General features: G+C 36.4%; 2 protein-coding genes across 2 annotated transcripts; both read right to left on the minus strand.

Annotated features, from left to right (window-relative positions):
- Positions 1–339: 339 nt before the first annotated feature.
- LOC145813476 (uncharacterized) lies at positions 340–3001 on the minus strand. Its single transcript, XM_082908933.1, has 8 exons — positions 2692–3001; positions 2392–2478; positions 1990–2293; positions 1810–1894; positions 1632–1721; positions 1257–1508; positions 1002–1141; positions 340–921 (listed from the first exon to the last, which is right to left on the minus strand). Exons 1-8 carry the CDS (start codon positions 2954–2956, stop codon positions 735–737), a joined length of 1410 nt encoding a protein of 469 aa, XP_082765059.1. The 5' UTR covers positions 2957–3001; the 3' UTR covers positions 340–734.
- Positions 3002–14008: 11007 nt separating this feature from the next.
- Positions 14009–17280, minus strand: LOC114264684 (thaumatin-like protein). Its single transcript, XM_028205384.2, has 2 exons — positions 17048–17280; positions 14009–14902 (listed from the first exon to the last, which is right to left on the minus strand). Exons 1-2 carry the CDS (start codon positions 17115–17117, stop codon positions 14220–14222), a joined length of 753 nt encoding a protein of 250 aa, XP_028061185.2. The 5' UTR covers positions 17118–17280; the 3' UTR covers positions 14009–14219.
- Positions 17281–72089: the final 54809 nt, after the last annotated feature.

Genomic DNA, 72089 nt, shown 5'->3' on the forward strand with positions numbered 1-72089 from the left:
AGAGATTGAATGATCATATAGGCACCTTCTTTGGTGAGATATGAGTTAAATTTATCTGTAAATTTCTGGTAGCTTCATATCAATCATTTCAAGAAATGTGCACAGCAGACAGAGCATTCAAAAAATTATTGTACAACCAAGAAACAAAATCAAGCTCTTTTGGAATTTATCTGAGTTGAGAATTTCTCTGAGTTGAGAATTTCTCTGGACCAGGGAAGAATTTCTCTGGACTCACTTGAACTCAGAAATTTGTGTCAAAGCCAGAGAAATTTTCATCCAGAGAAATTTTTCACCATCAGAGAAAACTATATGGGCATTGTGTTCTGAAATTTGAAATTCATGCAATGAAATTTTCCAGTGGCAGATAAAATTACTGTGTGCTTTGTGTTTTGTTGAGTTTGATGATTGTTTTGTACCAACACAAAGTTTTACAGATTACATGATCATATAGGCATCCCCTTGGGACGATACAAGTTAAATTTCTCTGTGAATTTCTGGTAGTTTATACCAGAGAAATTTCTGCAGACAATTTTCTCTGGCAGACAATTGTTGAAATTTACATTAGTCGAAATAAAAAAAAAAATGAAATTTAGATTAGTCAAGAAAGGATATATACATATACGTCAAGGATCATCATTCCTTCAATGTATCAACAAGAAAGGATATATACATATATGTGAGACAATTTTCTCTGTGTGGATATGTACATTGTCTTCCTTTCACTAGTTTCACTATTACATTTGTGGTTCTTCTGGGGGTATTTCAATTGGTTCAGTCCATGACCGGCCAACTTCGGTCACAAATCTCTCTATGAGTTCTGCCCTTATCAACCTTATCTCTTGTGTGGACAATTTGGATTTGATAGGTTCATGCTTGCTATATTGTTTCATTATATAGCAGACAAAGAGGCCACAATCCAGACTGCATACAAATTATAGGTATGGTTAGTTTTAAGAAACATGCAACTGAAATTATCTTATTTATAGATGTATGAAACTTACGAATCGCTTTCTTGTTGTGGAGCATTGTTGACATACTCAAAGTCATAACTTGTGTTTTGTGAGTTAATTAATTTGAAAGAGGGTTGTGATTGAGCGTCTCTTTCAAGACAAGCTTTCAAAAAATTCTCCACGTAATCTTGCTGCAAAAAAATAATTTTTATATAACAGAGAAATTTACGGACAAGTCAATGGGATTCTATGAAAATTATCATCACATAAAGATGATGATGGATCAGAGAAATTTGCACTCGTTACCAATTGTTTTGCATCTTTGACATATTTGTCTTCTGCGTCATCCCTCCTTGGCCTCAGTGAGTTGTAGAACCTCCATAAATTGTCTTGTTTGTCCAGGACAAGCAAGGTCCAGTGATTTCCCTGTGTGGACTTCTCATTACCTCCAGTATTTATTGGGAAATGGAGGAACCTATAGTTCCTCCATGCTGTTTCAATATGCTTGTCAAATAAGGACACTCGAAAACTTTGATTTTCTGTCATGTTGATGAAATTCTGTGCTCAGAGAAAATCAAAAAATGGTTTTGTTAGTGACACAACTGACTTCAAGAAGTATATTAAGAAGAGAAAGTAGAAAGTAAATTCCAGAGAAAATCAAATAAAATAGTAGTAACATACTAAGCACATGGATGTGAAAAAAAATGAGGTTGGTTGTTGTTTCTCTCTGATTTGGTCAGCCAAAAGGATCTCTCCATAGCCATCAATGACCTGAAAAATATGATTTATAATTGTAATATTGTTTTATAAAGGCTGATGGAACATTGCAGAGAAATGTTGATGAAAGGGAAAGACTTACATTGTTGGCAATTTCTTTTTGCTTTATGAGGTTTCCAATGTCTTCAAAGGTAATGATATTCAACTCACTTGTCCAAATTAAAGCTCTACAAGATGACAAAGAAGGGATTGAATTGTTGTTAATGCAACATAAGTTTGTAATTTGTTGTTTGTTATGTTCTATTTTGTTTGTTGTACTTACTCAAGCCCAGACACATTTGATATGTGCTGCAAGATGTCTTTTATATGATCTTTTATCAATCTTGAAATGGGAAGAGTTTGTGGAAAGACCCAAGATTTTGTGATGTTTATAGGTTGAGGCAAGACGTATGCATCAGCATCAAGCACTTCTTTGTCCTTCGTGCTTTGCTCAACTTGTTTTGCAGCTTGTTTTGAAGCTCTAGTCACTTTCGCAACTTTCGGATATTGGAATTCTGGATCATGCTGCTTTTCCTTCCTTTCTTTTGCCTTTAAATTTTTTATCATTGAGGTGGGATCTTTTTTGACTGTAGGCAGTGAAAATATTAGGAAAAGTGAAATTTCTCTGAAGCAACAGATGATATTTCAATATGTAAATTTATTTAATTCAATATTTTGCAGTTACCATAGAGTTTCTTCTTTTGTTTCGGTTGTTGTTTGTGTGGCATTTGCTCTTGTTGGGTTGTTGGTTGTTGTTCCAGTTGCATTCCAACTATACACAGTGAAAATCAAACAAGCCCCAAAAATGGAATAAGAAAATATACAGAGAAATGAAATGAGCAGTAGAAATATAACTAATGTGTTGAGAGAGATATAACTTCCAGAGAAAATTACCAATGACAGAGAAAATTATAATAAATAAAAATTTCTCTGAGTTATGATGGCACAAGGACATAACTTTTTGTGGCTCAAGATTTTCACTGACCTTGTGGTTGAAGTTGTGTTGGTGTTCGGTATGGTTGTGTTGCTAGTTGGACAGATAGTTCTTGAACTTGTTCATGCAATTTGGCATTTTCAGTTTCAAGCTCCGAATTTGAACACCTCAACTGTTGAATTGTTTTTGCATCGTCTGCTTTTTCAACCTCCAACATCCTTAGTTTCATTCGGATTGTGCTTTCTTTTTCTTGAAGTTCTGAGTTATGTGATGTCAGGATTCTTATTGAAATATCCTTTTCAGCAAGTAATTCCATCCAATTTCTGTCTTCTTCTTTTTTAGATTGAGACAGTGCCTTCAGTCTTTGGCGTAGATCAGCAATTTGGGCATCCTTTGATTCCTCAAATTCTTCAGTCTGATGCATTGTTGAGCCACAAATGCCATCATGTTGTTGGTCCATCGGCTCATTATTTTCTTTTTCATCACTTTCATCCTTGTTCTCTTCTTCTTGTTCATCTTCATGTTCATCTTCTTGTTCAGTGTCTTCTTCTTTCTGTTCATTTTGTTCTTTGTCTTCTGGTTCTATTTCTTCACTTTCTTTGGTGGTTTCTTCTTCTGTGCTGCTTGCTTGATGTTCTTGTCCATTGCTGGCTTCGTATTCTTCTGTGTCGCCTTCTTTTTGTTCATTCCCTCCATCTTCAGATGGATCTTGTAATGTCTCCTTGAATATGACAATTGCCTTTTTTAATTCTTTCTTCGTCTTTTTGCCAAGACAGAACTCCTCAGATGGGTTTTTGACTAGCTGCTTGTTATCAATCTGTAACAGGAGACTCTTTTATTAGAGAAATGTTACAAAATTCACTGAGAGAAAAAATTCAAATAAGGAAAATAAAATTCATCTAAATGATACTAATTGGAAATAAACTTCAGAGAAAATTGTATTGGGCCAGAGAAAATTAGAGACATGGAGTTAATTTTATGGGGCAGAGAAAATTATGAAACAGTGAAATAAACAGTGTTTATAAGTTAATGTTTTACTATATTTGTGTCAAAGAAATTTGAATTCCAGTGAAAATTCATTAGAATGGTAGAAATAAACAGTGTTTATCAAAGATGCAAGGCACACAAGTTATGGGCAGAGAAAATTACACACAAGGAGATAAAATTTGATGGGCTAGAGAAAATTATGTAACAAAGAACATAATTCAGATATTAGAGAAAATGAATCAGGGCATATAAGTTAATGTGTTACAATTGTGGTCAGAGAAATTTGGATGGCAGAGAAAATTGATTACAATGGCAGAAATAGACCAGTGGTTAACAAAGAAGAAAACAAAAATTGATATTTCAGAGAAAATTAATCTTAATCAATCAATGCACAAGGAGGGAAACAAAGCAGTGGTCAGAGAAATTTTGAAATTTCACTGAGATTTCGGTAGCAATAGGAATCTAACCTGTCGAGGTGCAAGAGAGTGGACTGGTGTCTTCTGCAGCTGTTTCGTCAAGGTTTGAAGGTTTCACTTGGCACATCTTGGGAAGTCTGTTGTGTTACTGTCTTCTGAGTCAATGATAGTTGCATGTTCACATAGCCAATACTGTGATGAAAATGAAAGTAAATAAAATTTTGTAAACGCACAAATTTGTAAGTATGATAACTGCAAATTTGAATGGATATTATACTTACCAGCAATGCAATGACACACCCCGTAACTTTTTCTGAAGTTCTGTGCAATGCCATGATAGAATCAATCAATGTTGATGTGATTGCTTCCGGCCAATCATACTGTTTCATTGATTCAAGAGGTTCCACATACTTTATAAAAACCCAACCTATTGAATTCCCACTTGTTGCAAAAAATAGGGTGAGACACAAGTACAATGTAACAATGATTGCTACATCTTTGAAGTTAGTTGGTTGCTTGCCTTTCATTGCTTTGACCAAGGCATTTTTAAGAACAGGACCAGTGAGCCTTGTGTCCTTTTGGAATCTTCTCCTGAGGAATGCAGATTTTGGCTTTTTAGAGTATCTTAATGACATGGCTCCTTTACCTTCTTCCAAACCAAAAATCAAGGTCATGTCATTTGTTGTAAATGTCAGGTTCTTCTTCCCAACTGTGAATGCTTTTGTTTTTTCATTGTAACATTGGATTATGGAAACTACATCATCATCGGATTTCCTAGATTTCTTTGGATCCATCCTTCCACTGGTTAGAGCTTGGATCAAATACCAGAATGGGGTCTTTTGAAGCTCTAGAAGATGTTTTGAACTGAATTTAAGTGTTTGAAAGAAGGAGACGATAGATGAGAGGTTGGATCGGAATTGAATGCTGTAGTGAGCTCTCTTTCTGTGGAGTTTAACAGGTTTTTTCCCCCTTGAGCTTGAGTCTTTTGAAGTTGGGGTACTCATCTGGATGCTAGTTGCTTCATCAGCTTGGACTTGTGTGTTTTGGGAAGGAGTTTGTGGTGTTTTAGTGCTGGTTTTTTATCTTAGATGATAAGAGGACTGAGAGAGTTGTTCTTGCTTCCTTGGTGTTTCTAGTGTTTTGCTGCTGGTTTTTGATCCTAGTCCATAAGAAGACTGAGACAGTTTCTGTTTTTTGCTTGATGTTTCCGGTGTTTTGCTGCCTTTACGTTTTGCCATTTCTAGACAATGATTAAAGCATAGAGATGTCAATATTAAATCCCAGAGAAAAATGGAAATGTCAGAGAAAATTACAGATAAGGGAGAAAATTGGAGATGCCAGAGAAAATTACAGATAAGGGAAATTATAGAAAATTTGACATGTCAGAGAAAATCAACACAGCATCATAAACATGGGAGAGGAATTTTCAATAATTTTTTAAATTACAGATAGAAGTAAACATACCAGAGAAAATGAATGATAGAAAAAAGTAAACATGGCAAGTGAATGAAAATTTGCATTCCACAATTAGCAAAGATAAAATAAACAAAGTAATGTAAACATGGCACTGAGAAGTACACCATATTGAAATCAAGAATTGAACAAAATAAACATACCAGAGAAAAATGCACATTCTGGAGAAAATTACACATTCTTGAGGAAATTTCGATTCCAGAGAAAATTTCAATTCATAATATTAAAATGCAAGAAAAATTTACATACACAAGCAGAGAAAATTAACCATGATAGAGACACTCAATGGAGGAAAGTGGTGCGATGTGGTCAGAGAAAATTATAAATACCAGAGAAACTTAGACAGGGGCAAGAGTGTAATTGACATTGCAGAGAAGGATACATATTCCAGAGAAATTTACAAAGCAGAGAAATTCAGAGACAAAATGACAGAAACATATTCAAGAATAAGATCAAAATTCAGAGAAATAACTTTTTCTCAAAGTACATATGGCAGAGAAAATTCCAAGAAGAAACATTCATTCCAGTCCACAATATTAAAATTTCAGAGAAAATTTAAAATGACAAAGACACAAGGGAGGAAAGTGATGTGATGTGGTCAGAGAAACTTAGACAGGGGCAAGAGTGTAATTGACATTACAGAGAAGGATATATATTCCAGAGAAATTTACAAAGCAGAGAAATTCAGAGACAAAATGATAGAAACATATTCAAGAATAAGATCAAAATTCAGAGAAATAATTTTTTCTCAAAGTACATATGGCAGAGAAAATTCCAAGAAGAAACATTCATTCCAGTCCACAATATTAAAATTCCAGAGAAAATTTAAAATGACAAAGACACAAGGGAGGAAAGTGATGTGATGTGGTCAGAGAAAATTATAAATACCAGAGAAACTTAAGACAGAGGCATGAGTGTAATTGACATTGCAGAGAAGGATACATATTCCAGAGAAATTTACAAAGCAGAGAAATTCAGAGACAAAATGACAGAAACATATTCAAGAATAAGATCAAAATTCAGAGAAATAACTTTTTCTCAAAGTACATATGGCAGAGAAATTCCAAGAAGAAACATTCATTCCAGTCCACAATATTAAAATTCCAGAGAAAATTTAAAATGACAAAGACACAAGGGAGGAAAGTGATGTGATGTGGTCAGAGAAAATTATAAATACCAGAGAAACTTAAGACAGAGGCATGAGTGTAATTGACATTGCAGAGAAGGATACATATTCCAGAGAAATTTACAAAGCAGAGAAATTCAGAGACAAAATGACAGAAACATATTCAAGAATAAGATCAAAATTCAGAGAAATAACTTTTTCTCAAAGTACATATGGCAGAGAAAATTCCAAGAAGAAACATTCATTCCAGTCCACAATATTAAAATTCCAGAGAAAATTTAAAATGACAAAGACACAAGGGAGGAAAGTGATGTGATGTGGTCAGAGAAAATTATAAATACCAGAGAAACTTAAGACAGAGGCATGAGTGTAATTGACATTGCAGAGAAGGATACATATTCCAGAGAAATTTACAAAGCAGAGAAATTCAGAGACAAAATGACAGAAACATATTCAAGAATAAGATCAAAATTCAGAGAAATAACTTTTTCTCAAAGTACATATGGCAGAGAAAATTCCAAGAAGAAACATTCATTCCAGTCCACAATATTAAAATTCCAGAGAAAATTTAAAATGACAAAGACACAAGGGAGGAAAGTGATGTGATGTGGTCAGAGAAAATTATAAATACCAGAGAAACCTAAGACAGAGGCAAGAAAGCAATAGACATTCTAGATTAAGATAGACATTGCAATTAAAAATACATATTACAGAGAAATTTACGGAGCAGGAAAATTTATAGACAGAATTGCAGAAACATGTTCAAGAATAAGATAAAAACACAAAAAATTGTTGTGAAAATAAACATGCCAGAGAAAATTGAAAGAAGAAAATTACATTAATAAAAAATCAGAGAAATTCAAATGCCAGAGAAATTTACAGATAAAATCACACAAACATGTTGAAGAATAAGTTCAAAATACACAGAAATAATTTTTTTCAAATTCAGGTAGCTTTTTATTACGAAATTGAAACCCTAATTTATGAAAGATTATTATAAAATGCTATTAACTGTGTTTCCAGAGAAAATCTAGTTGTATTGTAGAAAAACTAACCAGAGTTAGGATGAAACTTGAATGATGAGCTGATATGGCCCGCGATGAAGATGCGACGTGACGAAGATGGACTGAGATGATGATGAGCAGTGAAAACGAAGCTTTAACCTAGGTCAGAGAAATTTGTGAGGAAGGAATGGGAATGATTTTTGGAGAAGATAACGAAGCTGTAATGTCGATGGTGCAGATGATGTTGAAACCCTAATTCTGCTGTTCTCTTGTTCGTGAAGATGCTGGATGTTTGGAATGTAACTGAGACGTCGGAATGAGTTTGGTTCTGTGTTGATTTTGGCGAGGGTATTTTGGTCCACAAAATAATTAAAAACGCGCGCCAAGTTGTTTCAGGGACGTGAGGCATCACTATCTTTTTGTGTGTCCTTTATCCTCTAAATTGTTATTATTAGGGACCTTAAAAAAAAATCCAACACAAAAAAGTTTGTTACGGTAGCCAATACTAAACAAAGCTAAAATAAAATAAATTATTAATAATAACATAATCATATAATTTTTTTCATATGTATCTTTAAAAAATAAGACCCTTATTTTTAAAATTATACTTACTATTAATTTTTTTAAAACAAATAAAATAAAATTATCAAATCAATATAATTTTTTTTATAAATAATCTATACATTCAAAATAAATAACTCAAATCACCACAATCGAACTTTTGATAAGTCCCATAAATCTAAGCAACAACTTCCAATTCAAATTATAGAACAAAGCAAATCTTTTCCGTTTGGTAAAAGAATAGATATCAATTGGATAAATTATACTTCACACTTTATTTACACATTCTTACTTTGCACCCTCACTTTACAGTCTTGCAACAGAAATGCTTCCCCAAATAAATAAATTAATTAATTAATTAAAATTAAAATTCTGTACACATTCCCATTATTAAATATTTTTAGCAACTAATTTAACAATTTAAACTTTAAAATGATATAATTTTTTTTATCTAGATATCGATTTTTAATAAAATTAATATTTTTAGAATCCTTTCATCAAGATCTATTAAATAAGATCTAAGTTGAATATTAACTTCTTTTATACAAAATAGTAAAAATTTTACAATCAAAATTAATGTAAATCGTAAAATTTTACTTTGTTTTATTGTAAAATTTTATTCTAATTCACAGTTTACTATAGTAAAATATCATCATTATCACTAAACACCATAGTCACTACAATTATTAATAAAATATTACAAAAATATGACTTTAACAAAGTAAACTGAAATAATAATTTTAACAAAGTAAAATTTTACTGTTAATTTAAAACAGAACATCAACAAATAAATGACAAATTACATATTATGATAGCAATTCAGGGTAAAATTTTACTGTCACTTTTAAATAGAACATCGGCAAAATAAAACACTTTGACATATATTATTAGAACAAATCAAAATAAATTAATCTATAAATGATAGTTCAGTAACTATTTGATTGTTGATTACATATTCAACAATCAAACAATGATTGAACGAAGGTCCAATTCTAATATAAACATTGATCAAATGAAGTAATCAAACGAAACTCCAAATTTGGTGTTGTTGAACTTGAAGAGATCTGTTTCGTTTGGGAAGTGGGTTGGCTTTTTGACTTTTTTAATTATTTTAGCCTGGGCTAAAAAGCTTGGTTTGGGAAAGGCTTTTTGACTTTTTTGACTTTTTTTTGTGAAAGAATAGTGTAATGATTATGAATTAGATGTGATGTTTTATTTGTTGTGGTTAAAATAGCCAAAAAAACTCATAAACCAACTTGCCAAACGGAGGCTAAGTGGTCAATGAACCATCAGCTGTTATTAGGGAATTCCTAGTAGCATACATGATTGGCATGTCTTGTGAAAGGGCCTAGGCCTGTGTTTTCTTTTTATTTCCGTTGTATCTAAAAAAAAAACGAAACTCCAACTTTAACTCGAAATTTATCTCTCTACTTGCTACCATACATTTTTATTGCTTTTATATAATTTGACTAGAACTGCAAACGAGCCGAATCAAACCGAACTTTAGTATGTTAGACCTTATTGATTAAGATTTTAACGAATTCGAGCTCGAACTCAAATTCAATAAAAATTTAACGAACCGAACCTAAGCCGAGTTGGTTTAGGCTTAACTCGAGCTCGAGTTTGTTCACGAGCTTTAATGAGCCAAAAAAATTATAAATTCATACTTGCGTATAAGACTAAAGTTACAATCGAAAATTTGATTATACAGTTATATACAATATATATATATATAAGTACACAAAAGAAAAAGTCAATATCTTATCAAAATAATAATATCTATCACCATTATTATATATATATATATATATAATTTTAGTTATTATTTATATTTGTATTATTTAAATTTATAAATAACATATTCATCCTATTGTTTATACATTATTCTATTATTTAAATATATATTAAACGAGCCGAGTAATATATTTGAATTATTTATTAAAATTTTAACGAATTCGAGTTTAAAATCGAACATAATAAAAATTTAATGAATTGAATTCAAACGAATCTTTACCGGGTCAAGTTCAAATCGGTTCACAAATGACTTTGGCTTGGTTTGGGAAGTGGGTTGGCTTTTTGGCTTTTTGGCTTTTTTGGCTATTTTAGCCTGGGCTAAAAAGCTTGGTTTGGGAAGGGCTTTTTGGCTTTTTGGCTTTTTTGACTTTTTTTGTGAGAGAAGAATGTAATGATTATGAGTTGGATGTGATGTTTTGTTTGTTATGGCTAAAATAGTCTATTTTGTTTTTTGTGGCTAAAATAGCCAAAAAAGCCTGAAAACTAACTTGCCAAACAGAGGCTTTGTTTATTTACCGCTTTAAATTTGACCTCATCAAAATCAATCTATGAAGCCAAGAATTCACCAGCAGATAAAGTTTTGATTTTTATTATAAAAGTCCAAAATTAATTTTATGACGTGTATGTATGACTAGAATACAGAATGAATATAATGTTCATGTTTATTATTTTTTGGCCTAAGGACAATAATATCAAGTTAAGAGAAGTAAACATAGACAATAATGGCCTTTTTGAGAAGTTGACTATTTAATTTTTTAATTATTTTAACTTGATTAAAATATTTGTATTTGAAAAGTTGGTTAACATTTTTTTTAGTTAATTTGATGATTGTGAAAGAAAAATTAAAATAATTATAAATTAGATACGATATTTTGTCTTATTGACTATTTTAACTTATTTTATATTTTAGTAAATCATTTTAACCCACCTCTTCTTCTCAAACACCCCCAATATGAGAGATTTTCAGAGAGTCTAGTTAAAAAGCGGGTAAAATAGTTTATAAAATTATTTTCTTGTCAAAACATGGACTTTTTGAGGTAAAAACATCAATTGAATTACAGATTTAAAACTAAAACTTTTCTTATCAAATTTCCCTAATTTTATCATCAACACAGATAATTTTTGTTAATTCATCTAACATATTTGGAGAGTAGGAGATACTGAAAATTGATTAAAAGTATTTGACCGCAATTAAAAAAAGAAAGTTTGACCCCCCCCCCCCCCCCAAAAAAAAGGAACCATCCCTCCGAATTTACTTTTCGTTTTGAATGAAAAAAAAAAAAAAAAAAAAAGACAAAAAGAAAAAGGGAAAGTACTTTTTTTTTAAAAAAAAATTACAAACTCAAACTGCGCAATCACATGATCAGGAGGATGGGAGTCAAGAGCCTCTCCTTGCAAGCTTGTGCTTGCGTCTGTCCTTGCAGGCCTTCGGGTCTACTTTTAGGCCCAATTTTAATAATCCGAACCGTTTATATTTTATGATTTATTCAGTATATCATACCTGTAAAAAATCAAGTTGATCGGATATCAGAAAGTATGTGTTTGAAAAATTGAACTAAACACTATTTTTTAAAGAATTTAATAAACAGTTTTCCGAACATATGCTTTCTGATATCCGATCAACTTGATTTTTTACAGGTATGATATACTGAATAAATCATAAAATATAAACGGTTCGGATTATCAAAATTGGGCCTAAAAGTAGACCCGAAGGCCTGCAAGGACGGGCGCAAGCACAGAAGCTGCAAGGAGAGGATCCTCACTCGGAGGATGGAGGCCACCGGGGAACATGCGCAGGAAAAAAAAAAATGTGTCCATTGCTTTTATACAAGGTCATGTTGATTGAAAGTTTAAACAGAAAAAATTAAATTAGCAACATGTGAATCCTAAATTAAAACCATATTTATTTGTAGAGAAACAGTATAAAATTGTTAATTTCATGAGACTATTAATCTTTTTTCATGGTGTATTCCGATGGGTGAGTTGAAATTACTAGTCTAATGCCATATATTGGTGGCTAAAAAACCATTTCCCGTTCATTTTATAAAATCAACAGAAGTTTTTATATAATTTAAATATTTAATTCTAATTAACTAATATCTCCAACTTAATATTACAACATTAATAATCTCATTATTCAGGGATGTTTTGAAAAGTTAGTAAAAAATTGACTTTTAACTTTTTGGTTTAATATTTATTTATGGTATCTAATCAAATTAAAATGATCAAAATACCCTTATTCAACATTTATTTTTTACTTTTTCACTTTTTTGTCATAGGCCTCAATTTGTAATTTCAACACTTGCGTTTTTTGGTTTTCCAAATGAATTTTGTAACGTTTTTGGCCGGAAGCTTTTTTTTTTCCCTGGATAAAAAATGTGGCGTTTTGCCAATCTTTCCAAAACGGCACTCAATCATTCTGTACTTGTAATATCATTCAATTTAAGAGTTGTTTAGAATTTTTTAATTTTTTATAAAAAGACACATAAAAAAATAAAAAAATGATGTGATTAAAAAAAAATTAAAATAAAAAATGAGAGCAAAATATGGTCGTCTAATCACATGACTCAGGTTGTAAAAAGTTTAGCAAACGTATAAATTTTCTCATAAAGTGAATAACACTTTTTTATAAATTCCACATCTATGTAAAGATGTGTCGAGTCTCTTTAAGACTTTTCCTTTGGCAAATTTTATGAGCTGACTAATAAATTCATTTAGGAATTGTTTGAAATGATCTAAATAAGTATATTTTTTATTTTTTTATAAAAAAAAATATACAAAAAAGTAGAGATGTAATGTAATAAAAAAAATAAAAAGATAAATTATACAGGGAATGCCAAACCACCCCTTAGTTTAATGATCAAATTCAGTCTTTTTTTTTTTTAATCATTAAGGTTCCTTTTGGAATGTGAGTTATAATCTATCTAATTCTTAGATTATAACCCACTTTTCCTGTCACAAAAAAACTACTTATAAATAACTTTTAACCAAAAAATTAAGGGCAAATTACATATACACCCCTCGAGGTTTGGTTAAATTACAGATACCCCCTGAGGTTTTGGAAATTACATCCCGCTCCCTGAGGTTTGTATTTTCATAACAATTTACCCCCTGAGGTTTATATTTCATAACAAATTACCCCCTAATTTCTTATGCAAATATAGCATTCAGGGGGGAATTTGTAATTTCTCAAACCTCAGGGGGTATTTGTACTTTAGCCAAACCTCGAGGGGTGTATATGTAATTTGCCCAAAAATTAATTATAACCATTTTTCAAAATAGCCCATCTCACTCAACTAGAAGAGCCTTGGCTGATAAAATTAAGTTGTTTAGCGTGTTTATTTGACGCTAAAAACAGAAGTGTAGTCACTTATAAAGCCAACAAAAAAGTTGAAAAAAAACAAATTAACCTATGTAAGGAACAGCTTATTCATAGACTATTTTAAGCTAAAAATTTAGCTTTACAGCTAAAACAAAAGGAAGCCTAATAGATTTCAAAACAAATAGAAGAAGTTGCACCTAGGCTTTTGTGGGTACAATTTATTTCAATAATTTAAACAGTCATTTTATAACATATTATTCATAAAAAATATTAAATTAATTCAATAATCATAACATATTTATTTTATTATTTCAACTTCAAAAGAATGAAAGTTTTATTTTAAAAACATATTTTTGATTCATTTTTTCAAAATCTAATTTTAAAAACATATTTATGACACATTTTTTAAAAAACATATAAAAATCTTATAAAATAAACAATTCAAATCATTAAAATAAAACTCAAGTGAGCTGTCCCAATGGGAGAGACCTATCAAGTGTTTTTTCAATTTCAAAAATAAAACCCAATTTAACACCCATACCAACCAAGACATGCACGCAAGAATTCCCTTTTCTCAAATCAATCATATCTGAAAATACTCATTGCATTGAGCATATTACTATTTAAAATTTGAGACATAACTAAATAATTAAAAATATAAATTGAGCCAGAAGACACGGAAACATAGTCCAACAAAATTAATACTAATATGAAATACCAATACAGTAAAATTCTCATAAAATTAAAGGTTCTAACGATATCATTATCTATCATATAAGCCAAGTAATAAAGCTTAGTAAATCACAAATAACAGTCCCAAATCAAGCACTAATACAGTATATCATATCATAGAAAGCAAATAAATAAAGCTAAAGGGAGAGGGAGGGAGGGAGAGACTAATGGTGAGGACAGAATGTGACCAAGTAATTGCCACCACTGCAAGTAGCAATACTAGTTGGATCATCATAAGCATAAGAATAAGCCCTAGGACAAGCCGCCTTAAAAATCTTCGAATAAGCCGTCGGCTTACACGACTGAGGACTCCCAAAGCTTCCCGTACAGCAATACCTCGGCGAGTTAAACGCTGAGCACGCGCTCTTACACGCCACCACGCGCTTCTTATCGTGCGACCTCACTTGAAGTCCCACCGGGCACATCATATTCAAGTCGCTCACGCACCCAGCCGAGCTGCATTTCCCGGAGCCTTTAAACGGCGTGATCGAGATAGCCAGATTGTAGCCGTCGACTAGGCTGACGTCATAGAAGTCTTGTTCGGCGCCGAGGGTGATTTCGGCTAGGGTGGCAGGAGGGGAGCCGCCGAGGCCGTTGCAGAAGAGGGCGCCGCCGCAGTCGCCGGTGGCGCAGCGGCCGCGGAAGGTGGCGGGGTTGAAGGAGCAGCCGTGGCGGCCCCAGATGCGACCGGACCAGGCGGCTGGGAGCCGGAGGGGATAGAATTTGTTGGGGGGGAGCTTGAAGCCGCCGCGTGCGATGATGGGTTGTCCGGCGCCGGGTTGGATTCCGGGCCAGACTGGGTGAGTGCACTTGTTGTAGAGGGTTATGGTTGTTGCTGAAACATCGACTGCCAAAAAACACATTACACAAATTAATCTCAAAAAAAAAAAATACTATACAAATTTGTAAAGGACGAGTCACATTGTGGGTGTTTGGTTGGATTATACCAGCATATTATATCTAATTTTAATTTAAGAGTTCATATTAAGCTGTTTGGTTCAGTTTTATTAGGTAAAAATTAATTTTCGAAAAATAGAAGATAATTGGTTTTAACTTTTATTTTTTTTATTAACTTTTAACTTAAAATCACCTTTATCGTTTAGGAATTGGAACCTCTTGTAAACACTTCTGTTCAACGGTTATGTATACCTAATATTTTATAATATTATAATTGATAAATAAAGTGAATAATGAAGTATTATATTGGGTGATTAGACAATAAAAAAAAAATCATATTAAATAATAATTTATTACAGAGTGCAGACGCATTTTCGGAAATATTTAATAATTTGCCCACTTCAACGGTGTTAGATCATGTATCTGGACAAAAGTTTAAAAAGTGAAACAGAAAAAAGAAAAGAAATGATACTATTTTATTCGTATTTTCCTATTTTTTTTTATAAAAAATTTCTAACAAAATCCATGATCTCAACACAAGAAGCTTAGGAGTATTGGGTAGGAATTTATAAAGAGAAAAATATATATATATATATATATATATAATTATATTTCACCTATTTTCTATTTTTATTTTCAAATTCATACTCGCAATCTACTTTCTGTCTCTCTTTTTAAAAGTTTGATTGGGGGACGAAGATCAAAAGCAAAATTATCAATTTGTGTTATTAGCTTCCCATAGCTTTCTAGTACACTGTAATTTGAAAGTCAGACGAATAAATAGACAGTTAACGGCCTATATGATAAAAATTAATAGCTTTCTAGTACACTATAATTTGAAAGTCACACAAATAAAAAGACAGTTAACGGCTTATATGATAAAAATTAATTTGTGCTCCGTTAATACCATGGGTACATATCTGCCTAATACCATCAGCTATACTACCATCGGCTATACTGACTAAACCGGGGTTGTTAACACTCAAAACCTTACTTCTTTATTTTTATCAATTTTTTCAAAATTTTCTAGAATTTGTTTTAAAATGGGTGGGTGGGTGAGTGGGTGGGGGAATCATCTCTTACCCTTTCCAAACTTTCATCAAATTTGAGTACAAAGCAGTTGAGAATATAGTGAAGAATCTTTGATTTTATGAAGAATTTGTTTTAACCCGAGGGGGTGTATACAAAGCAGTTGAGAATTTAGTGAAGAGTCTTTTGATTTTATGAAAATTTTGACTTTAGCTCGCTTTGATACAAGTTTTAAAAAAATGAATAACCACACCTTTTAGAACTTTATTTCAAATTTACAAATAACTTTACGCTATGTTTAGGTAGGCTATGTTTAGTTACAAGATTTAAGAAGGATCTTAAAAATTTTATCAAATGTATCAAATATTCAGCCTACACCATATGGATCATATGTGAGTTCCCCGTGAAACCTTTGATGGAATTTTTAGACTCTCTACCATTACATTCTAGGAAGGAATGTGAAATAAATAAATAAATAAATAATAAATAAAATGTAAATAAAATATACCAATATTTCAAATAATTTCACACATTTTTTTCTTATTCTTTCTAAATCTCTTTCCAAATTTTATAACCAAATTCAGCGTTAGAAAAGTATATATATATATATATATATATATATATATATTTAATTGAAGGTATGAAAATGTACATCATAGGGGGATAAAATAATAATTAGCAACAATCAAAGGGATTTTGTTGTAATTAATCGTTTATTTATCTGTATATGTAACCACATGAGAGAGAAGCTCAGTTATGGAGATCACAATTAAGAAGACAAGTAAAAAAACCCACATGAGAGTGTTATGGTTGGTTGCAGAAACATCTATTCTCACCAACACATTGAAAAACTAAACAAAACACACACATTGTTAGAAATGCTTGACATTGAACACATTTGAGCTTGAGGGTTTGTGTATGTATGTGTATTTATGTTTGTATATGCATCAGAGAGAGAAACTAGGTAGATTAGCCCAGATCAAGGAAAGAACTTGAGACTAGAAACCACCACCTTACCACCAAAGTGCAGGAGAGAGAGAGAGAGAGAGAGAGAGAGAGAGAGTACCTGAAATGTAGGTAACGAAGAGAGTGAAGGACATGATGAAGATGAAGAGATGTCTCAGGTGTGATTCCATGGCTGAAGATGAAAGAAGCAGAGAAGGATAGAAAGATGGTTTATGAGTCCAACAAGAGAGAAAGACTGTCTTCCCTCTTCTCTCTGTTTTCACTCTGCCAAACCTCTTATGATTTTATAGAAAAGAGTGCGAGTAAAGTTAGGCATTGTTTGGCATAAAAAAAATTTGGATTAAAATAGTCAAAAACAAAAATATATATATATATATATATATCAATAAGATAAAATATCACATTCGAATTATAATTATTTTATTTTTTTTATAAAAATTAAAAAAATTAAAAAATCTATTTTAAAAAAAAATTTAACCTTAAATTAAAATAATCAAAAAATCAACCACACCACTTCTTGTGATGCGTGATTTGATGAGAAAAATTTATATCACCGTGTTTTGTGATGCGTGATTTGATGAGAATTTTAGAGACTCACAAGTCCCGTTTGGTAGAGCTGTGGGAAAGTACTTATAGCTTATGCCTAAACAGCTTATAGCTTATAACTTTCAATTTAAGCTGATTTCCAGCTTATTCTTAAAGCATATCCTGCCCCACTCAAAGAATAAGCTGTTTTCTGACTTCCACAAAGCTATAAGCTATAAGCTATAAGCTAAACCAAACACATCAAAATAGCTTAAATTAAGCTGAAAGCTGAAATAAGCTGAAATTAAGCTGTACCAAACAGGGCCACAATCCTCTTTGAATTATTGATGTAGGGTTCCGTTTAATATAACTGTTAAAACAGTTTATAAATTATAACTTAATAGATTATAAATTATGATTTTAATCAGAAGTTATTAATTTATTTAGTGTAACTGTTAAATTATAAATTTAAGTTGTTGAGTAGTGTTTGTTAACTAAACTGTGAAATAAGTTTTTCAATTAATTTTTATTTTTTGTTTGTCTATATTTCTCATAAAAAATAATAATAATAATCTATAATCTATTTAAGTTTTTTTCTATTTTTAAAAAAATAAAAAATAAAAAAATCTAAGAGTATAACTATAAATTAACATGTCCACAGCAGAAGTTGATAATCAGAATCAAGGGGTAAGCAGCTTCTCAGAATCAAGGGGTAAGCAGCTTCTCAGAATCAGCTTTTTTGAGTTAAAATAAGCTGTTAGAATCAGAAACTGTTTGAAATAAGTTTAATCAAACAGTCCAAAATAACTTTTTCAAAACTAAAAGTTATAAGTTAACTTTGAAAAGCTGAAACAAACACCCCTTATATGTGGGGCTCACTTATATATGTGTATAGTGCACACCATCAATGATGAAAATTCAAAAGAAGTTGTGGGGTTCTCAAAAAATAGGAGTCTCAATCATTGTTGTTCTCAAAAATATACATCACCGTGTTTGATTTCAATTTTTTCAAATTCAATTTTTTTAAATTGAGTTTTTATATTTTTTTGGTTTTTTTTTTTATTTTTAATAATTATTTTTTAAAATTTTAAGTTTTTTTTTACTTTTTTAAATGCTCCTTACGTAGATATATCTAAAAAATAAAATATTTGTAAAAAAATATTTTAAAAATTAATAAATACATAAAAATACGAAAAATATACTGAATTTTCATTTTTTTTATATATTTTTTTATATTTAGTGAATTTTTTAAAGATTTTTTCATGAAAATTATATTTTTAAGTGTGTTTATGTTAGGTGTATCTAAAAATTTAAAAAATATATTTAAAAAATTCAGTAAAAAAAACCAAGAAAATATAATTTTTTTAAAAAAGTTTCAAAAAACTGGAAACAAACATATTTTTTTGAGTAATGTTAGAGATTTCAAAAAATTTACTAAAATTTTTACCAAATATCTCGTATGGGTGTGGGATCCATAGTGTATATTCTTTTGAGTAATGTTAGAGATTTCAAAAAATTTACTAAAATTTTTACTAAATGTCTCACATGGGTGTGGGACCTACACCACATAGGTGTATGACCCACACCAATGTGAGACATTTGGTAAAAAATTTAATAGAATTTTTGATATCTTCAGTATTTTTTTTTTTTTTTGGTCAAAATTATAGAATGTAATTAATTGTTAGTAAAAAGTTATATTACAAATTAGGCCTAGTTTGGTAACCGCATATTTTAATATTTTTTGACTTTTTACGAAAAGATTTACAAAAAAAATAAGAAAAATGATGTGACAACTAATAATAATTTTTTTACTAAAACTGAAAGTTGCCAAACGAAACCTTAAAGGTTCATCCTTGTTCTATCAATATGAATTAGGGGTGAGCAACGGATATTCCGATTCATCTAAACCGATCTAACTGAACCGATTCGTCGCATTTTGGACGGATGCGTGATGACGAGCAGACGGTTGCGAATTGATTTTTTTTCAATCCATTTAATTTTGGACGGACGGTGGATTTGATATTCCTTTGGCCGCAACCAAACTGTCAAACCGCGACCATCCCTAATAATTTGTAAGATTTTGTGTTTTTAATTTATTTAGATATTCTATTTGTATTTTCAATTGAAAATGAGTTTAAATATTCTGTTGTGTTTTTAATTTGTTTTCAATTTGAAAATTCTTTTATCAAATGGTAAGTGTTGATATTTTGTATTTTTTTGTAAAAAATATAAGGCTTAATTTTGTCATTTTAAAAAATCGAATTAAATAGTTTTTGAATAAAAAAAATAATGAAATAGTTTTGATAATACATGATTTTCTTATATGTATTTATTATTGATATTTGATAATTTACTTGATAATCTTTTAGTTATGTTGAGTTGAATTGTTAACCAAAAAAATTATTGACAAGTTGTTATATTATATTCAAAATTTGTAAAAATTTAAACCGCCACACCAATTTGCATCAATCCGCAATCCACCAATCTGTTCAATCCTCATCCGTCAATCCAGCGGACGGATACAGATTGTTTTTTTTGAATTCTCCAATCCGATGGACGAATAGTGGATTAAAAATTCTTCGACCATAACTTATCCGCGAACACTCCTAATTTGAACCCTAAACGTTCCTATCACCGCATCCTGAGGTGTGGCTACACAACTCTCTCACTAAAATTATGTATTTGATTCATAATTTTTTTTTTAAAAAAAAAGGAGTAAAATGTAAATAAAATATAATTTATTTTATTTATATTTCACATATATTTTTTTATTTTTAAAATTTTTATCTAAATTCATACCCTAAATCTATTTCAGTTCTCACAAAAAAGTAACGAGAACCGTTTGGGAAGGTGGGTTGGAGGCTTTTTTGGCTATTTTAGCCACAAAAAACAAAATAGGCTATTTTAGCCATAACAAACAAAACATCACATCCAACCCATAATCATTACATTCTTCTCTCACAAAAAAACTCAAAAAAGCCAAAAAGCCAAAAAGCCCTTCCCAAACCAAGCTTTTAAGCCCAGGCTAAAATAGCCAAAAAAGCCAAAAAGCCAAAAAGCCAACCCACTTCCCAAACGGAGGCTTAGTGGAAAACAAGTTACTTAATAAAGTGTTTATTTATAATATTAAAACTGTGTTTAAAATATAAACGAATAAAATAAAATTTCAATAATCTTTCTCTCATATGTTTTGTTTTTTACTCATTCAAATATATGATGGTGAATAAACATAATTATTATTATTTTTTCTTACCTAGATAAGAGATTATCATCATTTCTTTTCTTTTCTCACACTATTTTGTTAGGGTTACTGGTTTATTTTGTTAAGGTGTCGTTTGGGAAGAGTTCATTTGGGCTCTTTTGGCTCTTTGAGCCACAAAAGACAGAATAGGCTATTTGAGTCACAACAAACAAAACATCACATCTAACCCATAATCATTACACTTTGTTCTCTCAAAAAAAGTCAAAAAAGTCAAAAAGTCATTCCCAAACCATGCTTTTGAGCCCAGGCTCAAATAGTCAAAAAGGCCAAAAAGTCAACCCACTTCCCAAACAGAGGCTTACTTATTTATATTTTTTTGATAAATCAGGGTTGGGTTGGAGTGTACTAAAAAAGTGCACTTTTTGTCTTTTTACGAAAAGATGTGCAGAAAAGTAGAGAGGTGGTGTGATGAAAAAAAATATAAAAAGATAAAAAGATGGATTATATAGTAGATGCCAAACAAGGCTTTAAAGTCTAACAATTATGGCATAATTACACTGATATCATTGTTAGTAAGATAAAAGAAATTATAACTAATTCAAACAATATGAATATACAAAAATAAATAAGTAAAAAACATATTTCTATATAAAAAATATAACATTATTTTTCTATCAATATGATTAATAAATTATTGATAAAAAATAATTAAGCATTTTATAAAAACTAATATAATAATTTTAAAATTATAAATCTTGTTATTTTTTTCCTCAAGGGAACTTGATTGAAAATTAAAATGTAGTTTGATATTTTTTTCAAATTTTATGTAGGTTAGTATAATTTTTTACTTTTTTCTGAGTAAAGCATGACCATATTTCCTCTAGTAATATTTGGATTTGATTGTGAGTCCATAGATTTATTTTTGTAATTTAAATTGTTGATGTTCAAGTCTTGTTGGGTAATATAATGAGAATGCATTTATTCTTAAAAATTGAACCGTAAATATAATTTAATCGGTATGATTATGAATATTCAATTAATATAATATAATTATATGATTATTTTGTTCTTGTTTAAGTCTGTCAATGTGAATATTACTGCACACTTCACTCTATTATTATTAGAGATATTTTGATAATTATGTCACATATATTACTTATTGAAATATAATGGGTAAATTACAAATATACCTCTTAAGGTTTGCTTAAAATACGAATTACCCCTATGGTTTAGAAAATTACAAATACTTCTCTGTCAGAATTTTTTATTTAACAAAATTAATTGAAAAAATAAAATTTTTAACTATTCACCTATACCATAATAACATTATCTGAATCATTAATTGAAATAAAATTTTAACACTATTAATAAAATAACCTATTTGTTATAAAATTAGAAACATTATGGAGCATAATGTAATTTCTAGAATCACAAAAGATAATTTGTAATTTAAATAAATCTCAAAAAATGTGTTTGTAAGTTATCCAAATATAAAAATCTAATTTGAACTGAGAATTGTTTTGGAAAGATGAAAATAAGCACTTTTTTGGCTTATTTACAAATTTATTTAAAAAATGCTAAATAAACATTTTTTTTTTAGCTTTTTTAAAAATTATTAGAATATAGCGTCATATCATTTGTAAGATTATATTTTTCATAGGGTTGTTTTGGCAACGTGTCAAAAAAAATCAAAAGACAATTTTTAATTTATGTTTAATCACATCACCTCTCACATAAAACAGTAAAAAAATATTATAAAAAATTAAAAAATTAACTTTTAATCATTTTCTTAAAACACCTCATATTATCTTCATGTATTTTTGTGAAATTACCATTTCCAAAAGACGTACGCGAGACTATTTTCATAATTTTACTTGTTCTAACTTCTCAAATAAATATTTTGTACAAATAAGTTTTCTTTTGACTTTTTTGAAATAATATTTTAAAGTTTTCAATACACAAGTTAATGAAAAAAGATTTATGAATAGATGTCTCATTTTAATTTCAAAAAAAATTAAATCATTTACAAAATTTATTAAACTTTTATAAATACAAAAAATTTGGTTCCCTTATTTATGAAGGAATTTAAAAAAAAAATTGATAAAAATATAAAATAAAATAAAAAATCAACAAAAATTCATTCAAAAATAATTTATGATAATTTAAACAAAAATGGAAACAATTTTCTCCCTGACAAAACAACTCATTTTACCAGTTTGCACAAAGTAAACAATTACATTTGTCAAGAGTGGGTTGACTTTTTAACTTTCTGATTTTTTTAATTATTTTAGTCTGAGCTAAAAAGTTTAGTTTGGAAAAGTTTTTTTAATTTTTTAACTTTTTTGATGAGAAAAAAATATAAAAATTATAGATTAGATGTAATATTTTATTAATTATAACTAAAATAATTTATGTTATCTTTTGTGAAATAGCTAAAAAAGTCTACAAACCTTCTTCTGCCTCAATTGTTCATGTATTGTAGATGCGCAAAAAGCGAGAGAAATTCATGGGTGGGGAAGTGGGGCAGCATTTGGGAGAAGAGTGGGGATGATGATGAAGACAAAGAAAGATTAAAATGGACAAATTGCAGCTCAGTTTACGAGGCTGTCAGAGAGCGTCAGTGAGTGGAGGTTGAAGAAAGGCTGTTGTCCGTCCAGTTCGCACCCAATGCAACGTTAAATCAATTTCACATGTTTTGGGGGATTCCCTCTGCCCTTTAGGTATGCGTTTGTACTTTTTCCTACACTCAAACAAAAAAGTCCAGATATTTAAAATAAGGCTTCATTGGGTAATAGATTATTATTATTTATTTTTTTTATTAAAATATAAGATAAAAAAATTAATATATTTAGAATAAATTTTAAATTCAAAAAAAAAAAGAAGAAATTTTTAATTTTTTGATATAAGTTATAAATTTTTTTAATAATTTTTTAATTTTTAAACTAAAAGTGTTACATGTCAAACGAGGTCTAAACTGAATAAGTTACAATTTGTCTTTTTTATGTTCAATTACTTCTCCACTTTGATTTTTACAGCATCTCCGAGCGTGAATCAAATATTTCATCAAATCTGAGTAAAATTTTGAGAAATTTCTCTATTTGATATCTAGCATTCCAATGGTGCTATCAGCAAAATTTCAATCGATCGATCGAGGGGACGACCGGCAAGGCACTTTGAAAAAAAAAATTCCAAGACAAATCTTGAACAGAGATGAGGTGAAATGAGAGAGAGAGAGAGAAGCTGAGGTTCTGATCAAGCAAGAAGAGAACACATACCTCAGGACTTGATTGGGTTTGCTTCTACGTCATATCGAGCTTCGATTTCTCCAAAGTCACCGCACCAAAAGCATCGTACTCTTCCTTCATAATCGGACGATGATGACGGTGATTCAGACAGCGGCGATGCTCTGAAATATTGTTCCAATCTAGCTATAACATCTTCGTCAACCGCCTATGCCGTCAAAAACAGGGGTGTGAACGGGCAATAAGGGTTTTGGCGATAAGATTTTGGTGGTTGTGATGGTTTGGGTGTTGATTGGCATGATTTGTGCCGTTTGGAACACTGCGTGAGACATTTTTTTCTTTTTTTAGGGTTTTTTTTTGTTTGGATAGAGAGAAAATTGGTTTCAAATTTTCATGGTGGGTTGGGAAAAAGAGGAATGTGAAAGGGAAAGAGGAATGAGAAGGGGAGAGAGAGAGAGGAGATTTGGGAATGGGGTGAGGGAGGGTTTGATGATGCGGACGGAGAGGATAATCAACTATGCGACAAACCAAAATTGGTATTAACTGAATCGAGTGTTGAATCGGACAAGTGGCTCAGCCGGCTCTGGTTCACTCGTCTACCTAAATACTAGTCTCCTCCTCTTTCATCTTTTCCCATAGTCGTCTTCCTTTGTTCTTTCTCATATTCATTTCCTTCCTTTAAATTTGGTATCATTTTTGTGAAATTATTGAAGTAACCGGATGACCGGGGGGACAACCGGCCGAAGGTTTGGCCGATCATTCGGTGTGTTAGCTCACCAACGATCCTGCACAGTAAATTGGTGAAAGTTACCCAGATCTTCAATTTGGTAAAAATTTTACTATTTTCTCAATTTGATATTGTTTTGGTGAAACCATTGGAACACAAAAAGTCTCTCTTTTTTACCAAATTTGAATTTGGTGATACATTTGATAAACTATTGGAGATGGTCTTAGCTTTCATTTGTAATATGTGTTGGCTTTTTGGTTCTTGAATATTTGACTATTTTAATCCGAGCCTAAATGCTTATTTTTTAACTTTTGTGAAAGAAAAAATAAAATAATTATAATTTAAATATAACATTTTTGTCCTATTAATTTTTAACTTATTTTATATTTTTTTTATAATTAAAATAGCCAAATATATTCATATCAAACATAGCCCTAAAATTTGTTCTCACTCAAGGCGGAACAATAATTCTATCATCAGAGAAACATGATATATATATATATATATATATATATATATTAAAAAAAAATTAAATATTATAAAAACAATCTTTAAAACATCTCGATTAAGTTAATTATTTTTATTTTTTAATTAAATAGTGGGTAAATCATTAAATTTCAATTCTATCAACTGCTAATTATTAAATTAGGTATTTTAGTTTCAATGAATTTAACTCAAACAAATACAGCTAGTGGCTTAGAGCCCATTTGGAAACAAGTTATTTTAGTAATTTTTTTTTTATTTTTTGACTAAAATATGAGGTAAAAAATTTAGTATGTTTAGAATGATTTTTTGATTTTTTTTAATGAAAAAATGTGCAAAAAGTAGAGATAAAATGAATTATTTTAATTTTTGATATAAATTTTTGACTTTTTAATTTTTTTAATGACTTTTTGACTTTTAGACTAAAATATTGAGTTGCCAAATGAGATCTAGACTAGTTAAACATTAAAAAATATTACTTTTAATATTTTTGAAATTTGTTATGTAGACTTTATAAAAAAAATTATATGTGAATTAATAAAAATAACGTTTATATGGCATGACAAAAGGATTGAGAGTTTATTACACAAAAAATAGGTGGTAGCTCGAAATGGGTGAGGGTCAAATGGCCCGAAATTTGAAAATCACGTCGTTTTGCGATTTTCTTCTTCTTCTTCTTCGTTGAACAGAGGGGAAGAGGAAGAGAGAGGGAGAAAGAGATAGGAGAGGAGAGAAGAGCTCATCGCCTCCGCCCGCCGTCCTCGTCGCAGCTCGCAGCTCGTTAGTCGCCTCCGCCCGCCGTCGCAGCTCGCAGCTCATCGCCTCCGCCCGATCGTGCCTCCGTCCCCTGCCTCCGCCTCCAGTCCTAATAATTGGGCCCCCTCCAGTCCTTTTCCTCCTTCCTCCTCCTCCTTTCTTCCTCCTCCTCCTCTGATTTTCTACTTCTTCTTCTGAAAAAAAAAAAAAATGACACCAAAGGGAGGGGATGAACGAAGTTGTGTGTGTGTGTGTGTGTGTGTGTGAGTTTTCCAGAGGGAGGAAATGAATAGAGGGAGGATGGGTTTACAAAGAACAAGGGTGGGTGTACAAAGCAATTCGGGCCTTTCGACCTACGCCATTTCGAGCTACGAAATGGGGTTGTTATTACACAATGTATTTAAAACGTGTATTGCAAAACTAGAAAAAAAGAAAAAAAAAAAGAAAAAAAGTGACTTTTAAACTAAAATATAATAAAATTTTAGTTAGTTTGATGAGGATGTTCTAATAGGATATAAATATATATATATATATATATATATATATATTAATAAAAAATAAAAAAAATGTGCAAAATTGAAAAAAAAATACAAAATTATAGAAAAATGAGATATATATTTTTTATGATGGGACCATCTTATATATAAAATGAAATATATATATATATATATATATATATATATATTTTAAATGTTATGGCAAATTGCATTTTTCATAAAACAGGGGACCATGGCCTACTCTTCTCCTAGTTTTGTCCCGGCTCGTCACTTTGTTTCTTCATATTTCAAATTTTTCTCAGTTTATTTATAAAACTAATTTCTATTTAAAATTAGGCAAAAAATGATAACTTAGCAGTGGTGTGATATAAAAATATTTTATTATATATAATACATATTTTTAATACAAACTCAAATCTCAATATAATAATATATTTTTTTTATTATGTGATAATTATCGTGACAATTTATGTTTAATTTTAAAAATAAACTAAGAAAAATTTGAAAAATAAATAGTCAAGATAAAAAAAAATTAAACTTCAAAAGTCAAAATATAAAAAAATAACCCAACATAAAAGGGGGAAGTGTATTTTACCCAAATAAATTTGAATACAACACCACGTCATTGCCATTGGTGTCATTAAATGTAACACCCAAGAACATTCACATTAGCCTCACTAAATGCAATTTTTGGTTAAATATAGTTAGTAAGTTATAAAATTTTTGCTCTATCAGTCTCAATAAATTATTTTTAAACTAACTTTTGGTTGAATTTGCTATAGTACCTTAACAAATTTGTTGAGGTACTATTCATTAGTTATTCAATAATTTATTATTTTTTGAGAAAGGTTAATCTATTTTTTATTATATTTTCTCATCTACCGGACGTCTTCCCAGATGTCCACCTGGATGGCTTTGCAGAGAAGGAGGTTTTGTTGAATATTGGCATGACCGGTTGACCGCCCGATCGTTCGCCCCTTAGTGGGTTTGCCTTCATTGGCCTCTGCTTTCTGCTGCTGCTATGGTGCACTGGAAAAAATATATTTAAATTGAAAAGATAAAAGAATAAAAAATAATATTTTAATGAAATAGAATTTTAGAATAAAGAGTTTGATGGAATGTGTACATAAAAAAGAGATTAGCTAAAATACAAAAGTGAATTTTGGGTTATAATTTGACTCAAAATTTGCTGAGGTTGGTGCGGATGCTCTAACAATTAAAATTTATCTTTCATATTATGTGGTTTTATTGTATGTTGATAATACTGTTAGCATATTATATTATTATTTGAGTTATTAGTTTGTAATTATTCTATGCCTTAGGGCTCTCTTGTAATTTTTACAAAGTTTAATCTTCATTTATATAAATAGGGAATGATATCTTATCAAACCCTATGTTGGTTACTCTCTACAATCATCACGGTATCAGAGCAAAACCCTAATATTTAAACCTAGCTACCCATACTGTTCCTATTACAAATCGACACCACCAGCCACCGCCTGAGCCATCAGTCACCACCGGAGGGGCTTTAGCTCACGCTGACTTCACCCTGAGGGGATTCGGTTCACGCTGACAAAGACCCACGTAGTTCAGGTGGGTTGATGCCTGTCTAGGGTTTCAGCTCACTCTTGTTGGTCGAAATTAACACCAATGATCACTCTAGGATTTGAAACTTACTTAGGTTGGTCATCTGCCTCAGTCGACTCCTCCGATGCCATTGTCTCTTTTCCTCTTCAGTTGAGCCTCATTTCGTCGATCTTCTCAATTCGTCGATCTCCTTAGTTTGTCGATCTTCTTCGTTAGTCTCCTCTGTCGCCTCCTCTTCTCTGGTATACCCTCTGTTTAGTCTTATCTCTGCTATGTCGTATATAGGCTCTATTTGATCTTCTTTAACACAGTCGTACACACAAAAAAAAAAAAAAACACAGTTCATCAAAAAAAAAAAAAATTATGGTTTCTTAAATTTTGTTATGCCTTTATAGTGGTCATTGTGCCTGTTCTTTCACCACCACCTTCCGGGTTTTGTGATTGCCACTAGTTTTGTTGTGGGTTCGGTAATATAGTATCCATGGCAGATTCTACCATCGTGTCCCCTACTTCTCAAAACACCTAGAAGTGAGAGTCCCATTATACTTATTACCATGCCTGAGAACTTCAACTCTAGTCTGAAAATCACCATTTCTCTATTTAATGGTCAGAACTATTTAGCATAGTCTTAGAGTTTGACTATATTTTTGAAGAGCAGAGGGAAGATGGGGTATGTTGATCGCAGGATAAAGACACCTAGTACCATTGACCCAGGTTATGACCAATGGGAGATTACAAACTCTTTGATTATGGGTTGGCTTATTCATTCGATGGTTCCATAAATTGGTGAGGGCTACTTGTCTATGGAGACTACCCAGGATGTTTGGGATACTGTGGCTGCCACCTATTCCTGCAAAGGGAATTTCTCACAGGCATTTGAGTTGCGCCGCTCTATTGAGAGCTCTCTTCAAGGGGAGCAGACTATTCTTCAATATTTCACCTTTCTCACCAACAGCTAGAAACGCCTTGATCACCTGCAAGACTATAAGCTTGTTTGCCTTGCTAATTCTGTCGGGTACAAGAAGTTTATCGCACAAGAACGGGTCTTTAAATTTCTGGCAGGCCTAAACGTGGAGTATGATCCAGTTAGGGGTCGAGTTCTAGGTATAGACACTCTTCCTTCACTTCAGGAGGCATTTGCCTATGTACAGAATGAGGAGAGTCGCCGGCCTGCTATGATGTCCTCTGTCTCTACAGACCGCTCAGCATTACTGTTTACTCCTCAAGATGGTGTAGACGCGCCCGTGGGCCTCACTACAGTTCGGACTCGATTTGTGTCACGGTTCTTAATCTGAATCAAAGAGTCCAAATCTGGCAAATCGTTTTGAGAAAACAGATTTTTAGAAAAAGGAGTGCCAAACGGATATGCAATGCCCTAATCTACCTTCATAAGCAGGTAAATAAAAGGGAAGAAAGAAGTGGGGGTTGGGAGACATGCACACACTCACCCACACTTATTACAAGTTTGCCCTCACTCGGAGGGACCAAAAGAATAATACAACGACCGAAAGAATAATACGAATTAACTAACTTGCAAGCTAATTAATTATTACAAACCACCTAATTAATTAACAAATTAACTAAGCATAAGAAAAGTAATAATAAAAAAAAGGGCCTCGGGAAGAAGGTTCGATGCACGCGCGCTCGGGTCTTGCTCGGAAGTGCACTGCCATGCATAAGCTGCCTCTGTTTTCCCTACACTACCTCTTGGAAGACTGCCAAAGTCTCAGAATTGCTTCCCTGGACATTGGGAGACACCACCGGCTGAGTAGAATGTCCACCGGCAGTAGAATGTGACCATCGGCTGTTGATGAAGCTATCGGCCCAAGAAGGATTGCCGATCAGCACTTAACACTGCCGGTCGGCAGAAAGTTCCTGCAGAATCTGCAATTGACAGCAACAAAGGGCAAGGCAGAGCATGGCAATGCAATTCAAGCAATGTATGCACCAATCATATCCCTTATCATGTGTATGACTCAAAGGGACATGGTCCTTGGTTCTCAGACCATCAAGCGCGCATTTCAATGCGTGATGGCCCAAAGAATCAAGTGTGCATTTTTCATGTCAAATGAAATGCAATGCATATAATCAAACCAAGGGGCTCCTACCTCCATCATGACTTGGTCAAGAGGTAGAGCATGCATGCCCATGCAACGCAATCCTAATCATGTGAGCTAGCATGTAACATGGATAATGCAAGCAAGCATACAAGACATGCAAGGCATGAGATAATGCAACCAACAAGCATACAAGGCACAATGTGGATGTTTAAGCATGTAAACAAACATGTGACTTCATTCAATCATACAAGTTCAATATTGCAAAAACTCACCAATATGCTACAACATACAAGGAGTACATGCAACAAACAAAGAGATGGACTTAAACATGATTTAGGCAGTCCTAACTAGGCCTAAAATAGTGGCCAAAGTGCCCAAAATGAAGGACTAACACACGCGCACGCATGCATGCAATGGGAATCCAATACTTCAAGCATTTAAAAGCAATTCTCAAGCACACTTAAGAGGATGCAAACATGGACTAATGTCATGCATTAAGCTCTGAAAATCATGCAAGAACATGGTGCCAAACCAAGCAAACAAGATAGGTTAGGCATGTGACAATGGTCCAAGATTCAAGGCAAGCTAAAAGGGGTTTTTGACCACACTTAATAAGACCAAACATGGCATGAATTTAATGACCAAAAACAGAGGAGGTCGGTCAAGCCAGTCTAGAGGATGTGGCTCCTATTCTTGGGCTCATCAGTCTAGTGCCGTTGACACACTTGATTCTAATTCTGCTTCCGTTGGCCAAGCTTCTGATGCTGAGCTTGAGGAGGCTCTGAGCCAATTGCTGGACCGACAATCTTCTACTGCTCTTAATACAGCTTCCTCGTCCTTTGCCCACTCAAGTAACTTAGCCTCTTCTCCTTGTGTTTTCTTGTGTCATAAGTCTTTGCCTTGGATTATTGATCCCGGTGCCTCAGATCATATGTCTGGCTCCTCTGATCTTTTCTCTGCTTATAAGCCCTCTTCAAGTCAGGACAAAGTTAGGATTGCAGATGGTACTGTTTCTTCCATTTATAGGAAAGGTTTAGTCCAAGTCACTCCTACCATACCTCTATCTTCTATTCTCTATGTTCCTAATTTTTCTGTTAATCTGTTATCCTTGAGTCGTCTTACCCAAGATTTGAATTGTAGTGTGACGTTTTTTCCTGATCATTGTCTTTTTCAAGACCTTGTCACAAGAAGGACGATTGGCAGTGGTAGTGCAGAAAATGGTCTCTACTTCCTGGATCAACCAGACAAGCTTGCTTATTCTTCCACCACGTTTTCTACTACCCCCGCTGAGTTATGGCTGTGGCATCGGCGTCTTGGGCATCCTTTTTTTTATTTAATTAAGCATTTATTTCCATCTGGTTTCGCAAATCATCATGTGTCTAAATTTCTTTGTGAGTCTTGTCAACTTGGAAAACAACATCGAGCTTCTTTTGCTCCCAGTTTTAATAAAAGTTTAGTTCATTTTTCATTAATACATTCTGATATTTGGGGTCCTTCTCGTGTCATGTCTGTGAAAGGTCATCGATGGTTTGTTACATTTATTGATGATTTTTCTTGTACTTCTTAGATGTATCTCATGAAAAATAAGAGTGAGGTTTTCTTTGTGTTTCGCAATTTTCATAAGATGATTTGTACTCAGTTTGGGGCCACTGTCAAATTATTTCGTTTTGATAATGGCGGGGAATACATAGATTCTGGGTTAGGACAATATTTTTTCTACTCATGGCATTATCCATCAGACCTCTTGCACCAATACCCCTCAACAAAATGGGGTGACGGAACGCAAGAATCGACATCTTCTTAACATGGCTCGATGCATGTGTTTTTCTATGAGTGTGCCTCGGCCCTATTGGGGCGACGCTGTTCTCACCGCTGCACATCTTATTAATCGTCTTCCTACCCAAGTCTTGCAAAAACAAGCTTCTCTTCACGTGCTTCTAGGTTCCCAGTCCTTGTTTTTTATTCCTTCCAAAATATTTGGTTGTGTCTGTTTTGTTCATAATCACTCTCCTACTCGTGGTAAATTGGACCCTCGCTCTCTCAAATGTGTGTTCTTTGGTTACTCTCCTACTCAAAAGGGGTATAAGTGTTACCACCTTCCTTCTCGTAAGTGGTTTGTGTCCATGAATGTTACTTTCTTTGAGTTTCAGTCCTATTTCTTGTCCTCTCCGGTGTCCCAATCCTCATTTCCGGGGGAGCCTTGGTGTGAAGTGAGTCCTGTGATTCTTATGGTGGAACCCGTTGTTCTTGCACCGTCATTTTCTACTGGGCCTATAGAACCCAATGTCACCAAGGATAGGGAAGGGTATGTTTATGTTCGGGACATAGACAGACAGAAAGTTAACTGGATACGAGGGACCACTTATGCTCCTCCACTGCCATCTCCTGCTTCTGATGAGAGTCTAGGTAACTTTGAATCTCTTGAGTCCATTGATCTTGATGTTCCTATTTCTAAGAGGAAGGGTGTGAGATCTTGTACTCAACATCCTATCTCACATTTTGTGTCATACTCTCGTGGCTAAGATGAATTCAGTCAGAGTACTTCTCTCTCTAGCAGCTAATCTAGATTGGCCGCTTTATCAGTTTGATGTCAAGAATGCCTTTCTCCATAGTGACCTCAAAGAAGAGGTATATATGGACATTCCTCCTGATTTTGAGGATCATCAGACAGAAGGCAAAGTATGCAAGTTTTGGAAGCCATTATATGGTCTTAAACAGTTTCCAAGAGTTTGGTTTGAGAGATTCATTCAAGCTATGCTTAAATATGGCGTCAAACAGAGTCAGACAGATCACACCTTATTTGTGAAACATTCTTCACGTGGTAAGACTACAGCACTTATTGTTTATGTAGATGACATAGTTCTTACAAGCAATGATAGTGGGGAAATACCTCTGTTGAAGAAATATTTAGCTAGTGAGTTTGAAATCAATGACTTGGAAAGCTTAAAGTATTTTTTGGGAATTGAAGTTGCTCGTTCCAAGGATGGGATATTTATCTCACAGAGAAAATATGTGCTTGACCGGTTGAAGGACACTGGGATGCTTGGCTGCAAAGCATGTTACACTCCACTGGAACCCAATCAGAAATTAGGGGATGATGAAGGAGGAGAAGTTGTTGATAGAGGGAGCTATTAGCGATTAGTGGGTAAGCTCATTTACCTATCTCACTCACGTCTTGATATTGCTGTTTTTGTTAGTGTGGTTAGTTAATTTATGCATGTTTCTTATTAGATTCACTTTGAGGTTGTCATGAGAATCTTGAGGTACTTGAAGTCTGTTCCTGGTAAGGGTCTTTATTTTTCAAAGTATGATCGTTTTCGTGTGAAAGCCTATACAGATGTTGACTGGACTGGATCAGTAACTGATAGGAGATCGACTTCAGGGTATTGCACCTTTGTTGGAGGCAACCTAGTTACTTGGAGGAGTAAGAAACAGAATGTGGTTGCCAAGTCAAGTGCAAAAGCTGAGTTTAGAGTTATGACACAAGAGATGTGTGAACTTTTATGGATCAAGTTATTGTTGAGTGATCTAGGTATTAATCAGATGGACTCCATGCGGTTATACTGTGATAATAAGGCCGCCATCAACATCGCTCACAATCCAGTTCAACATGACAGGACAAAACATGTTGAGATTGATCGCCACTACATTAAAGAGAAACTCACTAGTGGTACCATTTGTACTCCTTTTGTCCAGTTTGGTGAATAACTTGCTGACATTCTCACTAAGGGGGTTAGAAATAAGCCATTTTATGACATATTAGGCAAGCTGGGCATGAGAGATATCTTTGCACCAGCTTGAGGGGAGTGTTAGCATATTATATTATTATCTGAGTTATTAGTTTGTAATTATTCTATGCCTCAGGACTCCCTTGTAATTTTTACAAACTTTAATCTTCATTTATATAAATAGGGGATGATACCCTATCAAACCCTATGCTGGTTACTCTCTACAATCATCAAATACCACATCAATTGTATCACCATTACACTAAAATTTTTACTTTACTTCTTGATAGTTGGTAGAAATACTTATGGGTTGGGTTTTTAAATTTTGGCATGAAAATTTAAATTTAAATTTAATTATTTTAGTGATATAATTTTATAATTTATTTTAATTATGATGGTTTTGACCTATTTATCCCTATAATTCACCTTACCATACCAATAATTTCTCAAACTTTTTTTTTTAATTATTATTATTTTTTTTGGTTCAAGTTGGATTAGAATAAATACAATCAGATTGATTAATTTTGTAATCTCTAAATTCATCTTTAAGTTGTCAATAAGAATTAACTAAAATATTTTAATACACTTATATATATATATTAATAACAACATTAAAAATTAATTTTAATATTTTCTAACCCAAAAAAAAAAAAATAGTTGTTTTAAAAATTTCATGAATAAGGTAAGAAACATTATTGGCCACAAGGCCATGTCAAATGTTCAAGCCCTGATGTAGCATACATCAATGACAAATTACAATGATGACATTTATATATTATATATGTAAATATAATAAATAAGCATGATAATAGTAGTATTTGATTTTTTTAAAGGTATGGTTATTGTGTCTTTAACACATATATTAAAAATGTTTGAAAATATTGTACATTTAAGTATTACGACTTTCATCTGAAATATATAATTTTTTAGGTTTCTTAAGATCTGTTGTAAAGTTAAAATTTGATAATAAAAATTTGAAGTAAAAAATATTTCTTATTTAATTTTTCAATAATTATTATTTTTTAGTTTATTTAAATTATTTTCACCTCATAAATTATAAGTAGAAATTACACTAAATTGTCTGATACAAAATCTTAAAATGAAAAAAAGAAGAAGTTAAATTACATCGATCAACTTTGAAGCATAGACTCTTTAAATTTGACATAATTATATTTATTTTTGTTTAGTAATGTTAAAATGATGTGTAAATACAAAAATAAATAATGATGAAATTTATGTATTTTTAAATAAAAAATAGATGATAATATTAATTTTAATTAATGTGACTACGGAAATACTAATAATAATAAGACAAACTATCATATGAATTAATTTTTTTAAAAAAATTATTATAATTATATCAAATTTAACTCAACATGTTCACCAGAAATTACACCAAGTTAAGTGGCCAAACTTCCCTTGGATTACCTTCATGGGAAGGAAACTCTTTATTACGGATTTTAATGTTGTCATCTACTCACTTTTGTAATATTCGTAAATAAATTATTTATGAAAATTTTAATTAATTTAATCATTATAATCACAAAATTTGTTAGTCATTCTAAAATTATATTTATTGTCTAATTTTTTTAATTTAAAATACTAAAGTTATGTAACTAGAGTAATCTAATTAATTAATTTTTTTATTAACAATTTTATGTATCAAATGTTATAACATAAACAATTTAAATTATCAAAATAAAAATAAGAAAAAATATCAGATACTTTTAAAAAATAATTACAAATCAGTGATAAATTTTATAAATATTAATAATTATAATTATAACTTTTTTTTATTAATATGTAATTATTTTTTAAAAAACAGACTGAATTGTAATTTCTCCTAAAAACAATACCATTGGGTCTAAATTGTAAGCTGGTGAGAATCAATCTTCAACACTGATCTGAACCATGGATTTTTGTGGGAGTGAAATTGTCAAAAGATCAAATGGCTGTGATAAAAGATGTAAAGTTTCTATCATAAGATCGAACACATGTTAACAAAAACCGTAACGTATAATAATGATCGGTCATATGTGGTGGACCCACCAACATCAAAACCTATCCTCGGTGAACGAGATTCTCTACATTGGAATTATTGTCGTTTAATGGATGCACACACACAGAGATCGATCTAAGGTTTTTTTGAAACTCTCAACAAAAAGAAACTAGGTCCACTCAACTAATTTAAATAATGATTTACATCGATCTAAAACTGACAAAACAATAGTGCTAGTTTCAATAAAGTAACTTCCTCACTACACCTTTTTTTTTTTTTTTTTAATAAAAAATTTGTTTTTAATTTTTTCTTTTAAAAAGTTTGTACATAATTTTTCTGTTGTAGAAGAATCTAAAAAGTAAATAAAAAATTATAAAAAAAGTTTACAATATACAAAAAAAAAAAAAAAAAAAAAAGAGTAAATTTTTTGGTCTTTATTGAATTTTTTTATTTTTGTTTTTGATGCAGCTAGTTTAGTATATTCTAAAATGTAAAAAAAAATTAAACTATTTAAAAAAGACCATTTAGCCTAGTTTGTTATAATCTAAACAAGTCAAAATGTCAAATTCATATTATCTTTCTACCATATCACTTCAAACCCAACTCATATTTTAAGTTTTTTTTGATAAAAAGTTAAAAAGTGCACTTATTTAAATCATTCAAAATAATCCCTTAAGCAAAAAAAAAAAATAACAAAAAAATATTAAAAAAAACAAATTCCAAATTCCAATGACTCTTAAATTACATTCACATTTTAAAAATTAATTTTCTTTTTTATTTTTTCGTGTTTTTTTATTTTTTTATTTTCATGGAAATTTTTTAATATTTTAACTATTTTTTTATTTTAAAATACACATAAAATAAATATATTTAAAAAGTATAATATTTGAGAAAAAATTTTAAATACCAAAAATGATGAGAATTCAGTATATTTTCATATTCTTGTTTATTTATTATTTTTTAAAATATTTTTTTACAAATATTTTACCTTTTAGATAAATCTAAGCAAGATGCATATAAAAAAAGTAAAAAAATTGCTTAAAATTTGAAAAATATTCACTAAAAATAAAAAAAAATATGAAAAGCATAAAAAAATTAATTTTCAGAAAATTAAAACCAAACACAGTGAATGATCTCTCATGAGATTTGAAAAAAAATATATAATAAATTATATATTTTTAGTATATTTATATTGACCTTTTTTTTAATAGGGGTATTTTCTCATAAATCTCTTTTCACATACTTATGTTCTATTTAGTTTATATTATTTTCTTATATTCTAATAAGTCCTATGGGTGACATAGTTACCAAAATTCTCCTAATACTATTCGCATTTACAGTGTGAATATTACGTGATATGAATGCTCACACCGTCAATGTGAATGTTAACATGTCCATGTAAATGTTAACACTGACAGTGTGAACATTTACACGTCAATGTGAATATTCACATTGTAAAATATGAATGTTCACATCACCAAATTGCTAACCGTTTAAAAAATATTTGTAAGGGTACAAATGTCCATAAAATGTTTTAAATATGAGAATTAGGATTTGGTTGATCAAATATTCAAATAATAGAACTTATTGGAACACAAAAATATCTAATGAACACAAAAATATGTACAATATGCTATATAATTATATATACATAGAAAGAAAAAAAATTAAATGTCACATAAGTAATTTCTAATAGGATGAAGAAGTATTTTTTTCTACAAAATAGAAAGAGAATGTAAGATGAGAGAATAATAAGATATATATATTTTTATATTGGGAGCCATTTTATGTATAAAATAATATATATATATATATATATATATATATATAAAATTTTGTGGCTAACAATATTCTTCTCAAAAATAGGAAGGCTATGCCTCCCATAGTCTTTTTCTAGTTCCATCTCTGTTTGAAGCATAGGCTCTTTAAAATTAAAAAACAAATTCCAAATTCCAATGACTCTTAAATTACATTCACATTTTTAAAATTATTATTATTTTTTAATTTTTTTGTGTTTTTTTTATTTTTTTATTTTCTTCGAATTTTTTTAATACTAAATCAAACCAAACCAAGCCTTAAGTCTCATCAAATGGAGTCAGCTACATGAATCCTTCTTCTCCATGTAGCCCAATCAAAGGCCATTTCGTTAGTCAAATTAAGTAGATCCATATCTCTATTTACAATGCTAACCAACGTCAATCTAGGCTTATCCCGTCCCCTAACATTTCCATCTATCGTTACAGCATCGCATCTCTTCGCTACTGCCCCTGTTGGTCTCCGTTGAATATGACCAAACTATCTTAACCGATTCTCTCTCAACTTATCTTCTATCGGTGCTACTCTTACCTATTCTCGAATACACTCATTCCTAATTATATCTTGTCTAGTCTTACCACACATCTACCTTAGCATTCTCATCTTAGCCATACTCATCTTATCTACATGTTATTTTTTGGTTGCCCAACACTCCGTCCCATACAACATCGCTGGTCTAATAGCCGTTCTATAGAACTTACCTTTAAGTCTAGTGGGTATTCGTCTATCACACAATACCCCAGACGCATTTCTCCACTTACCATCTCGCCTTAATCCTATTGGCCACATCCGCATCAATCTCCCCTGCTGTTGTGATAATCGATCCTAAATAACAAAAATGTTGACTCTTAGGCAGTTCTTGATTCTCAATCTTCACTTCCCCTCTAATTTCATTGTTACTGTTACTAAATTTACACTTCATGTACTCTGTCTTAGTTTTGTTTATCCGGAATCCTTTAAATTCAAGAGCTTTTCTCAAAATCTCCAACTTTGTATTAACTTCTTCTCTAGTCTCATCCACTAGCACTATATCGTCTGCAAAAAACATACACCGTGGCACGTTATCCTGGATATTTCTCGTCAACTCATCTATAACTAAAGCAAAAAGATAAGGACTTAAGATAGATTCTTGGAGTAACCCTACAGTGATAGGAAATTCATTTATCTCTCCAGCAGGCGATCTAATAGTGGTCACTACCCCTTCATACATGTCTTTAATCACATCAATGTAACTTTTTGTCACCGCTTTCTTCGCTAACATCCGCCATATTATATCGCGGGGCACTCTATCATATGCTTTCTCAAGGTCAATAAATACCATATGAATGTCTCTTTTCTTTTCTCTATACTTTTCTATAACTCTCCTCAAAAGATATATCGCTTCCATTGTTGACCTACCAGGTATAAATCAAAATTGATTCTCTGACACTTCTGTTATATCTCGCAATCGGCGTTCTATCACCCTCTCCCACACTTTCATTATATGACACATTAGCTTGATTCCTCTATAATTATTACAATTCTGGATATCTCTTTTATTCTTATAGATTGGAACTAAAATACTCTTTCTCCACTCATCTAGCATGTTTCTAGTCAACAAAATTTTGCTAAACAACCTAGTCAACCAAGCAACCCATTTTTTACCCAAAAACTTCCAAGCTTCAATAGGGATATCATCTGGTCCTAAATCCTTATCTGATTTCATCTTTTTAAGTGCAATATCCACTTCAAAGTTCCTAATCCTGCGATAGAACATATAGTCTTGGTTTATTGTATTACTGGCTATTTCTTCATCTATTGCCGTACCTCCATGTTTCTCATTTAATAGTTTCTCAAAATAACTCTTTCATCTTTCCTTAATCTTTTTATCTCTCACTAATACCTTAGAATCCTCACTCTTGATGCACTTAATTTGATTACAATCTCTTGTTTTCCTCTCCTGTATCTTAGCAAGTTTGTATACCCGCTTCTCTCTCTTCTTACTATCTAGTCTAGTGTATAGGTCATCATAAGCTTTCAACTTAGCCTCTCTCATTACTTTCTTGACTTCCTTATTAGCTAATCTATAGTTCTTAAGGTTTTCCTCAGTTCTATCATTTTGTCACTTTTTAAAGCAATATTTCTTTGCCTTAATTACTGCTTGAACCTCTTTCCTCCACCACCAAGTTTTTCTAGAGTTGGGTCCCGTTCCTTTCAACTCTCCAAGCACTTCCCTTGAGATTCTCGTCATACATTTGGTCATCAAGTTCCACATAGTGTTAGCATCATATTCCAATTCCCAAGTACCTTCCTTATCTATTCTATTCTTAAATATTTCTAATTTATCCCCTTTTAGGTCCCACCATCTCGTCCTACGACGCCCACCATCCTTCCTAGATTGGTATTGCCCTCTAAAACATAAATTTAGTACCAAAATCTTATGTTGAGATGTCAGACTTTCTTTAGGAATCACCTTACAATCATTGCGTTTTAGGCAGTCCACTTTTCTCACTAAGAAGTAATCTATTTGACTCTTAATTGACTCACTCTTAAAGGTTATCAAATGCTTCTATCTGTTTTTATACATAGTATTGGCCACCACCAGGTCAGAAGCCTACGCAAAATCTAAGATACTCTCTCCAGCCTCATTTCTGTCACTAAAACCGTATCCACCATGTACCATTTCATAGCCTAGTTTATCTATGCCTACATGGCTATTAAAATCTTCACCTATAACCAGGTTCTCTCCTACGGTTATCTCCTGTAAGATCTCATCGATTTGCTCCCAAAAATCCCTCTTAGTTTGATCATCTAATCCTACTTGAGGGGTGTATGTACTAATAACGTTCACTATATTCTCTCAAATAACTAGTTTAACTAATATAATCCTATCCCCTTTCCTAATGACTGCTACTATATTCTCCACAAGACCCTTGGCAATTAAGATTCCTACCCCATTCCTACGTCTATCCATACCACCATAATACAGCTTAAAACCAGTATCCTCAATTTCCTTAACTTTCTCACCCGTCCACTTAGTTTCTTGTACGCAAGCTATACTAACTCTCCTTCTAATCATAACATCTACCCATTCCATCGTCTTACCAGTTAAGGTTCTTATATTCCAAGTGGCTACCCTAAACCTATAGTCTTGGACTAGTTTTTTTATCCGCACTAGTCTAGGAAAATGCAGGAACCTTTGCCCATTTTTCACCGCACCCAAGCGTCGATGCGGCGTCCCTTGCTCACTTTTTGAAGCACCCGGAGACAAGCGCAATGCGTTATTTGAGGGTAACGACCTAGCATTTAAACGATTCAAAGTAGAATTCATTGTCATAAGGGATCCAAGCGGTTTTTTTTACGTGTTGGCTGTCGGCTACCTAACACACAACCCTCCTCCTTAACTCGGGCTTGGGATCGGCGGAGTTGTTAACAATCCTGGCGGAGTTCATTGAATTTTTTTAATATTTTAACTATTTTTTTTATTTTTAAATACATTTAAAAAGTATAATATTTGAGAAAATTTTTTAAATACCAAAAATACCAAAAAATACGAGAATTCAGTATATTTTTGTTTTCTTGTTTATTTATTGATTTTTCTAAATATTTTTTACAAATATTTTACTTTTTAGATATATCTAAATAAGGTCCATCTAAAAAAGTAAAAAATTGCTTAAAATTTTAAAAATATTCACTAAAAAAAAAAAAAATTCAGAAAATTAAAACCAAACACAGTGAATGATCTCTCATGAGATTTGAAAAAAATATAATAAATTATATATTTTTAGTATATTTATATTGACCTTTTTTTAATAGGGGCATTTTTTTATAAATCTCTTTTCACCTACTTATATTCCATTTAGTCCACATTATTTTCTTATATTCTAATAAGTCCTATGAGTGACATAGTTACTAAAATACCCCTAATAATATTCACATTTACAGTGTGAATGTTCACATTGTCAATGTGAACATTCACATTGTAAAATATGAATGTTTACATCACCAAATTACTAACCGTTCAAAAAATATTTGTAAGGGTAGAAATGTCCATAAAATACTTTAAATATGAGAATTAGGATTTAGTAGATCAAATATTTAAATAATAGGATTTATTAGAATACAAAATATGTAATAGACTAATTGGGATACAAACACTTGAAAACTGATTTTCTAATAAATATCCCTTTTTAATAAGCTAAAAGATCGAAATTAATGCAAATTGGATATGTGATAAATTAAAAGTTGATATTTAATATAAACAAAAAATTGATACATAATTATCATGCATAATAGCGACTTATTGTGAACTTTTCACTTCAAAACAAAACATCATTAAAATTAAATTTTATTTACAATAATAACATTATTACATTGTTCTTACCATTTTTTTTTTTGTAAAAATATAATTTTTGTTTTTAAATTTTATTTTAAGAACTTTATGCACATCATCTATATTGTATTTTGGATAGATGGTGGTTAGGGCCATAAGTTTACTTGGGCTGTAGCATGATAAATTTATGTTTGGGCCGTGTATGAAATATTGAGTTCACGACTCAACCTAACCGGGCTCATGCTTTTATTCCCTTATCAACATACTCTGAGTCAGGCCCGTTTGTTTTCAGAAGTAAAATGGATGGGATTGATAGTAACGGAATTAGTAAAATTGTATTTGTTTTGTTAGTGAGGGAATTGATAGTGAGGGAATTGCTAAATTATTTTTATATAAAATAATAAAATAAATCAAATTATGATTTTTATTTAACAAAAAAAACAAAAACATTAAATATTAGGTACCGTTTGGTAACACTTACGTTTTCAGTTTTCTGTTTATATTTACAAAAATTTTAAAAACTCAAATAAAAACTTGTTTGGTAAAATTTTTGATTTATAAATCAGTGGTCTCAGTTTATAAATTTGGCCAAAAAATGAAAACACAAAAAATGTGTTTCCATTTTGGGTTTTCAGTTTTTTTTTTTTTTAACCACCCAACACTAGCCACCACCCGCCACCATTTTCCACTACCGTCTTCCGCCACCACCACCCACCACCCACCCCCACCCCCACCCCCACCTACCACCACCTGCCACCACCACTCACCACCCACCTGCCACCCACTCGCCACTACCACCCACCCCTTGCCACCACCACCACCACCACCACTACCACCCACCACCCACCTGCCATCCACCACCCGCTACTACCATCCACCGCCCGCCACCACCACCCGCCACCTACTTGCCATCACCACTCACTACCCACCTGCCACCACCATCCACCACCTACCACCACCAGCCACCTGTCACCCACCTACCCACCCTCCCCCACCACCACCACCACCACCACCACCACCACCATCACCCACTACTCACCCGCCACCTACTTGCAACCACCACCCACTCGCTACCACTTACCACCCGCCACCGTCACCCACTCACCCATCCACCACCACCACCACCACCACCACCATCACCCACCACTCACCCGCCACCTACTTGCAACCACCACCCACTCGCTACCACTTACCACCCGCCATCGTCACCCACTCGCCCACCCACCACCACCACCACCCGCCACCATCCACCTCCACCCGCCATCCGCCACCCACTTGCCACCACCATCAACCACCCGCTGCCACCACCGCCACCACCACCACCACTACCCACTCGCTACTACCACTACCCACTTGCTACCACCCACCACCCGCCACCGTCACCCACCCAACCACCATCACCACCCGCCACCACCCACCATCACCTGCCATCCGCCACTCATCTGCAACCACCACCCGCCACCGCCACCACCACCACCACCCACTCGCCACCACCCACCACCCGCCATTGTCATCCACCCACCCACTACCAACACCCGCCACCTACCCGCCATCCGCCACCCACCTGCCACCACCACCCGCCACCGCCACCGCCACTGCCACCGCCACCACCACCACCGCCACCACCACCCACTCGCTGCCACCCACTACCCGCCACCGTCACCCACCCACCCACCCACCCGCCACCACCCACCACCACCAGGTACCCACCATCCACTGTCACCACTTTCCACCACCCGCCACCGCCACCACCACCACCCACTCGTTACCACCCGCCACCATCACCCACCCACCCGCCACCACCCACCACCACCAGCTACCCACCACCCACCGTCTTTCGCCGCCACTTGCCACCACCGTCTTTCGCCGCCACTTGCCACTACTTGCCATTTTTCACTCTTTTTTATATTTTTTAAATTTTGTAAACATTTTGTCAATTACCAAACGCGTTTGTAGTTTATATTTTTCTAAAATTAAACAAAAAATAAACAAAAACCAATTTATAAAATTTTTGTAAATATAAACTGAAAACGTAAACGTTACCAAACATACCCTTAATGTTTAAAAAAAGTGCCCAACAAGTAAAAAAAAAAAACAGTTGACCGGTTGACTGGCAGGTTGACTGGCCGGACGTCCGGCAACTCATTAAGCCGACGGACTATTTTTGTAATACCACCTCATCGCCCGGACTATCAATTCGCTCGTCCAAGGCCCATCCAAGTCCGAACGGACTACCAATCCGAAGGCCACAAACAAAACAAATATGAGCTACATACACTATTCATCCATCACAGTCCACTCCGGACTGCGATGACGCCCAATAAACGGGCCTCAGAGTTAAGAATTTTTAGTAGAGTTTATAATCCATTGGATATACATAAATATTTCAGTTAACCAAAAAAAAAAAAAAAATTTAACGAGTTATTTGGTGCAACTTATTTGAGTATTTATAATTTTTTTTTATATATATTTATTTATAAAGTTTGTGCTAGATTATTTGGTGCAATTTATACTTATAACTTATTAGGTAGAAATAGTTTAAATAAATTGAGAAAAATTGATTATCTAAAAGCCATGTGAGTGATATTTTTAACTTTTGTTTCATGATTATTAATTTTTAATTTAAAAAAGTTAAACCAAACAGACCCTACACTGGTTTCACCACAAAGGCCTTCTATTGTTTTAAATAAAAAAAATCAAAAACTAAAAATAAAAATAAATTTTGAAAATGAAACCAAATAGAACCATAGTCTTATTAGCAGAAAAAAGGAAAAAAAAAAGAAACAGAATTTGGTTTACTTTTCAAAAACATTTTTTCTAATTTGTTTTTTAAAAATAGAAATTAGTTTGATAAAAAAAATGCTAAAAAATTAATTTTAAATTTTTTAAAATTATTCCACCTTCCAAAAAGATAAAATTATATGAAAATAATTAATATTTTTAGTATCTTAAAAAAAAATTTCACCAAATTATGTTTTAGTTTTAAAAAAAAGATCATTTTTTTTTTCTTCTAAAAAACCACACCAAACATAGCCACAAATTCCTCCCCCCTAAATTTGAAAAATAAAGTCAAAATTTGTCTTTTAACTAAACTCAAAATGACTTAATTAGGCTTCAATACCAATAGAAAGTTACAATAGCAACCCTACAAACAAACCTTTCTCTCCACTTACCAAACCCTTCTCTCTCACTTTTCATGGCATCTCTTAGAGGATCTTCAATGAGTTCAACCGGTTAATGTCAAAAAGTTAATGTGTGTATCAATTTCCGACCACACTGCCAAACAGGTACTCAGCTGGAGAACACCGACAGAATAGATGAAGCTCGAATGATTTGTCACAGAAAGATAAGATTTCGGCGGTAGTTCGTCTACCCGGGGGCACTCCGACGATCAAGTCAGTTATCTCTCAAAGATAGCAAAAGTGCTTAATTCACTTATTAAGAATACAAAAAGTGTACCTTAGATCCACAAGGGTGCCTCTCTTTTTTTAGCCAACACTGACCTAATCCCAATAGAAGCCTAGCTTCAATGGACTCTGACTTAATGCTAATTCTGGACTCCCAGTTGGATTGGGATAAACTCTATAAGAGTCTCATCTTTATCCAAACTGAAGTCCTCTCTCATTCTAGGACTCTTGTCCCTTATCCGCTTATCCCGGATTCCGGTATCCTCGCAGATAACCTCGGCCTATCCGAGATTATCTCGGCGTCATGACTAGAACACGTGGCACCTCGGCTGGCACTTCGGTGCCACTTCGGCCGCGTGTTCTCATTCAAAAATTATGTCTCCACAACTGCCCCCTAGGTTCTATTACCTCGGCATCCTGAGGTGATGGAACCTATAGCGTTTCTCACATTTAGCACATCGGCTAAGCTCGCTTTGTCCTTCATTACCAAGGTCATTATTCGTCGGCTAAATATGACCAAGACTTGGTCTGTTTTCATCAATGCTTCAGAACCAATAACCAAGTTTGTTTAAGTTTCTTAGCCGAGATCGTCCCCTTAGCCGAGGTCCTGCTCCATTAAATCAAGAACTCCAAGAGTTTTAACACGCGTATGAGCTATCACGCACAGTATTTCAACTGTTTTTGCCACGCGTCTTTTTCCTACAGAGTCGTGCCTGACATGCACCATTAAGTCGCATCACATTTGCGTGCGCCGTCTGACAAGCACATCGACCTAGGCACACTAATTGCCATTTTGCCATCATTCTACGTGTTTAATCAAAATCATCTCTCTCTCTCTCTCCGTTTTTTCACTTTTGGATCTTCGTTTTCGTTCAAGTTCTCTCTCTTTACTCCCCAATCCTCAATTGCTGCTTTTACGAAGCTTTCTGCAACGACTTTCACTCTCCTCCTCCGGCGAGGCTTCTGCTGCATTTCTTTGCTTACTGCCACCGTCTGACACCGGCGTACTTCACACCGGCCATTTTTTTCGGTGAGTTACAATTTTCCTCCCTTTAGTTTTTCATACTCTGTTGCCTCTGCTTACTTGCCATGACGAACACATTCATGTTCTTCAGTGTCTGTCGGTGATTTTAAACTTTAACATTCGCATGTTTGAGCATGTTCTGTCTTGCAGTTTTGTGTTTTTTCAATCTGCTTTTGATTCATGACCTTTATGCACATATCGTTCATACACTTGTTTAATTTACCACTGTTCTTGGCCTTGCTTACCTGCACAAACTTTACTCAGTGTTTCTTTGAATTCTTGCTCGTCTTCTTGAGTCTGAAACATGTTCTTGTTTCTGTTTTCTTGCTGTATTCTCCAAATTATTGCCTTCAATTCTTGTTTCCTTAATCTTAAGTTTGGGATTTGTTCTAGATCATACAAACTTTAGGAAAATTTGAAACAAATTCCCCTTAGATCCCTATAAAACCCTTGCCCCAGCGTACATTTAGGTTTTGCCGAGGTCTTTTAAACCTTAACAAACCACTTTCCTTCTCCAATCAACACCCTCCCCACTTAGCCGACGTCATGGGTATGTTCAAGTGGAGGGTAAACACCCCAACTAAGTTAGAATACTTTAGGCAGGAGTTTGCCCTTCCTGCCGACGTCCATCTTAGGTTGGCAATGGAGGAAGACTCCATCATGCCCAAAGACGACTTCATGCCTTTCCTACTGGTTGCCTTCATAGAGTGTGGACTTAGGTTCCCTCTTGACACCATTTTCCGAGAAGTCTTACACTACTACAAACTGAAACCAATACAGCTTGCCATTAACTCCTATTGAGTTATCAATTGTATAATTGCCTTAGCCAAAAAAGAGAATGCTAGGGTTATCCTTGTCGACATCCAATACTGTTACTCTATGTGCGGTCTGAAGTCAGAAAAGGGCTATATCTACTACCTTAAGCCGAGATCCACGGAATACAAACTTGTCACCGACCTCCCAGACTCCAACAAGGGTGTTGGAGACGATTACTTCATCGTCTCGGGCAACTGGGAGTTCCAACCAGATGATGACCTTCACCTCTATCCCCTAAGCTGCACAATTTTCAGAGAGGGAGATGGTAAGAGCCCAGCGTCACTTTTACTTGCTTTCAAGTCTTTCTTACTGTAGACACCCCATTTTTGACCGACCTTAAGACTCAGACGTCACCGATTGAGCGCTTGGTGATGTTGCATATCGTGCTCGTTCAGAGGTTTCAGAGTCTCGGCTACGAGCCTCGCCTCCGGACTTCCGGACTCTTTCATGCTTTGCCTCGGTTTGCGAACTAGGCTCTGTTTTCTCTGTTTTCTCTTCCCAAAGGGAGGGAGAGGTCTCGTAGATCATCTCTCAGTGGCCGTAGGCTACGTTTCGTGGTCGTAGGCCATTTTGCCCGTTTGGAGTCCGGTTTCCGATTTTTCGGAGCCGTTGGCTGTGTGCCTTGGTTCGGGACCGCTTAACCACCTCCGTTTGCTCCGATTTTTGGCATGCATATTATTTGCTCCCTTTGGAGGGACATTGTGGCTCGAGAGACCAACTTCGTGGTCGAACACCACTTTCGGTGCCTAACAGTTAGTTTTTGGGGCCTCGAGCTGCGCGTTTCGGCCCCCGAACCTTCATTTTGCATCGCTTTGGGTTTATTTTTGGCAGGGACCTCTGTTTCATTGTTAAGAAGGTCGTAGAAGGGTGGGAGGCCAGTAATTGTTGTGACAACCAGTTTTATTCCTCCATTGCCCTCTGTCGCTTGTTTTTCTCACTTGAAAGCCAATGTTGACCACCCTAAGGCCACTTTTTCTAGCCCTAAACCACATATTTGTGTTGTACACACCTGGGAGGCCACCAATATCACATGGCCGGCTAGTAATTGTGTTTGACCCTTTTGAACCCCTCTAAAAAGTGGGCTTTTCTCTCTCCTGGTTTACTTTCTTCAGTTTTTGACCACATAGTTGTGTTGTGCACACATGAGAGGCCACCAATCTAGGGTGGCCGGCCACTAATACTTCTTGAGCCTTTTGACCCTTGGCCGGCCAGCCATGGGGAGGGCCGGCCGGCCACCTGCAACTTAGATACCCGGCCAGCCATGATCCCCACCTCTGGTACATTACAAATATACCCTCTGTTTACCCCCAGATTTTGTATCCGGGGGGGCCAACTTTTGGGGGGAAACTTGAATTCCATTCCCCCCCTTTTTCCCCCCCTCTTTTGCCTATATAACAGCACCTCCAGCTGCATTTCAAAGGGTTAGAAAATTTGGTTTTGAACTCCTACATTGTATCTCTCTCTCTCTACACTCCAACCATCAAAACCTCCCAAACCCTACACCATTTCTACACCACCACATAGCACCACACCACCACCATCCTTTCCAACACTTGGAGCTGGTTTTTTAGAGGCAAGGAGCACCTTTTCTCAAGCCAAGAGGCTGTTGAAGTTTGGTCTACAAGGGTGAGCCATACTTTCCCTCTTTTTGAGCTTCTTTTGCATGCTTTCTAAGCCATACTTGCTTCCATTTTTGGGCTCCAACCCTAATTGAAATTAGCATTATTTTGAGCTCCTTTTCATGTTTGTTTAAGGGCCTCTCCCTGTTTGAGGCTTCCTTTTTACACTTGCTTCTTTACCTCTCTTGTACGCCTCTTTCTTGCATAGTATTTTAGGCCTATTTTTAAAATGTTTTGAGCTTAGTTATAAACTGAAAAGTGGCTTATTTTGAGCCCTTCTTCAACATTTTTGAAGGGATCTTTACTGTTTGAGGCTTCCTTTTGTCACTTGCCTCTTTATCCCTCTTTTGGCCTTATTTTTGCATGTTCTGTTAGCCCCTTGTGCTTGTATTTTTGAGCTCTGGTCCGAACTGTAAATAGCCTTATTTTGACCCCCTATTCATGTTTTATCAAGGGTATTTTACTGTTTGAGGCTCCCTTTTTACACTTTGTGTTTAAACCTTCTTTTTAGGCCTTATTTTGCATAGTATTTTAAGCTTGCATGTGCACTATTTTGGGTTTGGTCACTAAGTGTAAAGTACCATGTTTTGAGCCCCTCTTCAACTTTGTTGAAGGGATCTTGTCCATTTAGGGCCAGCAGCTGCTACTTGCTTCATTATCTCTCTTTTGGGGCCATTTTTGTATGTTAACTTAGCCTTATTTGTGTTCACCTTTTGGCCTTGCTTAAAACTGTAAATATGCTTGTTTTGGGACTGTATTGATTCTGTATTCACACTTTATTTTCAAATAATGCATGCTTTGTATAGCTATAGGCCATTGCGTGTACCTAGTTTTGCGTTTCGGGTTTCATTTCATGCATCGGATACCATATTGCCATGTTTCGGGGCTGTTTTGCATCATATTTTGGTACTGAAATTTGCATGCTAGTATGCCATATTCCATGCCTTGCCATGTCTTGTTAGAGTGGCATTTGGTGCCTTAGGTTCGGTCCTCGGTTTGCGTGCATGTGTGCACGCATTTCGAGTGTCTCATTTTTCATCTCATGGCCTCCTATGTGAGTGTGGCTGAGGTCCACTCATGTTGGTATAAGTCCCTTGTGCATTGTGTATGCCATTTCATTTCATAGCATTGTGTATGCTAGGTTGTATGTTAGCGCATTGTGTATGCCATGTTACCTCGTGCATCGTGTATGCCATTTCATAGCATTGTGCATGTTAGGTTGTATCTTAGTTGCACTCATGCATGTCATGCATATTGCATTGTGCTTGGGATAGGGGTTAGCCCGAGCACGGGAAACGAGGGACGTTTCGTACTTCGAGTGACGGAACGTGTCTCAATTCCCAGTCACCGACACTCCGGATTATCCATGATGGAGTTTAGGTTTTGTTGTGTTTATATGTGCATTCATTTCATATTGAGTCGTGCAATTCGACTCCTCGGCCGTCATGCATCGATATGCGTGATTGGTGGCACGAGGATCGAGGACTACACTCCCTGAAGGGTAGTCATGCATACATATGTGAAAATACTTTGCCATGCCCCTTTCTTGCTCTCTGTTGCAGCAAATCAGAAATCAGCAGCCTTCCGGAGCTTGGCACGCATTCCAAGAAAATTACAAACAGAGGCAAACCGGGGCATCGCAAGGGATTTTTGCGCAAGGCAAATTCAAGCATGCATCATCCATCATTCGGAACAGAGTCAAGGCAGTCCCTAGCTTGCATGCTAGTTTACCGTTTTTCTAGTTAATTTGTTAATTAATTAGGGTTCTGTAATATTTAAGTATTTATTCGGGACTGTATTATTTATCCATTTGGGACTGTATTATTCTTTCGGACCCTCTACGCGAGGGCAATATTGTAATAAGTGTGCGTATGTGTGATGTATGTCTCCCAACCCCACGTCTTTCTCCCTTTTATTTATCCGCTTATGATGGTTAGATTATGGCATGTTTCAATTAGCATACAATATGACAGCATGTTTGCATTCATTCATCTGTTTTGCATGCACCGGGATTGGCGCATCATACTAACTACATTGTATTTTTAATTCCAAGTTGAATACATGTTAGCTGTAGCATTTCATATGCCATGTCTAGAATAGCCGAGCCTGCTATAGTTGTATTTTTGCATGTGTTGCATTAGGCATTTCTGTATAATTAGGATCATGCATGGATTTCTAATTAGCTTCTGTTTTGGCTTGGAGTACTCGGTAAGTTTTATGCTTTAGCATCCTTGCATGCGTGTGAGTGACTGCCATGATAGCATGCTTACCATGAGGCTAATTGCTTATGTGATATAACTGCCTGAATGCCTGTGGGTGAAGGTTTGGTTATTTGGATTGGAACAATTCATTCACTGTGTGTTTTAAATCATGTTTTCTAAGCCCACCCGAGAGTGGTAAATCCACGTCTTAGCCTACCTGCGGGTAGCACCATCAAACCATTTTCAAACAAACAAACATGAAATGTTTTGTTCCAATTCAGGGGATCCAGTCTATACTTGTATGCTGTGCGCATCACATAGTAATCTAGGCTAATAACCGGAATAAGAACACATAATGTTTTCAAAAATAGATATCATGGTTAGTACAGGCCGATCTTTGATCGGGCGAGCGTGGGTGCTCCCGAAGTGACCTTCCCCAATCATACCCAAGTTCCCGAGCCGAGGCAACTTTGGTGATGACGGACACGTGGCCTTAGGCAAACGAGTCAGGGTTTCCTAAATTTCCCCAAAATAAAATATTTAGGTGGCGACTCTGTATTTGGCAAAGCAGTCCATGTTTGGCACTTCTTTCAAAATCTGTTTTCTCAAAATGATTTGCCGGATTTGGACTCTTTGGTTCAGATTTAGAATCGTGACAAAATTGAGAGTCCGAACTGTAGTGAGCCCAATATCGAACGGAACGGGGGGGACTCGTTCCTCCCAGGGCGTTCGGGGACGTCTACAGTTTCTGACGACTCTGCTGGGGATTTAGAGAACTTGACTCGAACTCATGATATCTTGTTTTGATTACACTTATGTGTTTCTTTGCATTGCATTTGCATTGGTGCACCTAGGACACCATGTTTGCCATCTGCTATTCCTGAACGGTTTGCCGGAGGCTTGTCTTGTCAAGTCATGACCATAAGGCTGACCGGTTGTGGGCTCTGCCAGTATGGGAACACAAATCCCGGTTTTACCGGGGCACCCTTTTGACCATTCGACCTAGTGCATATTCGGAATCCATAGTGACCATTCCAAGTTAGGACAGGTTGCTTACCCGATTTAGGTTGTTTGAAACCGCTGCGTGCGTAGTGAAACCCTAGCTCTTGACAAAATAGGACAGGGAAACCCTACCCCAACATAGGGTTGTTTTGGCTCTGAATTGCTTGTTATGTGCTTTTAGAGTGCGTCTCTACAGGAATGCATGTATCAGTCTACAGGTTTGGGCATCAGGCCTGCGGGCACCAGTTCAGTACTTTGGGATTCAGTTCACCTGAGGGTATCAGTTTACGGGCAGAATTTTGGGCAGAATTCTGTAGGAGGCACAATTATTCAACTCTGCTCATATGGGTTATCGTGAAATCGGGCTGAGATGCTGCATGTTTTCTCTTTTACTAGATAGTCTGGGAACCATAGCTTCAGAGGGCTTCGATATCCCCCGAGGTTCATCGAACTTGTGCTGATAGACTTTGTCAAGTCAGAGATTCAGTTCAAGGGCAATTAGTGTTCCTTTGCCAGAGGCAGGGTAAAAGGGCTAGTCAGGCACAAATCACCAGTTCAGCAGTTACCAGATCAGTGGCCCTTATCCACCCCACCAGTGAACAGTCAGGCTGAGGTCTCAGTTTCTACTGCAGGGATGGATACCAGTCAGTTAGATAGATCAGCAGAACACATCAGGGATGGAGGCAATGATGCGCCAGATGCAAGAAAGTATGAAACTCATGCAGCAAGATGCTGTCCGCCAAGCTGAATTCGCCAAACAGCAGGCTACGGTCATGGCCCAACAGGCAGAGCTAATCACCAGATTGCAATAGCAAAATGGAGCATCTGCTTTGCATCAAGCTCCCCCCCACCAGTAGATTCAATACCTGGGGAGACGCCAAATGTCCAAGAAGGTACGGACATTCCGACAGGGCCGGCTTCGCCCCCAATCTTACCCCAGCTGTCTAAAGCACCAATTAACCCATCAGACTCTCCTTTTGAGTTCGAGGTAGACCATACAGCGTTGAAGTTGAGCAAGCTTGAAAAGTTGTTCAAGAAATCCTAGGGGGTAAAGTCCATCCCGGACATTGAGGACGGGTACACCGACGTAGCTGTGACACTACTGGACAGGTTCAAGATGCCTCACATCAACCGTTTTGACGGGTCAGGAGATCCCATGGTCCACCTGAGTTTGTTTTCAGATGTTTTGCGCCCGATGGGCTTGACAAGATTACAGAAGCTTTCCCTTTTTGGCAGGACCCTGTCGGGTATTGCGGCCATCTGGTACGCCAAATTGGAGGATTCAGTGAAACGAAGCTAGGAGGAGATGGCCGAGGCCTTCGTCGCACAATATTCATACAATACCCAAATCGAGATTACGACCCGTGATCTTGAGACGACGAGACAGGAGCCTAAGGAGAGCTTCTCAGAATTCGTGGCCCGCTGAAGGGCCAAAGCCTCAATGATGACCATTAGGCCAACGGATAAGGATCGAATACGGATGGTTGTGCGCAACCTCCAGCCCAAACTAATGCAGAAAATGATTGTGCTCCCCTTCCCTACCTTTTCAGATTTGCATGAGATGGGAGTACAGATCGAGGATGCTATGAAGCAGGGCCTCATTGACCAGGAGAAGGAGCAGCCTAGAAGGGCGTTTACTCGTAGTTCGAATGCGACCACTAGTGGTGATGCAGCTGCAAGATCTTTTGAAGTGGGCATGGTCACCACCACCACATCAAAAAAAGCTACCCCATTCACCGGTGCGTCCGGAAGTAGCTCACAGACGGCCAAATATCCACCCCGAGTCAAGAGGGTTTTCACCCCACTTTATATGCCTTTGTCAAAAGCTTTAGAGGCCTTAATCCGGAAAGGACATCAGAAACCATTGGAACAACGGCCTTTACCTGATCCTCTCCCTCCAAAGCATGACCATACTAGGTACTGTGCGTACCATCAACAAACCGGTCATGACACTGACAGTTGCTTTCGTCTGCGCCATGATGTACAAGATCTATTTGACAACAGGGTCATCCCCGTGCCAGTCCAGCAAAGTCTATCGGCACTCGACCAGTGAACCTGTGGGGGATAATGTGATGTGATCGAGGGATGAACCACCTGCGGGCGGCGTTCAGTTTATTTCATATATGGTGTATGTCATGCACTGTTTTGAGCATTTGCCAATGCTAGCTTTTGTGCTTTCTGACTTGGGTATTGGGTCAGTCTTGTTGTTTTGTTTTGAGTCTGTCTTTTTGTTTTGAGTCAGTCTCTTTTTGTTTTGGGTCTGTCATTGTTGTATCGAGTTAGTCCTGTTGTATAGGAGTCGGGTGATTCTGGGGGGTGTTACCTCGGGCGTCACCATTTTGTTTTGTGTTTATCTTTTCGTTTTGTTTTGAGTCTGTTTCTGCCAGGGAACCAGTTGTGCTGACAGATTTTGAATGAAACAGCAGTGATTTTCACGCTCTCGTATTTGCTTCTGCCTTGTGCCAGTTATGCCGGAAGTTCTGAATGAGATGGCAGTATTTGACTAAGAACTCTGCCTTTTCTGTGCCTTGAAGTCATTGTAATAACCTGAGTTTTTCAAAACCTTTTAAACATTGTGATGAAAACAAAGGGGAAGGAATTCCTCGGGATTTGCAAAACTTTGATCAAATTGAGAGAAAGAAAGGCGTGCTAAGCCCTTAATGAATGAAATCATGTTTGTTAACGTGAGTACTGAGAAAGATCCTGGCTTGATCCAGATTGGTCCCACACCGTCTTCAGCGTGAGCGATTAGTCGCTTTCTTAAAAGATTTCAAAAAAATGTTTTACGCGGTCCTGCGAGGACATGTGTGGAATCACTTTTGAGATTGTGCAGCTTAGGATCGCTCTCATCCCCGAGACTTAACTCCTCACTTTCGAACCTTGAACTTGAATTCAGAACATTCAACGGTCAACTACAATGTGAGGCCTGAGTGGCCAGATTCGAAGCAGCCCATGAAATGGGACGACGAAATGGGACGACAAAAGGCCGTTGTCGAAGTCCTTCTTGCTGACATCCCCAATGTCACCACAGTTCAATCTTCCCAGTCTCAACCCAAGCCAAAGCCAAAAAGACTGAAGAAAGCCCAACCTAAGGCGACGGTAACTTAGATTGACTCTGAGGACATCTTGCCAATCTCCAAAATAGTTGAAGTGGAAAAAAGTTCCTCTGCCACCGAAAAGAGGCCCGCCGAGGTTGCCCCCTCTGAATCAACCCAGTCAAAGAAGCCGAGGTCAGAGTCTGCTGCAACCTCGGGGTCCCTGAAGTTCGATGCCCCCTAGGCCCCTTCAATTACCATTGAGGACAAGCCAGTCAGAGTCGGCGATAGTGCAACTGACATCAAAGTCGGCGTTGCCCTTTCTACTGCCTTGCTCCTGCCAAAAGACCTCGAACGCAATGCCGAGGTCAGCGAATACGAAAATTTCGCTATGTAGTTGCAACACTTCGTACAAGTAAGCCCCTGACACTTGGTACTTTTCGTTCTCTGTTTTTCCATACTTAGAGTTTCTTACTAACTTTTGTTCTGTCCACTTCTTCTAGGCGATCCAGCATGCTCACTCCTTTGCGATGCAGGCCTTCGAAATTAAGAAGGAGTTGACCCGCAAGACGAAGGAGGCTGCTGGTTTGCTTAAGACCATAAACAAGGCCGATGCCAAGATGAAGACTTTAATAGATCAGGCCAAGGCAGCAAAACAAGCCCAAGACGAGGTCGAAGAAAGGGCAGGAGCTGCTGAGGCCATTGCTAAGGTCCTTGAGGCTGAGGACAAAACTGCCAAAGCCCAAGCCGAGCTTGTCGTTGTTTTGGCTACAAAGGCTGCCGAGATAAAAGCGGCAGATGAGATGGCGTACGCCGATGGGGCAGCCGACGTCAAAGAAGACTACAATAAGCAAGTAAAACAAGCATGTAATAAGGGTTTCACCCTTGGTTGGATGGCTGCTTTAAAAGAGCTGGCTGTCCCCGAGGACTTGCCTCTCCGAGAAAATAGCCGCATCGTCCTGCCATTCCCTCCTAACTCCGAGCCAATCCGAGGACGAGGTTGAGTCCGAGGAGGAAGCTGAGGTCGATAAGTCTAAAAAGGCTGTGGATGTTGGGGCCAAGTCCCCAACTCTGAATGAGCAAGTCTTGGACTTGACTCAGGAAGAGGAGGACGAGGTCTCAAATGATGCCTCCCCAAAGAAGACGACGTCCGAGTTGTCAATCGCCGAGAAGAGCCTCGATCAAACTCTAGAAGAGATTGATGCTAAGCTCGAGGTTGAGAAAGTTGCCGAAAAGTCTTCCCAGCTGTCTTCTAGGGCCGAGACACAGTCTATCGCCGACGTCGAGTAGTCTTGACTATAAACATTTTCCTTTGTACTTAGTAATTTTCTGAACAATGTTTTTAGTTTTCATAGTTGGTCGATGTGCCACTTTTGTAATCAGAACAAGTAGTCTTTTTGTAGGCCGTAGTGCCCTTATTCCCTTTTGAATGCAAGTCATCTTTTTTTGACTAAGTGTTTGAATGCTTGTCTTTTGTTTACTGCCTTGTATGATTCCATACTTAGAATATTCTGCATGTCTTCAAAGTACACCTTAGTTGTGTAATCTCCTCAGGGTAAAATACTTCGGGTATATTTGTTGACTGTTTATCTCGGCCATGGCTTAATACTTGAAAACATTTGTAAAAATATTTTCACAAGTGCTATATAAAACATGCCACTTTACTTTTACTTAGCAAGACTTCTATCTTCAAATATCTTCCAAGTCTTGGCAACATGGTAATCTCGGCAAGTACGTAGATACTTCTTTCAATATAATCTTGGCTTAACTTCAACTTGTAAATTTTTCTTAAAATTTCAACAAGTGTTAAACCAACCTTAGCTTGTAAATTCCAACTCCCAAGCATCATTCTTCCAGCCCTATGCCTCCTAATGTGAACTTAAGTTCCACTTGGGTTCTCATTAAGCATGTGGCTTTGACCTCATTGCCGAGGTCAGATTCAAACAAAGACTGGCCGAGGTTACCAACCTTGGTCTCTTTGTTAATCTAATAGTTTTGATCTGTGTCTGATTCTGCTAATATGGAAATCTAGGTTAATTCAACTTAGTGCAACTCTATTATATGCAAGTATAATTCAACTCTGCCTTATAATAAGTCTAAGGTATTCGTCATGTTTCAATCAGAAACATCGCCAACTTAGTTCAACTCTATTATATGCAAGTATAATTTAACTCTGCCATATAATAAGTCTAAGTTATTTGTCATGTTTCAATCAGAAACATCGCCAACTTAGTTCAACTCTATTATATGCAAGTGTAACTCAATTCTGCCATATAATAAGTTTAAGTTATTCGTCATGTTTCAATCAGAAACATCGCCAACTTAGTTCAACTCTATTATACAAGTGTAATTCAACTCTGCCATATAATAAGTTGTCACGACCCAAACCCGCCCCTATGGGTTTAGTACCGTAACCGGCCAGTAATCCGAGATTACCGAAGGCCTGCTTAACAGTAATACAGTAAAACAGAGTACAGGGGCCTGGCGGAAGCCAATACAGTAAATAAACAATGTCCAATGACCTGTGACAGTCTATAAGCCAAAAAGACTTTTCATATATATATATATATACACAGTGCAGAATAGTATGTACAACATTTATAATCATTCAGATCAGGGACCTAATCCCCATTAAACAGTACAGTAACAGTCTATACAGTTAACAAAACAGTTACAGAGATAGACGGGGGAAATTAAAACACCCCTAAGCCATAGCTTGACAGGCTCGGAACATCGCAGTGAGGCACAGTGGTTGGCTTGACAAAACTGGAGCTTACCCCGACGCTTCTAGCCACGGTCTGGTGCCTGTACACCTACATATATATATGAGCAGTGAGCTAAAGCTCAGTGAATAACATAATGCGTAAAGAGGTTTAGAATGAATGTCCTTACAGTAATGAAAACAGTTCATTAAATCAGTATTTCAGTCGTTCAGTCGGTACAGTCATATATGGTACATCCCTTAGCATAACAGTACAGTAAATAGTAGGTCTTGAAAGACCGAACAGTCAATGATGGCCATCAATCAGTAAACAGTAGTGGTTCCAACAAGGGAACCGACAGAGATCTCTGTAACAGTAACAGTCAGTAACAGTAGTTGCTAAGGATGACACAATACAGTTCAGAATAGAGGACATACATTCATTCTATTAACAGTATCAATTTAGAAACAGTACAGTTCAATTGTTCAAAAGATAATCATTTTTGAACATATCTTTACACAGTTGTTACTCACAGAGTTCTGGGCTACAGTTAGGCTAGAGGGCGTCCCCAGTCGCCAACCCTACACAGTTTACAGATTGAACACACACTAAGCTACACAGTTGGGAAAGATAATAATTTAATCCCTATCTTGACTCGGTGTGGTTCTACATCTATATCCTCATTAAGATACATTAAAATAGGCCTAAGAATGCCTAGGATGAAATGAGGATGCAAAGATGCACTTTAAAAGTATTTTCAGAATTTTCAAAAAACAGGGTTCCAGCTCGAGCGTCGATTACTCCGCTCAAGCGGACATGCAGACAAAGGTTTCTGCTCGAGCATAGACTTAGACGCTCGAGCGTACTGCAAAACAGTCAAAAGTACTGGATCGGTGAAAATCACGCTCGATTGGGCGCTCGACATCCGCTCGAGCATAAAACACAAGGTCCCGCTCGAGCGTCAATTACCCCGCTCGAGCGGACATCAAAAAAGTGCAAAATACTAGAAGCACGAATTTCACGCTCGAGCGCCAGTCACCCCGCTCGAGCGTGAGTTCAAAATCTGGAATTCCCAGATTTGAACCTCAAGCTCAAATTCAACTTCAAATGTATCAAATTCGATTCCTTCGGGCCCATTTCCTGGAAAAACACTTCAAAACTCATAGTTTAACATGATTCAAACTCAATTTGTAAAATCAAGGCCCAAAGGTGAGGGAATTAAACCCAATTTCAAACCAATTTTCATGAACAAGATGAACATGCAACATACATGAAGTTAAACAACTTACAAGCCTCAAATACATGCTCTATTGAGCTAATATCTTCAAAGACAAGATGAATTCATGGACTTAACATAAATATGAGCATGCATGTGACAATTTTCCATGGAATCAACTCAAAATTCAATAATATAGGCATGCATGCAACAATTGAGTTCTAATTCAACACTATTGAACCAATTCAAGCCTTAGATCGCTAAAGACCCATTAATCATGCAAGAATAAACTCAAATACACAATGAAGAAGGTCAAACATCTACCTTAAGTCTTGTATTCAAGGTCTAGGAGCTCAATTTGCAATCTATACTTCAATTCTTCAAGCCAAATCACAAAAATCAAGTTGAAATCACTCATATTCTCTCACTCTCTCACTCTAGTCGGTTGTGGCCTCTGAAATGGCTGAGGGAGAAGTGTTATGTGATCAAGTGCAAGCCTCAAATGTGTTAGGTAGTGGGCCACTCGGATGGCAATATGGTAAATAGGGTAACTTATGTAATTTAGCTCATTTTAATCTAATTTAATCATACCAAATCAGTTTTTAGATAATTACACCATAAAATCACATAAATTATGATGATCATAAAACACTAATCGATCTTCGGTTCGGCTGCTGATAAGGCCTTCAATCCGCAATTTAAACATAAAACATGAACAGATAATCAAACAGTCAAATAGATAGATAATGCATTTAAACAGACACAGTCAATCAATCAGTTTCAGATTTCGGTCAGTCAGTTCAGTATTTCAATCAGTTCAATTACTTTTCATAATCAGTCTCAGTTTAGCAGTAATCGGTAGTTTATCGGTAAACAGTGGTGAGGGTTGTTACAGTCTCCCTTCTTAAAAGAGTTTAGTCCTCTAAACTCGAGTTACCTTCGTTTTGGAAAAAAACAGGATTCAGTGGAAACAGTTCAGGATATCTTTTAGCCATGTCATCTTCCCTTTCCCAAGTGGCATACACGCCACCATGATTTTGCCAGTTGACTTTTACTAACGGGATCTCTTTGTTTCTCAACTTCTTGATCCATCTATTTACAATCTGAATAGGCCGTTCCTCGTAAGTGTAGTCATCACTCAGCACTACACAAGTAGGCTCTATCACATGGAAAGGATCCCGGAGGTAATCCCTCAGCATAGAAATGTGGAAGATGTTGTGCATATGCTCCATTTCAGGAGGAAGCGCAACTTGATACGCCACCGGATTGATTTTCTTAATAATCTCATACGGTCCGACATATCTTGGCGCTAACTTGCCATTGACTCCAAAACGAGTCTGGCCTTTCATCGGTGTCACTTTCATAAACATGTGATCACCTATTTCATATTCTCTGCCTCGTCTTCTGACATCAGCTTAACTTTTCTACTTGCAGTCTCTGTTGTATTAGTTTCACTTTCTCAGTTGTTTTATATACAATCTCAGGCCCAAGCAAAGGCCCATCTCCAACTTCTGCCCAGCAAATTGGAGACCTACATTTTCTGCCATACAATGCCTCGAAAGGCGCCATACCAATACTTGAATGATAACTGTTGTTGTAGGCGAACTCGGCTAAGGGCAAATGGCTTTCCCAGTTTCCCTGAAAGTCAAGGACACACATTCTCAGTAAATCCTCCAGAGTCTGGATGGTCCTTTCTGACTGGCCATTTGTCTGAGGATGATAAGCACTACTCAGTCTCAATTTAGTACCCAATGCAGTCTGTAAGCTTTGCCAAAATCTCGATGTAAACTTCGAATCCCTGTTAGAAACAATGGACACAGGTACTCCATGCAGTCTAACAATTTCATCAATATAGAGTATAGCCAATTTGTCCGCATTATAAATTGTCTTAACAGGTAAGCAGTGAGCAGATTTAGTCAGTCTATCAACAATAACCCAAATTGAGTCCATACCTTTACTAGAGCGAGGCAATCCCACAATAAAATTCATGGTGATATGTTCTCATTTCCACTCCGGTATGGGTAAGGGCTGCAATAAGCCTGCGGATCGTTGATATTCAGCTTTAACTTGTTGGCAATGAAGACATTTCGATACAAAATCAGCAATTTCTTTCTTCATTCCCGACCACCAGAAATTCAATTTCAAATCTTGGTACATTTTCGTGTTTCCTGGATGGATAGACAGTTTTGAATTGTGGCCTTCTAGCAGAACTCTTCTTTTCAGTTCAGTGTCATTTGGTACACACAATCTTTCTTGAAATTTCAGTACATTATTTTCAAATTTGAAACCCGGTCTTGGTTTAGTTTCCCTTTCTTCAATGATCTTCTTTAAGAAGTCATCCGATTGTTGTTTCTCTTTAATTTCTTCAATCAGTGCCGGTTGAACAGAAATAGCAGCTATTGTTCCACCTTGTTCTCGCAAAACAATTTCAATTTTAGATTTTTCAAGGTCACAAAACAATTCTTTCTGCCCGGTGAGCAAACAGGCTAAATTTTCAATCGATTTCCGGCTCAGTGCATCGGCAACGGTGTTGGCTTTTCCCGGATGGTACAAAATCTGTAGGTCATAGTCTTTAATTAGTTCTAGCCATCTCCGCTGTCTCATGTTCAATTCTTTCTGTGTGAAGAAGTATTTCAGACTCTTGTGGTCTGTATACACCTCATATGTCGCCCCATACAGATAGTGACGCTAGATTTTCAATGCAAATACCACTGCGGCAAGTTCCAAGCCATGGGTTGGGTAATTCTTTTCGTGCGGTCTCAGTTGTCAGGAAACATAAGCAATAACTCTCCCATTCTGCATTAAAACACATCCCAAACCCTTATGAGAAGCATCACTGAATACAGTAAAACCATCCGTACCTGAAGGTAGGGTAAGAATCGGTGCAGTTACAAGTCGAGTTTTCAACTCTTGGAATGCTGATTCCCTTTGGTCAGTCCAGTCAAATGACATCCCCTTCTGAGTTAACTAAGTCAATGGTAAGGCAATTTTGGAGAAATCCTTGACAAATCTTCTGTAATACCCAGCCAAACCCAAAAAGCTTCGGACTTCTGTCACATTTGTTGGTCTATGCCAGTTTACTACCGTTTCAACTTTCTGTGGATCAACTGAAATTCCATCTTTGCTAACAACATGCCCCAAAAACATAACATGATCAAGCCAAAATTCACATTTAGACAGTTTAGCATAAAGTTTCTGTTCTCTTAGGGTCTGTAAGGCAAGTCTCAGATGATGTTCATGTTCTTCTATACTTTTGGAGTAAATTAGTATGCCATCAATGAATACAACAATAAAGTCATCAAGGTATGGTTTAAAGATTCTGTTCATGAAATCCATAAATGCAGCAGGTGCATTGGTAACTCCGAAAGGCATAACTAAAAATTCGTAATGTCCATACCTCGTTCGAAAAGTAGTTTTGTCAATGTCTTCTGATTTAACTTTCAACTGATGGTATCCTGATCTGAGGTCGATCTTAGAGAACAATTGAGCACCCTGTAACTGATCAAATAAGTCATCAATACGTGGCAATGGGTATTTATTTTTCACAGTTACCTTGTTCAGTTCACGGTAGTCAATACACAATCTCAGTGAGCCGTCTTTCTTTTTCACAAACAAAACAGGTGCGCCCCATGGTGAAGTATTGGGCCCGATAAACTTCTTATCTAACAGTTCCCGCAGTTGCACTTTCAATTCTTTCAATTCAGTCGGAGCCATTCGGTAAGGAGCTTTAGATACTGGCTGGGTACTCGGAATCACATCAACGGTGAATTCAATCTCCCTATCAATCAAATCCCCTGGCAGATTATCTGGAAAAACATCTGGGAATTCTCTGACTATGGGAATACTGTTCACATTAGCATTATCATCAGTAGATACAGTCAATACAGAACACAGATACCCTTTACATCCCTTTTTAATCAATTTAACAGCTTACACAGATGAAATCAAATATGGAGGAGGTACTACTCCAACCCCATTAAACACAAATTCGGGTAAACCAGGTGGATGGAAAATCACTTGTTTAGTTACACAGTCAATAGTAGCATGATATTTTTGTAACCAGTCCATCCCCAATATTACATCAAAATGGTCAATGTTCAATGGCACTAAATCGATATACAGATGCATATCCCCAACAATAATTTCACAAGCCGGGTACATATATGCACAAGTCATGGATCTCCCAACGGGTGATGATACAGCTAATAGATAATTCATGGGTTCTAATGGTCTATTCAGTTTTCGTGAAAAAGCATGCGACACATATGAATGCGTAGACCCCGAATCAATCAATACATAAGCATTTTGAGTACAAATAAAGAGAATACCTGACACAACGGTCTCGATATTTTGCACATCTCCCGGTACTAGGGCGAACACTCGGCCCTGCCTCATGGGCTCTTTCCGGTAGTTTTGGGGTTCGGTTTTGGTGCAACAGTTGATGTTGCCACGCTTGGTACAACTTTAGTATTGGCTTGTGGAGCAGAGGGGTAGTCTTTAACCATGTGGCCTACCTTGCCACACCTGTAACAGGCTCCAGATATTTTGTAATAGACCCCTTTGTGCTTTCTGCCACACTCAGAACAGGGTGGTATGAAACCACTCCCTTGGCTGGGGCTAGTTGTTGACCCCGTATTCTGTTTCTTGTTCAATGGGTTATGCTTGCCTTTCTTGAATTTAAAACCCTGCCTTTTAACTCGCCATTCAGACGCTGGTGTTTCAGTTTTCAGTGCCTCGATGTTCGATTCAGCCATCAAAGCTCGGTCAAGAACATTTACATAATTCGGTAGCTTCAAAACATTAATTCTGTCCAGTATTGCAACATTAAGGCCGCCTTCAAACTTTCTGGCCTTCTTATAATCAGTGTCCACCATGTGTGGTGCATATCTAGCAAGCTCGGTGAACTTTGTTTCATATTCAGCAACGGACATTGTGCCCTGTCTCAGCTGTTCAAATTCAGTTACTTTTCTGTCCCTGACACACTGAGGGAAGTACTTTTCAAAGAAGGCTCCTTTGAATTAAGCCCAAGTCATTACAGTGTCGTTGTCGCGGATAAATATCCACCACCTTCTGGCCTCTTTTTGCAAGGTAAAGGTAGCTAACAGTACTTTATGTGCTTCAGAGCACGGAAACACTTCAAATAACTTTTCTGTCTCAAGGACCTATGCTTCAGCTTTCAACGGTTCCAGGCCTCCCAGAAAGGATGGCGGTTTCATCTTGCTGAACTTATGTGTCAGTGCAATTATGTCATCATTAACAGGTGGCTCTAGCTGTACTGGAGGAGGTGGGGGCTGTGGGTTTTGTTGTTGCCCTAATCTCTCAGTTATGAGTTCCATCATTCTCTCCAGTCTTGCCATTCTTGCCTCAGAGGATGAGGATTCAGATTCATTTGCAGTTCTTGTATTATCCATTTCACTATAAGCAGTTATAATAATTATAAACATAAGCAATTGCATACTTAAACAGTTTATAACATTGGCATATATTCAGTCATGTCATAGTCACACATACTTCAACAAGTTCATACAATGCCCTAATCGTTTTTCTAGGACATCCTATAGCTCATTTGGACATGTGTGTGCGGTATAACTCGTGGTAAGTATCGCTCTGATACCACTCTGTCACGACCCAAACCCGCCCCTATGGGTTTAGCACCGTAACCGGCCAGTAATCCGAGATTACCGAAGGCCTGCTTAACAGTAATACAGAGTACAGGGGCCTGGCGGAAGCCAATACAGTAAATAAACAATGTCCAATGAGCTGTGACAGTCTGTATGCCAAAAAGACTTTTCATATATACATATATATACACACAGTGAAGAACATTATGTACAACATTTATAATCATTCAGATCAGGGACCTAATCCCTATTAAACAGTATAGTAGCAGTCTATACAGTCTATACAGTTAACAAAACAGTTACAGAGACAGACGGGGAAAATTAAAATACCCCTAAGCCATAGCTTGACAGGCTCGGAACCTCGCAGTGAGGCACAGTGGTTGGCTTGACAAAACTGGAGCTTACCCCGACGCTTCTAGCCGCGGTCTGGTGCCTGTACACGTATATATATATATATATGAGCAGTGAGCTAAAGCCCAGTGAATAACATAATGCGTAAAGAGGTTTAGGATGAATGTCCTTACTAATGAAAACAGTTCATTAAATCAATATTTCAGTCGTTCAGTCAGTACAGTCATATGTGGTACATCCCTTAGCATAACAGTACAGTAAACAGTAGGCCTTGAAAGACCGAACAGCCAATGATGGCCATCAATCAGTAAACAGTAGTGGTTCCAACAAGGGAACCGACAGAGATCTCTGTAACAGTAACAGTAGTTGCTAAGGATGCCACAATACAGTTCAGAATAGAGGACATACATTCATTCTATTAACAGTATCAATTCAGAAATAATACAGTTCAATTGTTCAGAAGATAATCATTTTTGAACATATCTTTACACAGTTGTTACTCACAGAGTTCTGGGCTACAGTTAGGCTAGAGGGCGTCCCCAGTCGCCAACCCTACATAGTTTACAGATTGAACACACACTAAGCTATACAGTTGGGAAAGATAATAATTTAATCCCTATCTTGACTCGGTGTGGTTCTACATCTATATCCTCATTAAAATGCCTTAAACTAGGCTTAAGAATGCCTAGGATGAAATGAGGATGCAAAGATGCACTTTAAAAGTATTTTCAGAATTTTCAAAAAATAGGGTTCCAGCTCGAGCGTCGATTACTCCGCTCGAGCGGACATGCAGACAAAGGTTTTTGCTCGAGCGCAGACTTAGACGCTCGAGCGTACTGCAAAACAGTCAAAAGTGCTGGATCGGTGAAAATCACGCTCGATTGGGCGCTCGACATCTGCTCGAGCATAAGACACAAGGTCCCGCTCGAGCGGACATCAAAATAGTGCAAAATACTAGAAGCACGAATTTCACGCTCGAGCTCCAGTCACCCCGCTCGAGCGTGAGTTCAGAATTTGGAATTCCCAGATTTGAACCTCAAGCTCAAATTCAACTTCAAATGTATCAAATTCGATTCCTTCGGGCCCATTTCCTGGAAAAACACTTCAAAACTCATAGTTTAACATGATTCAAACTCAATTTGTAAAATCAAGGCCCAAAGGTGAGGGAATTAAACCCAATTTCAAACCACTTTTCATGAACAAGATGAACATGCAACATGCATGAAGTTAAACAACTTACAAGCCTCAAATACATGCTCTATTGAGCTAATATCTTCAAAGACAAGATGAATTCATGGACTTAACATAAATATGAGCATGCATGTGACAATTTTCCATGGAATCAACTCAAAATTTAATAATATAGGCATGCATGCAACAATTGAGCTCTAATTCAACACTATTGAACCAATTCAAGCCTTAGATCGCTAAAGACCCATTAATCATGCAAGAATAAACTCAAATACACAATGAAGAAGGTCAAAGATCTACCTTAGGTCTTGTATTCAAGGTCTAGGAGCTCAATTTGCAATCTATACTTCAATTCTTCAAGCCAAATCACAAAAATCAAGTTGAAATCACTCCTATTCTCTCACTCTCTCACTCTAGTTGGTTGTGGCCTCTGAAATATGGTTAAGGGAGAAGTGTTATGTGATCAAGTGCAAGGCTCAAATGTGTTAGGTAGTGGGCCACTAGGATGACAATATGGTAAATAGGGTAACTTATGTAATTTAGCTCATTTTAATTTAATTTAATCATACCAAATTAGTTTTCAGATAATTACACCATAAAATCACATAAATTATGATGATCATAAAACACTAATAGATCTCCGGTTCGACCGCCGATAAGGCTTTCAATTCGCAATTTAAACATAAAATATGAACAGATAATCAAACAATCAAACAGATAGATAATGCATTTAAACAGATACAGTCAATCAATCAGTTTCAGCTTTCGGTCAGTCAGTTCAGTATTTCAATCAGTTCAATTACTTTTCATAATCAGTCTCAGTTTAGCAATAATCGGTAGTTTATCGGTAAACAGTGGTGAGGGTTGTTACATAAGTCTAAGTTATTCGTCATGTTTCAATCAGAAACATCGCCAAATGACTGGTCAGTCATATGGCACAAGTTTAAAAATCAAGCTAAGACTTTATTATTACTTCGGCTAATAACAAGAAACTTAAAAAATAAAAAATCTAATGATAGAAAAGCTTCAGATTGCAAGCATTCCAGGATCTTGGCAACTCTTTACCCTCACTGTCTTTAAACGGATATGCACCATTGCCCAGGACCGAGATGATTCTATAAGGTCCCTCCCAATTTGGGCCAAGCTTGCCCTCTCTGGGATCCTTCTTTTTGCCGACAACCTTTTTTAGGACGAGGTCCCTAACTTGGAACTCTCATGGGTTAACCTTCTTACTATTAGCCCTGGTAAGTTGCTGCTGGTATGCCCTTAGCTGAATTGCTGTCTTCTCTCTTCTTTATTCTTGTAGGTCCAAATCTTGGGCTAAAAATGCATTATTAGTCCCATTCTCCACTCCTTGGGTTCTGATCCCTGGGATGTCGACCTCTAATGGGATTACTGCTTCTGTGCCAAAAGCCATGGCAAATGGGGATTCCCCAGTTGATCTTCTCGGCGTAGTCCGATATGCCCAGAGCACACTGGGCAACTCATCTACCCACTTTCCCTTTGCTGCTTCTAGCCTCTTCTTGATCCTATCCAAGATAACTTTGTTGGATGCTTTTGCTTGTCCATTGCTTTGAGGAAAATTTGGAGTGGAATAGTAATTCTTGATTTTGTACTTTGCACAGAAGCTCTTGATTAGCTTACTGTCAAACTGTGTACCATTGTCTGTTATTATTGCCCTTAGGATCCTAAACCTGGTGATAATATTTTTTCATATAAAGTTCTTCACATCAACATCTCAAATCTTTGCAAGGGGTTCAGCTTCCACCCATTTGGTAAAGTAATCTGTTGCTACTAGCAGGTACTTTCTTTGTCCAGTTGCTTGAGACAGTTGTCCAACAAGATCCATGCCCCATTGGGCAAATGGCCAAGGGCTGGATACTGGGTTCAAGTCCGCTGCTGGTTGATTATCAAAGGTGCAAACCTCTAGCACTTTTCACACTTCTTGACATAAGCTTCAGCATATTTCTACATGTAAGGCCACCAATACCCCTGAGTAATGGCCCTATGAGCAAATGACTTACCCCCGGCGTGGCTTCCATATACTTCTTCGTGTATCTCATACAAGAAGTCTTTAACTTGTGAAGGATGTACATACCTCAAAAGGGGTCCAGTAAAAGATATTTTGTAGAGATGTTCTTCTGCTGTCAGACTGAATCTTGCCGACTTTAGTCTGATCTTGTGTGCTTCTTTATGATCATCTGGCAGTTTTTCGTCTTTAAGGAATATTATTATTGCATCCATCTAGCTTGGTCCCATCTCTACACACATTGTTTCATGCTCTGTATTCAGTGGTTCTATGCTTGGACCTGACAAGTAGTCCACCATTATCGTCCTTGCCTCTCTAGGTTTCATTGCACTAGCCAGGTTGGCCAGAGCATCAGCATAGTTGCTGTCATCTCAGCTAACCTGCTGTCGTCGGTAATTCTGGAATAAGGCTACCTGTCTGCCCACCTCGTTTACATAGGCCGACATCCTTCCATCTCGAGTTGTGTATTCGCTTGTTGCCTAGTTGACGATAAGCTGGGAGTCACAGAAGACTATTACCTCGTCAGCTGCCATTGCTACTACCAGCTTTAATCCTGCGATCAGTGCTTCATACTCTGCTTCATTGTTTGAGGCTTTAACCCCCAAACAAATAGATTGTTCCAGTATCTACCCATCTGGCGATACTAGCACTACTCCTACCCCCGCTCCTTGTCGGTTTGAACTCCCATCAACAAACAGCTGGAATGAGTCGCCGATGTAAATACTGTATGGCCTGAGTTTTTCTTCTTTCCTTTGTTTGGCTATCCCCAACTAGGTTTCTCCTTGTTCACCTGGACCTCGGCTCAACAGAGCCCGATATGTGATGGCACCTGGTGTGAACTCGGCCACGAAGTCAGCCAAAACTTGACCTTTGATTGCTGTTCTAGGTCTGAATTCCAGGTCATATTGGCCTAACACCACTGCCTATCTGGCTATCCTATCTGTCAAATCTCTCTGCTGCAACAGGGATTTCAGAGGATGCTTAGTTAACACCACAATTTTGTGGGCTTGAAAGTAATGATTCAGCTTCTTGGAAGCCATTACTAAAGCCAGTATTAGCTTCTCCAAGGGTAGGTATCTGGTCTCAGCATCAGCTAGGGTTTTGCTCACGTAGTAAACTGCCTTTTGCTCTCTATTTTCTTCTCTGATTACTACTGCACTCACTTCATGCTATGAAACTGTCAAGTATAAGAACAACTCCTTTTCAGGTACTGGATTTGAGAGAACTGGAGCTGTGGTCAAATACTTCTTTAAGTCGGCCAAGGCGACTTCGCACTCTTCTGTCCATAAGAATTCTGTGGTTTTTTTCACTAAGTTGAAGAAAGGTTTACATTTGTTAGAGCTTCTGCTTATGAACCTATTTAGGGCTGCAACCCTTCTAGTCAACATCTGCACTTGCTTTGCCGACGTCGAGCTCTCTAACTCCAGAATGGCCTTGATTTAGTCGGGGCTAGCTTCAATGCCCCTTCTGGTAACCAAGTATCCTAAGAACTTACCAGACCCAACTCCAAATGCGCATTTCGATACATTGAGTCAGAGCCGATATGTTCTAAGGATGTCAAAAACTACCTTTAAGTCTTCTAGATAATCCTTAGGTTCTTTGGTCTTCACGACAATGTCACCTATGTATACCTCCACTGTTTTGCCTATTAGATGCTTGAACATCTTGGTCACCAGTCTCTGGTACATTGCTCCTGTATTTTTCAACCCGAAAGGCATCACTTTGTAGCAATACAGCTTTTTTGGGGTGATAAATGCAGTCTTCTCCTCATCTAGGGGGTACATAGCTATCTAATGGTACCCCCTATAAGCATTTAGGAAGCTCATCCTTCCATGTCTTGAGGTGGCATCCACCAATTGGTCAATTTTAGGGAGTGAAAAACTGTCTTTGGGATAAGCCTTGTTCAGGCTGGTGAAGTCCACACAGACCCTCCACTTCCCATTCTTTTTCTTCACGACGACCGTGTTTGATAGCCATGTTGGGTAGTTCACCTCTCGAATGGCCCTGGCCTCTCGAAGTTTATCTACTTCCTCTTTTACTGCCTCGACATACATCAACGTAGGCCTCCTTACTCGCTGGATGACAGGTTTGGCCCACCTGTCCACATTCAGTCTATGGTAAGTGACATCGGGGTCAATGCCAGGCATCTCGTACGGCGTCCAGGAAAATACCTCAATGTTTGCTCTCAAGAACGCCTCTAGCTATTTTTTCTCTTCCTCGGCCAAGCCCGAGCTGAGAAGGACGAAGCGCTCTTCATCCTCTTGCTAGACAAGGATTTTCTTCAGGGCTTCCTCACTCTTCTCGGCTGGCTCTTTGCTGATGTCATCCAGGACTTCCATGTCTTCATTCTCGATCTCTGCTAATTCTGTTTCTCGTATGTTGCAGGTGAATTTCATTGCTGCTATGGAGCAATTCTTCACCTGCACCTGATCCCCTCTGACTTCCTCAATTCCATGTTCTGTTAGAAATCGCAACAACTGGTGCAATGTTAAAGGAACAACCCCCATTGCATGCAGCCATGGCCTTTCCAGAATAGCATTGTAAGGGGAGGGGGTGTCAATCACTGTGAACTCAGTTTTTATCTTCTTGGTGCTAGCCTGCACCTCCAATCTAGCTGCTCCCAGGGGCCATGTCAGCGTTCCATTGAACCCGACCATTGAATCGTTGGATTGTTCCAAATCATCTTGGTGAAGGCCAAGCTCATTGTAACACCTAACATACATGATGTCACAAGAGCTGCCTTCGTCAATTAAGATGCGCTTCACTTGGCATTTTCTAATCTGGAGGGATATTACCAAGGTATCGTTGGGTGGATGCTGCACCATTTATAGGTCATCTTCAGTAAAGGACACCACTGGTCCCCGGCACTCGTCTGCCCTAGGTCTTTTCTGCCGGACCTAGTACACATGCCGTAAGTGTTTTACCCTCTGAGTCTCCCCACGTATTTCGTTCTCATTGACCTTCGAGTGCATCACATTGATCACTTGAGGTCCGCCTGCTTGCTGTTGTGGTGCTAAAGAAGGCGGTGCTGCCGGTGCCTGAGACAGTCTCGCTTGCTCTTGCCTTGTCCTGGCCTCGTCTACAAGGTCCCTTAAATGACCTTGTCTTACCAGGTCTTTCAGATGTGCCTTCAAGGCTCTGCACCCCTGAGTCAGATGTCCATCTTCATTGTGGTAAGCACGGTGCTTCCCCAGACTTCTTCCCATAAATTCGCCCGGGACCCTTACTGGTGCTCTGTAATAGGGCTGATTTCGAATTTTCTCCAAGGCTTTGTAAACTGGGATTCGGAATACGGTTGTGACTGCTTGCGTAGCCCTTAATCCTGTCTCTTGCTTGTTGTACCCAGTGTTACCTCGGCCTTGCTTCGGCGAGCCGTTTGTTTTCTCTTGTTTTGACGCCTTTGTTCCCGGCGTGTCCTCCTCGGCCCTGGCATACTTTTCTATTCTTGCCATAAGTTTCTCCATACTTTTAGGTAGTATCTTTGCCAATGATTTTTGAAGCAGGCAATCATCGTTCAGGCCGTTCTTGAAAGACACGACCGCCACCTCTTGGTTACATCCTGGTATTAGGTTGAACACCTTATAGTACCTCTTGGCATAGGCCCTAAGGCTTTCATCCTCGCTGATTCTCAGAGCCATCAGGGAGTCCACCCTTAATGGCTATTGTTTGTTTGTCACAAACCTAGCCACGAACATCTCGGTCAGGCCTTCCCAGGTCTGCACAGTTCTTTTCGACAACTTATGAAACCAGTCCGATGCAATTTTCCCAAAGGACGAGGGGAACACCTTGCAAAACAACGGCTCGTTCCCGGTGTATAGTGCCATCGAGTTCAGGTACAAGCCAACGTGAAAGTTGGGGTCCGACTTACCGTCGTATATCTGAAATCTCGGCATATTGAACCTTTTCAGGGCCTCAAATTTGTCCAATTCTACCGAGAACGGCGTTCTCGACTTGATCGGAGAGGTTATCTCGGCACCTTGTCACTTCCTCTGGAG

The sequence above is a fragment of the Camellia sinensis genome, chromosome 15 (assembly GCF_055761805.1).
Source record: "Camellia sinensis isolate YWXY chromosome 15, ASM5576180v1, whole genome shotgun sequence".
NCBI classification, from domain to species: domain Eukaryota; kingdom Viridiplantae; phylum Streptophyta; class Magnoliopsida; order Ericales; family Theaceae; genus Camellia; species Camellia sinensis.

What these genes read in the sequence shown, in the direction of transcription:
- LOC145813476 (XM_082908933.1), bottom strand. Translation starts at nt 2,956, where the DNA reads ATGGAATTACTTGCTGAAAAGGATATTTCAATAAGAATCCTGACATCA. An exon ending in TCAAAGATGCAAAACAATTG is followed by an intron (nt 1,142 to 1,256) that starts GTAACGAGTGCA and finishes ATTTTTTTGCAG; the next exon opens with CAAGATTACGTGGAGAATTT. An exon ending in CCACAACAAGAAAGCGATTC is followed by an intron (nt 922 to 1,001) that starts GTAAGTTTCATA and finishes ATTTGTATGCAG; the next exon opens with TCTGGATTGTGGCCTCTTTG.
- LOC114264684 (XM_028205384.2), bottom strand. Translation starts at nt 17,117, where the DNA reads ATGGAATCACACCTGAGACATCTCTTCATCTTCATCATGTCCTTCACT. An exon ending in CTTCGTTACCTACATTTCAG is followed by an intron (nt 14,903 to 17,047) that starts GTACTCTCTCTC and finishes GTTTTTTGGCAG; the next exon opens with TCGATGTTTCAGCAACAACC.